At 44.4% G+C, this 59,870-nt stretch overlaps 2 protein-coding genes across 2 annotated transcripts; both read left to right on the top strand.

Moving 5' to 3' along the window:
- Window positions 1-22,028: 22,028 nt before the first annotated feature.
- KBTBD13 (kelch repeat and BTB domain containing 13) lies at window positions 22,029-24,998 on the top strand. The gene has a single exon (XM_075273168.1). The coding sequence runs from the start codon at window positions 22,077-22,079 to the stop codon at window positions 23,457-23,459; it is 1,383 nt and encodes a 460-aa protein (XP_075129269.1). The 5' UTR covers window positions 22,029-22,076; the 3' UTR covers window positions 23,460-24,998.
- A 9,942-nt stretch (window positions 24,999-34,940) lies between these two features.
- On the top strand, window positions 34,941-57,847 carry RASL12 (RAS like family 12). The gene is made up of 6 exons (XM_075276172.1): window positions 34,941-35,502; window positions 41,110-41,236; window positions 44,724-44,780; window positions 51,757-51,830; window positions 54,676-54,866; window positions 57,011-57,847. The coding sequence occupies exons 2-6, from the start codon at window positions 41,113-41,115 to the stop codon at window positions 57,396-57,398; spliced, it is 834 nt and encodes a 277-aa protein (XP_075132273.1). The 5' UTR covers window positions 34,941-35,502; window positions 41,110-41,112; the 3' UTR covers window positions 57,399-57,847.
- The last annotated feature ends 2,023 nt before the right edge of the window (window positions 57,848-59,870 follow it).

Here is a 59,870-nt window from a genome sequence, read left to right as displayed (position 1 = left end):
ATGGTTATTGGATTCCAGTCAACAAAGATCAGACTGGTCTTCTGTTATAAGTGGTGTACCCCTGGCTTCAGTGCTGGATATTCTGTTATAGTTGACGTACCCCAGGGTTCAGTGCTAGGTCCTCTGTTATAAGTGGTGTACCCCAGTGTTCAGTGCTGGGTCTATTGTTATAAGTGGTGTACCCCAAGGTTCAGTGCTAGGTCCTCTGTTATAAGTGGTGTACCCCAGTGTTCAGTGCTGGGTCAATTGTTATAAGTGGTGTACCCCAAGGTTCAGTGCTAAGTCCTCTGTTATAAGTGGTGTACCCCAGTGTTCAGTGCTGGGTCTATTGTTATAAGTGGTGTACCCCAAGGTTCAGTGCTAGGTCCTCTGTTATAAGTGGTGTACCCCTGGGTTCAGTGCTGGGTGCTCTATTATAAGTGGTGTCTCCCAGGGTTCAGTGCTGGGTGCTCTGTTATAAGTGGTGTACCCCAGGGTCCAGTGCTGGGTCTATTGTTATAAGTGGTGTACCCCAAGGTTCAGTGCTGGGTGCTCTGTTATAAGTGGTGTATCCCAGGGTTCAGTGCTGGGTGCTCTGTTATAAGTGGTGTACCCCAGGTTCCAGTGCTGGGTGCTCTGTTATAAGTGGTGTACCCCAGGGTCCAGTGCTGGGTCTATTGTTATAAGTGGTGTACCCCAGGGTTCAGTGCTGGGTCTATTGTTATAAGTGGAATACCCCAGGGTTAGGTGCTGGGTCTATTGTTATAAGTGGTGTACCCCAAGGTTCAGTGCTGGGTGCTCTGTTATAAGTGGTGTATCCCAGGGTTCAGTGCTGGGTGCTCTGTTATAAGTGGTGTACCCCAGGTTCCAGTGCTGGATGCTCTGTTATAAGTGGTGTACCCCAGGGTCCAGTGCTGGGTCTATTGTTATAAGTGGTGTACCCCAGGGTTCAGTGCTGGGTCTATTGTTATAAGTGGAATACCCCAGGGTTAGGTGTTGTCTCTGCTATTATGAGTGGTGTGCCTCAGAGGTCAGTGCTGGGTCTGCTGTTATATAACTTATTTATTAATGATATAGCTTCAATTTTATTATTTTTGCAGATTACACCATTATCGGCTGCTGCTTATTGCAATAACAAAATAAGTAGTTGCTGATTAAAATAAAAAGCCACCCACAGTTTATTCCATGAGGCGCTGCCTTAGCTCATCACATCAGGTCGCCTGATGGAAGGTGCACCCCTGGATATCTGATATGTTACTTTATTATATTGGTAGCTCGGAATCCTAAAGCGTCCACCACCTATATCCTCCCTGCATCTGTGAACTACTATAGACTTTTCCTCTCCTCGCTTCATTGTGTAAAATGAAGATGGATCTAGATTTTCTCAAACTTTTTTTTTTCCATTTGATGACAAATGATCTTTTCGGAATCTCAGGAATGTAATTTCTTCCATTCTCTTCTTTCTGAAACTGAATTGGAAAAGAAGTTTTTTGAGGAGACGTCTTGATTTATATTATCTGCAGTCAACACTGTAAGAAAGAATACAATTTCTTAATCTAATATATTCTAGAGTGGTGGTGAGAAGGTTCTTGGCTAAGAACAGGGTATATTTCACTAAGCCTTTTATAAACTGGCAGTGTTGCGACATAGGAAATGATGGCGGAATTAGGGAGGAATCTCATCATCTTCTCGCAGTGCATGACATTGATGTCTTTGGAAACAATAGTCACATAAATGTATCGCTGGGGACTCCTTTAGGTTCTAAGGCCCAGATTACATCTGCGTTCGGGTTTCCGTACGGGAAAAGAGCAGTATGCAGCACTTTTCTTCACCCATGTTTTGTGCAGAAACCACGTGAGACCCCATTATAGTCTATGGGGTCTGCGGGTTTCCTTACGTAACCGCTTTTTTATGCGTATAGATTTCTGTTTGGGGTCCCCAAGTGGACTTCACGAATGGAAACCCGAACGCAGATGTGAACCAGGCCTAATTGACAAACTCCTATCCTATCAAGCTTTGACATCTTCCAAAAAATTCATATTCAACAATTAGTGTTAATGTATAACGGATGCCCGTGGACTGTACTGATCTTCACATCCATTTTTATTAAAAACAAAAAACACTGTGTTTTTTTGCAATTATAGAATACCACAACAAAAAACTCACTGCATCTGCAGCGCATCAGGAACACATAAACACAGCAATATGAGGAGACTTTAGTAATGATCTGTGGTTTGGCAGTCATTTTTTGGTTTGTTTTTAGCTGTGGGGTTGAGTTGCAGGACTATGATTGTATAGCCCACCTACATTTGTGACAATTAGGTGACTTTTGTAAAACTTTTATCAAAAGTGATAAATTGAAGTCATGATGTTTTCACTACTATTTCACTGGGGTTTGCATTTTTGTTGTTCATTGTGAGCCCCATATAGGGATCACAATGTCCAGTATGTCTTTGTAGTATGGGAGGAAATCCCTGCAAACACAGGGAGAACATCCAAACTCCTTGCAGATGTTGCTCCTGGCGGGATTTAAACCCAGGACTCTAGTGCTGCAAGGCTGCAGTGCTAATCACTGAGCCACCATGTTGCCCCTGGGGTTTGCTTTTATGTAGCATTTTTCTGTATTTTTTCCTGAAATATAGGAATAAGATTAAGTAAAATCTCATTGTTTTCCACTGCGTTTCTGCAGTGTAAGGATTTAGTAATGGGGATGAAGTGTTGTGTTGTACATTTCTTGTATTTAGAGTTCCCTTAAAGGAGTGGTCCAGGCAAAAATGGACAACCCCTTTAACTTTTAAATCAGCTGGGGCAGTGAAAAAAATAAAAAAAAATCATACTGACCTGTCCTTGATGCTCCTGTGTCCTCCTGGCATTTACTACTCCTTCTGCTCAACAGATCTCTTCTGGAGTTCTGCTGAAGCTGCTGATTGGCCTGAGTGGTCACGTAACCACTGAGGCTAATCAGTAAAGTGCATGCAATGTCCCTACCTTTGACATCATGGGTCTCTTCTTGAGGCCTGCTTAAAGGGGTTGTCCCATCACAAGGATCCTATCTATACTGCTTGTTAATGTGAATTTAAGACTTTTCCTAAATACACTGCTTCAGCAAAACTGCTTTGTTTGTCCACTGTCTTACTTTATTCAATTCATTGTTGACACAGCCCTTGACTTATCTGCTCATGAGTCAAGTGATGTATCTGCTGCTCTCAGGGGGGAGGGAGGAGGGGCTAAGTGCACGGGAGCGAGCCTGTGTTTCTAGCTATTCCTGTGTCTACACCACGTGACCTAGCTTCTTGCTATCAGATAGATTAGGGGAGCTGCTTTCATTTCTGAACTCGTCTTCTGTTCTCCCAGTTATCAGGCTAGCTAATTCAATTGTGTTCAGTATGGCAAAGACAGGCAGTCTCTGTATGTAACACAGAATGGAGTTGCTCCTGCCTGTACTTCATAGTCCAATATTGTGCATATAGTGTTGTTTAAGGTCCTTTGATGACATCACAGGCCCTTCAGCCGCCCCATAGGATCACGCTATGCGGTGGGCGGAGCTACACACTAATTTGGGGCGGAGCTAATGGCAGGTTGCATGTGAAACCCCGCCCACCAAATGATGCAAGAAACCAGGAAGAAAGAAGATTTTACAGCAGTGAAGACTGGTGAGTATGCGACGTGGGAATACCCCTTTAAGCCACTGATTGGGTCAGCGGTCACCTGACCATTTGGGCCAATCAGTGGCCTCAGCAGAAGGGATCCATGATGTCACAGCCAGTGAGCAGTTTCACTTTGAGAAGATGCCGGAGCAGAAGGACCGGACAGTTCCGGGAGGACACCGAAGCACCTTGGACAGGTGAATATGCATTTTATAAAATCTTTTTCACTGCCCATGGCTTACTTAAAAATGAAAGGGGTTGTCTAATTTTGCCTGGACAATCCCTTTCAGACTGAACCCCATGTTGCAAAAATGTAGCATTTTGGAGGTGGCGGAAACGCTATATTTTACAATACCTTCAAAGTGACTAATTCTATCCACACAATGCAGATAAATATCAGAAATGCTGCAATTTCAAAAATGTTCACAATTTTACCGATTGCATGTCATTTATACCTATGGAAACGCTGGTGTTTTCCGTATTGGTATAATAGAGGGAGAAAGTCCACAGAGGCAACCTCTGGGGACAAGATGGCTGATTTACCTTGACAGTCCTTACTGATGTGATGTGTAGGCTTTAGGATGAACATACATATTTCCGGGATTGGGGAAATACAACTTTCATCTATAAATCATGTGTATGACCAGATTATGTAATATATGACAAGTCTAATTCTACACTTTCTATAAGGTAAGCATACACTTCTTTAGACAAACAGATCGCAGTCAGGTTTTACTGTATATGTAGTCACTAAAAACATCCCTTTATTTAAGGTTTATGTATTCTCCCTCTCTAAAATGGCAAATCTGGCTCCCATTGAACGTCATATTGTGTATCACACAGTACGTTGTGCCAGTGATAGGGTTAAGGGATTATTCAATTCAGAACAGATTTTCCCCCCATCCTGGCACAGTCTCTAAGTCTAAATATAGAGATGCCATTCTAAGTGCTTTTCTGCTTGTGTCTCTACATCAGTACAATGAAAGCCTCCTCTGTATAGGGACAGTACATTGTAAGCGATACATTCCCCACAATAATCCCTGAGTCGTAGTCTCTTCGAGAAACACCTTAAATACCCGCTTCCATCCACATAAAGGGAGTCTGTCACCAGAGCCCAGTATGTCACTCCAGATATGCTGGGGTCACCTAAATCAAATGCAATGGTGTTTTCTCCTTGTAAATTGGCGCCTCCATTGCCGAGATAGGTTTTTTTTCAATCGCGACAAAGGAGGGGAAAACACTATTGGATTCAGGTGACCCTAACCCATCTATCTGCAGGGCTTGGTTACTATGTTGGATTCTGGTGTCAGACTCCCTTTAAGTTACATATACTAAATATATGTAACTTAAGATAAGCCATAAGTCAATTGCAAAAAAACTATAATGTAACTTTTTTGGTTCCTAGACCCTATATTTCTTTTATGTGGGCGAACAGTAAAATATCCGATATTCGTTTCGAATAGCCGCTCAATATTCGACTATTCGATCGAATATCAAACCCCATTATAGTCTATGGGGAAAAATACTTTGTTTCAGGGGAACCCACCATTCGACTTAGGAGGGTCACCAAGTCCACTATGATACCCCAGGAAATGTGTCTGGGGCATCTAACAAGCCCAAGTCACAGATTTACCCCACCATCACAGTCTATCAATTACACACTTTCCACACCCAAAAAAACCTCTATCAAAGTGGGAAAATACCTGGAAACCTTCTTTCTTCCCCAAATGGATGGACAGAAACCCAAATTTAATCTAAAGAAACATTAACAAGCACCCCTTTAAATCACGTTGCCCATGACAACCACAGATGGAATACGCAATGGGAAATCCAAAAGCCCCCACCCCTAATTGTCATTGTTTATGTGTGTGATGTGGTAAGACCTTCAAAAATTCACTTTTCTGGCCCTTAACGCGAGCCCTTCCAAATTAAGTTAGAGGCCCTTAAGCTGAGCTACCAGCAGAGATTGAGGCCCTTGAGGTGACTTCAGCCTCTTACCAGCAGAGTTTTAGGCCCTTTAACTTAGTTCAGCCTTGCACCAGCAGAGTTTTTTGCCCTTTGGGTGAGTTGAGCCTTGCACCAGCAGAGTGTTAGCTCCTTTAAAACTCTTAGCCCCTAAAATGGTGGGTCCAAAACCATCACTCTCATTGTGTTGGATTGATGCAGTGGATTGGACTGAGGACCCAGACATTGACCTTGATTTTGATTGGAAAATTGATAACATTTTGGCATCAAGTCCTGGGGTAACTTTTATTTAGAGGACTGCAAAGGTGGAGAATTGGCTGCAACTACTACTACCGGTCCTCTAATATCGGACTCTGCATTACCTCTACAGGGTTCTGATCAGGTGTTAATAGTCCAAACAACATGCTCCAGTACTTTATATGTAGATCAGAAACCACTTTCCCTTCCGACACCAGATTTAACCAAGCTTCACCATTAGAGATGAGCGAACACTAAAATGTTCGAGGTTCAAAATTCGATTCGAACAGCCGCTCACTGTTCGTGTGTTCGAACGGGTTTCGAACCCCATTATAGTCTATGAGGAACATATACTCGTTAAGGGGGAAACCCAAATCCGTGTCTGGAGGGTCACCAAGTCCACTATGACACCCCAGGAAATGATGCCAACACCTCTGGAATGACACTGGGACAGCAGGGGAAGCATGTCTGGGGGCATCTAACACACCAAAGACCCTCTATTACCCCAACATCACAGCCTAACAACTACACACTTTACACATTCCAAAAAACCTCTATCAAAGTGGGAAAATACCTGGAAACCTTCTTTACTCCCCAAATGGATGGACACAAACCCCAATCTAAGCTCAACAAACAGTAACAACCACCCCTTTAAATCACGTTCCCCATGACAACCACGGATGGAATAGACAATGGGAAATCCAAAAGCCCTCACCCTTAACTGTCATTTTGTGTGTGTGTGTGTGTGTGTGTGTGTGTGTGATGTGGTAAGACCTTCCAAAATTCACTTTTCTAGCCCTTAACATGAGCCCTTCCAAACAAAGTTACAGGACCTTAAGCTGAGCTACCAGCAGAGATTGAGGCCCTTGGTATGAGTAGAGCCTTGCACCAGCAGTGTTTTTGGCACTTAGGGTGAGTTGAGCCTTGTACCAGCGTGTGTCCCTTAACATCAGGCGAGCCCTAAGTTCTGTACTTTGCACAAAAGTTCAACATTAACCTTAGTAGCCTTAGTAGGCCCGAGAACCAGGAACAGGTCTTGCAATGGCTGTCGGATAACGCTTAAACCACATTGTCCACCAGCCAGTCAGCCTCTACCTCCTCTTACCCAACAGTCTTGTCCTACTTCCACCCAAAATTCCCAGTCTTCCCAGAACAATAACCCCAACTGTCCCTGCTCCCCAGAGCTGTTCTCCCTTCCTTTGACTGTACCGCAACCTGCCCCTCCATTTCGCGATTCCACGGACCTAACAGACGAGTATCTGTGTCCAGATGCTCAAACACTAGAGTCTCCTCCATCTCCGGTCGATTTGGTGGCGGATGACCAGCAACCCACCCTCATCGACGACGATGAAATGCAGTTGCTGTCAGGGCAGCCAGTTGACATGCGCATTGTGCAGGAGGAGGAGGCGAGACAGGAGTTGGAAGAGGAGGTGGTGGACGACGAGGACACCGACCCCACCTGGACAAGGCGGATGTTAAGCTGGGAAAGTAGTGTGGATGTTGAGGCAGGTGCAGCACCAAAAAGGGTATCTAGAGGCAGAGGTCAACAGCTTCGCCGAAGCCAGGCCAGACCCGGAATGTCCGAAGATGTTCTCTTTTGTACCCAGCCCAGAAAAACTCCCCCATCGAGGGCACGTTTCTCGAAGGTGTAGAGTTTTTTCAAGGAATGCGCCGAGGACAGATATAGTGTCGTCTACACAATTTGCCTCTCGAAATCGAGTAGGGGCCCTGAGAAGAGCAACCTGTCCACCACTTCAATGCACCGTCATTTGGAATCCAAGCACTGGAATCAGTGGCAGGCAGCAACGGCAGGACAAACATCGCCCGCCGTTCATGCCACTGCCTCTGCTCACAGTGCTGGCGATGCACTCCAGAGGACGAGCCAGGATATCACTTCATCTGCCTCCACCACTTTGTTGACTTCTCCCTCATCCTCCCCTGTTTCTGTCTTATCTCCTTCTGCACCATCAAAGGCACCATCAGGCGCTTCTTTACAACAACCCACCATCTCTCAGACATTGGAGCGCCGGCAGAAATACACCGCTAACCATCCACCCACGCAAGCCTAGAACGCCAACATCGCTAAACTGCTGGCCCAGGAGATGTTGGCGTTCCGGCTTGTTGAAACTCCCGCCTTCCCGGACCTGATGGCAACTGTGGCACCTCACTATGCCGTCCCTAGCCGTCACAACTTCTCCCGGTGTGGCGTCCCCGCCTTGCACCAGCACATGTCACTCAACATCAGGTGGGCCCTTAGTTCCGCGCTTTGCTGCAAGGTCCACTTGACCACCGACACTTGGACAAGCGCATGTGGTCAGGGATGCTGCTTATCTTTAAGGACAGGCAGGGTGAATGTGGTGGAGTCTGGTCCCGGGGTGCAAACTGAGGTACCCTATCTCCTCTCCCAGGCCAAAATTCATGGCAGGAGTAGACTGAAACCCTACGATGCTGCAACCTCCACCCCAGCTACTAGCGGCAAACGCTAAAACACTGGTGTGGGGAGATGTCAGCAGGCCGTGCTGAAGCTCATCAGCTTGGGGGACAGACAGCACAGTGCCTCCGAGGTCAGGGATGCCATCCTGGCTGAGATGGCTTTTTTTTTTCCCTGCTACACCTGGGGCCTGGCATTTTTACGCCTGTGATAATGGCTGGAACCTGGTAGAGGCTCTGGAGCTTGCCAGCCTCCAACACGTTCCATGTTTGGCCCACGTCTAACCTAGTGGTGCAACATTTTTTGAAAACATACCCAAATGTACCGAAGCTACTGTTGAAAATGCGGCGCTTGTGCGCCCACTTTTGCAAGTGTACAGGAGTCGCTGCTAGCCTAAAAACACTCTAGCAAGGCCTACATCTGTCCAAACACAGGCTGTTGTCCGTCATTCACACACGCTGAAACAATACAATACCATATCTTGAGCAGGGTGTGTGAGCTGCACAGACCTTTGATGGAGTTCCATCTACAAAACCCAAGGGTTCCTCAAAGTCAGCTCCCAAAGTTTCTGCACCATGAGTTTCCAGGGGTGGCAGAGTTATGGCTAGGGGCAGAGGCATGGATAGGGATGATGTCTAGGGTTCAAAAGCAGTGTGGATGTGGAGGCAAGCTAAGCAGCAAAAACTGGGGGTACAAGCTAAGGCATGGACTGGGGTGATGTCTAGGGGCAAAAGCAGTGTGGATGTGGAGGCAAGCTAAGCAGCAAAAACTGGGGGTACAAGCTAAGGCATGGACTGGGGTGATGTCTAGGGGCAAAAGCAGTGTGAATGTGGAGGCAAGCTAAGCAGGGAAAAAGGTGGCTAGAGGCAAAGGGATGTCCAGAGGCAGAAGACAGCTGCATGACAGAAGCTAGACCTGAGCCAGCAAGGCCCAAGATGCCCTCTTTTCTAGCTTCCTTAGAAAAATTCCCCCATCGAGGCCACGTTCCTCGCTGGGGGAGATAATTTCTAAATGTATAGGTCGAGGACAAACTGAGTGTGGTTTACACACTTTGCAATGCGACTCCCCATCTCCCAGGCCTTTCATTCCAGGCTAAAGTACAGCACAACCCACCCACATGCCCAAGGCTTCAACGGCCTCATCTCAAAAATTCTGGCCCAGGAGATGTTGGGGTCCCGGCTTGTGGACACTCTGCCCTTTTTGGGCCTGCTGGCTACTGCGCCACCTCACTGTGCCGTCCACACCAGCACTTTTCCCCAAACATGAGGCGGTTCCTAAGTTCAGCGCTTTGCCCAAAAGTTCCACGTGACCAGCTATGAATGGACAAGTGCATGCGGACAGGGACGCTAACTTTTAATCTTGGAACAGTGGTTGAATGTACTTGAGGCATGGACCGGGTCGCAAAATGTGGTAGACTGACGTGTCTCCCCACACAACATTCCTGGGAGGAGGGCTGAAACACCACCCTCCTCCTCTGCTGTTAGATTGACCCCAGCTACGAGCTGGAAACGCTGCAACACTGGTGTGGGGAGACGTCAGCAGGCCGGGCTGAAGCTCATCAGCTTGGGGGACGGACAGCACACTGCCTCTGAGGTCAGGGATGCCATCCTGGATGAGATGGCAATTTGTTTATCCCCGCTGCCCCTGGGGCCAGGCTTTTTTGTCTTGTTGGAGGGCTCTGGAGCTTGCCAGCCTCCAACACGTTCCATGCCTGGCCCACGTGTTCAATCTAGTGGTGCAACGTTTTTTTAAAAACATACCCCAAATTAGCAGAGATAAGGGTGAAAGTGGAGCACTTGGACACCCACTTTCCCAAGTCTACAGTACCTGGAGCTAGCCGCAATACACTCCAGCAAGGCCTACATCTGCCTGAAGCACCTACTGTTGTGCGAGGTCACCACACGCTCAAACCCTAGATACCGTATGTTGAGCAGGGTGTGTGAGCAGCAGAGACCTTTGATGGAGTACCAGCTACAAAACCCAAGGGTTCCTCAGAGTCAGCTCCCTCACTTTCTGCACCATGAGTTTCCATGGGTGGCAGAGTTATGGCTAGAGGCACAGGCATGGATAGGGGTAATGTGTAGGGGCAAAAGCAGTGTGGATGTGGAGGCAAGCTAAGCATAAAAAACTGGGGGTAAAAGCAGAGGCATAAACTCGGGTGATGTTTAGGGGCTAAAGCAGTGTAGATGTGGAGGGAAGCTAATTCAACAAAAAAACAGGGTAGAAGCAAAGGCATAAACTGGGGTGATGTTTAGGGGCTAAAGCAGTGTAGATGTGGAGGGAAGCTAATTCAACAAAAAAACAGGGTAGAAGCAAAGGCATAAACTGGGGTGATGTTTAGGGGCTAAAGCAGTGTAGATGTGGAGGGAAGTTAATTCAACAAAAACAGTGGGTAGAGGCAAAGGCATGCAAAACTCTACCCTGTTGGAAGACTTATTCCTAGGTCTGGAACACGTTAATGGGCCCCCCTGGACAAATTACTGCCACTCAGGGGCCTAGTGTCACCAGGAGGGACAAGTATAGGCGCATGTTGTGGGAATACCTGGCCGACACCAGCTCTGTCCTCTCCAATCCCTCTGTGCTCTACTGCCTACACTTATTTTCTCATCTTTTTTTCTGCACTGCACATCTCTTGCCTACTTCCTTTGGGATCTTAGAAGTGGTGGTCCACTTCCAAAGGTGGTAATTTCAGTGCTGGAGTTGTCAATAGAGAGTGTAACGGGAGTAGCTGAGGTATCACTGTCTTAACCACTTTTTGGCACAAAATTAACTTCCAAAGCCAAGTATGGTGCAAGTATATGATGCAAGGACACCTACACACCTATCTCTGACACATTGGGGAGTTCACCATCATGCGCCCTTTTGGCCTGCACCATCATGCGCCTCTTCCCAGCCACTCCACATCTCCCAAGCTTTTCATTGCAGGCAGAAGTACAATACAACCCACCCCCATGCCCAAGCCTTTAACAGCCTCATCGATAAACTGCTGGCCCTGGAGATGTTGGTGTTTGTTTATGCTTCTGGATACCCAGGCCTTCCGTCAGCAGATGGCAGCTGGGGCACCTCCCTATGCTGGGCTTAGCCGTTACTACTTCTCTTGGTGTGCTGTCCCTGCCTTGCGCCTGCATGTGTCCCATAACATCAGTCGGGCCCAGAGCTCTGCGCTTTGCTGCAAGGTCCACTTGACCACCGACACATGGACAAGTGCCTGTGGTCAGGGATGCTGCAGTGCTTATCTTTAATGACAGGCAGGATGAATGTGGTGGAGTCTGGTCCCCGGGTGCAAACTGGGGTGGCCTATCTCCTCTCCCAGGCCAAAATTCATGGCAGGAGTAGACTGAAACCCTACGATGCTGCAACCTCCACCCCAGCTACTAGCGGCAAACGCTGTAACACTGGTGTGGGGAGATGTCAGCAGGCCGTGCTGAAACTGATCAGCTTGGGGGACAGACAGCACAGTGCCTCCGAGGTCAGGGATGCCATCCTGGCTGAGATGGCATTTTTTTTTCCCTGCTACACCTGGGGCCTGGCATTTTTGCGCCTGTGATAATGGCTGGAACCTGGTAGCAGATCTGGAGCTTGACAGACTCAAACACGGTCCACGCATGGCCCACGTTTTTCAACTTGTTGGTGCCATGTTTCTTTGAAACCTACACCATTGTGCATGATATACAGATCAAAGTGGGGCCATTTTCGTAAGTGAGAACTAGCCTCTGCTAGGCAGAAAACATTCAGAGCACACTCCTCTCATTTTCGCACCGTTGGCTGGCGGAGGAAGACGAGGGGGTTGGAGTGGCATCTGATGTCCCTGTCCCACACGAGGCTAGAGGGTGCACTTCAGTGCATCCCATTGCTTCACCACAAATGGTGTGAAGGGGAGTGGAAAATGGAGGAAATGGAGAGTGACCCTTACAGTTGGGCCAGCAAAGGCATGCCAAGTAACACACTGGCACACATGGCTGACTTCATCTTGGGTTGCTTTTCAACACATATTTCACATCATGAAGAACAAATAATACTGGATTTTTACAAGCCTCGAACCCCGGTCTAGGTCTAATGTCTGTTCCTTTCTTATATTAGGGGAGAGGGAAAAAAAATTACTTCAGTGATACGTTTAGCATACATAGACTGACTATTAATGTGTATCCCACTTAGTGTTGTTAGGGTTACACACCGTCACAACCTGGCTAAAGCTTCTATAGCTGTTAATAAAGTCAACATAACTTTACGGTATCCAAAAAGACAGCTGGTACCAACAGAGAGCAAGACAAATGTCAACCAAAGCTGTGAGCTCTGAACACCCAGAGTGACTTTGGCGTCATCATCATTATAAGGGAGCGGGTGGTAATAAATAACTTGGCAGTGCCTAAAACCCAAAAAGCTTATACAACTATATTTACATTAAGATACACAAATGACACTTTTTAGTAGCATGTCATGAGACAAGCTGATAAGATCTTCCTTTGTGCAGTGCTATTTGAAAGTTAAACGCTGCCTTTATTTTAATTCTGGAGAAGGTGCAGACATTAGATTTAGAACATGTTGTCTTCATTGTCCAAATCCTCTATATAGGTAATGTGTTTTTCGGGCCGAGCTGTCTGGGAACGAGCTGGTGCAGCACTGACAACCTGGGTGAATATGGCAAGAGCCTGAGATGTAGGGTGAATGAATCCCCAAATTATTTGGGGAATTTCCACTCAGAAACTGGCACTATATACCAGTAGCAAAAATTGTGGGTGCACGTAACCCCAATATATTCTTTGAATTCCCAGTCAGACAATGGCACTATATGGCAGTAGCAAGAAATGAGGGTATTTGTAAACCCAATATATTATTAGAATTCCCAGTCAGACAATGGCACTATATGGCAGTAGCAAGAAATGAGGGTATTTGTAAACCCAATATATACTTGGAATTCCCAGTCAAACAATGGCACTATATGGCAGTAGCAAGAAATGAGGGTATTTGTAACCCCAATATATTCTTTGAATTCCCAGTCAGACAATGGCACTATATGGCAGTAGCAAGAAATGAGGGTATTTGTAACCCCAATATATTCTTTGAATTCCCAGTCAGATAATGGCACTATATGGCAGTAGCAAGAAATGAGGGTATTTGTAAACCCAATATATTATTGGAATTCCCAGTCAGACAATGGCACTATATGGCAGTAGCAAGAAATGAGGGTATTTGTAAACCCAATATATACTTGGAATTCCCAGTCAGACAATGGCACTATATGGCAGTAGCAGGAAATGAGGGTATTTGTAACCCCAATATATTCTTTGAATTCCCAGTCAGACAATGGCACTATATGGCAGTAGCAAGAAATGAGGGTATTTGTAAACCCAATATATACTTGGAATTCCCAGTCAGACAATGGCACTATATGGCAGTAGCAAGAAATGAGGGTATTTGTAAACCCAATATATTCTTTGAATTCCCAGTCAGACAATGGCACTATATGGCAGTAGCAAAAATAGTGGGTGTATATAGCCCCAATTCTATTGCTAGGGGACTTGCAGGGTATTTCTGGGGTGAAGGTGGGGGGGCACACCGTTGGAACGGGGATTTGGGGTGTATATATGGGGTATACGGGAATACACTGTCAGTGTATTCCATTCAGGATCCTGGGAAAGCTGGGTTGCGGCGATTGAGCCCGTCAGTGCCACGTTACACTGACAAGCTTCTCCCTGGAATTGAAGTTATATGTAACCCCAATATATTCTTTGAATTCCCAGTCAGACAATGGCACTATATACCAGTAGCAAAAATAGTGGGTGTATATAGCCCCAATGCTATTGCTAGGGGACTTGCAGGGTATTTCTGAGGTGAAGTGGGGGGGGGGGGGCACACCGTTGGAACGGGGATTTGGGGTGTATATATGGGGTATACGGGAATACACTGTCAGTGTATTCCATTCGGGATCCTGGGAAAGCTGGGTTGCGGCGATTGAGCCCGTCAGTGCCACGTTACACTGACAAGCTTCTCCCTGGAATTTAGCTCTTATAAGAGCTGTTGGTTGTCTTCTCCTTCCTATCCTAGCCTGTCCCTGCCTACCCAGAATCTAAGCCCTAGCTAACTGGACGGAAACCTCCGTCCCCAGTGAATTGCAAGCTCAGAATGACGCGAACCTGGGCGGCGCTGTTCTTTTAAATTAGAGGTCACATGTTTTCGGCAGCCAATGGGTTTTGCCTACTTTTTTCAACGTCACCGGTGTCGTAGTTCCTGTCCCACCTACCCTGCGCTGTTATTGGAGCAAAAAAGGCGCCAGGGAAGGTGGGAGGGGAATCGAGTAATGGCGCACTTTACCACGCGGTGTTCGATTCGATTCGAACATGCCGAACAGCCTAATATCCGATCGAACATGAGTTCGATAGAACACTGTTCGCTCATCTCTATTCACCATCATCATCCTGCTGAGATGGAGCCACTAAAGGAAACCTTGCCTTCAAAGGCATGTTTTGGAGCTGCGGCTGAGCCAAATCTAAACACAGAGTCCTTTGGAACTGAACAAAATTCACCAGCAGTGTTTTTGGCCCTTAGGGTGAGTTGAGCCTTGCACCAGCACATGTCCCGTAACATCAGGCGGGCCCTAAGTTCTGCGCTAAGTTGCACAAAGTTCCAATTGACCACCGACGCGTGGACAAGTGCATGCGGCCAGGGATGCTGCATCTCAGTCGCGGCACACTGGCTGAATGTAGTGGAGGCTGGGACCGGGTCGCAAACTGTGGCGGCCTGCCTTGTCTCCCCACTCAAAAATTCCTGGCAGGAGTGCTGAAACACCACCCTCCTCCTCCTCCTCCTCCACCGTTAAATCGACCCCAGCTACGAGCTGGAAATGCTGCAACACTGGTGTGGGGAGACGTCAGCAGGCCATGCTGAAGCTCATCAGCTTGGGGGACAGACAGCACACTGCCTCCGAGGTCAGGGATGCCATCCTGGATGAGATGGCAATGTTTTTTGCCCCGCTGCACCTGGGCCCAGGTGCAGGTTGGCGTATGTGATAATGGCCGGAACCTGGTAGCAGATCTGGAGCTTGCCAGACTCAAACACGGTCCACACGTGACCCACGTTTTCAAATTATTGGTGCAATGGTTTCTAACAACTTACCCCAATTTACACAAGCTACTGGTTAAAGTGCGGCACTTTTGCTCCCACTTTGGCAAGTCTACAGTACCTGGTGCTAGCCTCAATACACTCCAGCAACGCCTACATCTGCCTGAAGCACCGGTTGTTGTGCGAGGTCACCACACGCTGAAACCCTAGATAGCAGCAGAGACCTTTTGATGAAGTTCCATCTCCAAAACCCAAGGATTCATCAAAGTCAGCTCCCTCAGTTTCTGCACCATGAGTTTCCATGGGTGGCATTAGCATGCGCTCATCACAATTCCTTTTATGACAGCTGCGTTAAGCAGGGTGCAGGGTACAACGCAGACCAGGCCCGAGCACCAGGAACAGGTGTTACAATGGTTAACGGATAATGCTTCCAGCTGCTTTTCCAGCAGCCAGTCAGCCACTACCTACAGTCGTGTTCATACCCAAGAGTCTGCCCCTCCTTCCTCCCAACATGCCCAATCTTCCCAACAGAGTGATCCCACCCTTGCCCCCTCCCAGGATCTTTTTTCAGGTCCTTTTACTGTCTCTCCCTCTGTTGAACCACTTCCCGAATCCCAGGAGCTACCAGATGACTTTGTGTGTACTGATGCCCAAACACTGGAGCATCCGCCATCACCTGGCGATTTTTGTGGTTGTGGACCCGCAACCAGCATTTTCCGTCCTCAGTAATGATGATGAGACACAGTTGCCATCAGGGCATGCTGTTGTCATGTGCGGTTTGCAGTAAGAGGAGAGTGAGCAATTGGAAGAGGAGTTGGTGGACGACGAGGCCACCGACCCTAAATGTACAGGGGTGATGCATAGTGGGGAAAGCAGTGTAGCAGTGTGGAGGCAAGCGCAGCAGCAAAAAAGTTGGCTAGAGGCAGAGGCATGTCCAGAGGCAGCAAGGCCAAAGATTTTCCGTGTACTAGCCACTCATGCAAAACTCCCCCATGTTGCCAGACTAATTCCTCCAACAGGCTAGCAACTGCCATCCGGTCCACACCCACCAGGGGGACACTCTCCAAGGTCTGGGACACATTAATGGCACCCCCTGGCCAAACTACCGCCACTGAGGGGCCTAGTGTCACCAGGAGGGACAAGTATAGGCGCATGTTGTGGGAGTACCTGGCCGACCCTAGCCCTGTCCTCTCCGATCCCTCTGCGCCCTACATTTATTGGGTCTCCAAGCTGGATTTGTGGCTGGAACTTGTGCTCTATGCATTGGAGGTCCTTTCCTGCCTTGATGCCAGCGTGCTATCGGAAAATGTCTTCAGCGCAGCCAGTGGCATCATCACGGATAAGCACATCCAGCTGTCAGCTGTCAGTGCTGATTGGCTGACACTGATCAAAATGAGCAGCCACTGGATAGACACATCATTTTCATTTCCAGCAGTGTCAAGCACCCTGACATGAAGTTTGATGTGTGTGCTCACCCTCTACAATTCTTCCTCCTCCTCATAGTCCTCCACCATCAGCATTGCACAATTCTGCTCCTACTAGGTTCAATTCACACTAATGCCCCCAAACTCTTCTGGTTAGAGGCTCAATCCACCCTGATTCCCCCAACTGTGCTGGTTAGAAGCTCATCATTATAAGTCATGCCAAGTAACACACTGGCACACATGGCTGACCCTGCTCTGTACTGAAAAGGGGCAAGAACCCCAAAAACAGCTGTCTAGGGATGGGCATCTCACCCTATAGAGGAGTTTCATCCTTCCGAGGGAGCGATAATGTGTTGATTTTCTTTTACCACTTGCTATATTGTTTCCTTGTTTGTTATATAGGAACCAGCCAAGTAAAGTAGCCCTGTATGGACTTCACCAAAGATCTTCTAATAGGTTTTATTTTATTCCGCCAGCCTGTACTGATAGTCCCTTATTTTGGCTCTCTTCATGCTTGTTCTCATTATAGTGTATGACATTTTAGCAAACTGGGATTGTGAATGACAATTTTTTACCCTATAAACTAAGAAATTCCCAGAGCTGAAAGGAAGTCCCAAAGTAACAAACAGCTGCAGATCATCAGATGTCCGAGCACGATTTCCCAGTGATCACCCAAAATCTTTTACCTTCAATTGACAAAAATATGTTGCATGGATCTTCCACAAAATGTAATAAAAATTACTAGTGACATTGGGGCAGATTTACTAATACAGACGACTTAAATGTGCTAAATATATCACAGTGCCTGATGTCGGATAATAAATCTGGTGCATCTTTACACTGTCTGCGGGACCCAACACTGCAGCTTCAATGAGCGCTGAGCCGCAGTGACGGCACCGGGCCTCTATACAGGGCATGGAGCTTTCTCATATAGCTGATCGGATCAGGGATGGCTGTCGGCCCCCCACCCACCGATCAGATACTTATGGCCTATCTGGAGAATAGGCCATAACAAGATAACCCTGCACAAATCTTTAGGCTAAGGCCCCACTGGCGGAAACGCAGCGTTTTTGGGCATTGCGGAAACACAGCCGAAAAAAACGCTGCGTTTTACAGTACCAGCATAGTGAACGCAATTTTGTCTAATCCTAGTCCCACACTGCGGAAAAAAAACTCAGCGGAAAAGCTGCGTTTTTGAAAAATGCAGCATGTCAAGTATAGCTGCGGAAACGCTGAGTTATTCCCTCCATAGATTTCTGTGGAGAGTGTGAAAACCGCAGCAAAAACGCAGCATGATAAATGTGTTGCGGAAACTCCGCAGAAACGCAGCGGAAAAGCATCGAAATCCACAGACAAAAACTCACTGTTTTGCTTGGTTGAGGCTAAGGCCCCACGGGCCGGAACGCTGCGCTAAAGCGCAGCGGGAACAACTGCGGCGTGAATGCAGTGCTTTGAACAGAAAGTTCACAGAGTTTTCCTCTGCGGACTTTCTGTTACAATTATATCTATGGGAAAGCTGCCGGCGTTTCCGTAGATATAATTGACATGCTGCGATTTTCAAAAATGCAACGGTTTTGGAAATCACAACATGCCCGCTCTGCGACTTTGCAAGTACTGTAAAACGCCGCACTTTTTCCAGTTGTTGTTTCTGCTGCGGCCAAATCGTGTCTTTCCGGCCCATAGGGCCCCGGCCTCAATAGCAGAGGACCATAATTCCTTAGGTTTTCAATATAGCCTTTCAATTACCTTTATTGCACATGAGAATTTCGAGCAAAAACACGAAGAAAACTCAACAGAAAACCCATATGAATTTCCCCAGCACAAAACTGAAAAACACGATGAAAACGCATGTACATGCGTGTCTTTTTCCGTGACAGAAAATGCAGCGTTTTCTCTTTGTTTTTTTACACTGCGTTTTTTATTGCATTTCCGCCCAGTGGGGCCTTAGCCTTAAGGTGAACTTGATCACCAAATTTACCATGGAAAATTGACACTAAGTGTGAACATACTGTAATATAACTTTACTGGTAACCGAAAAATTTTAGCCTAGCAACCCAGCCAGGCATAACAGTATAATAGTAGTGAAACAGCAAAATGTCAGTGTACAGTGCAGTCATCGTGGCATTCCACATATAGGGATAAAAGTAGGCCGAACATCCCAGTAGACAAAGTGGATGAGTGCTGCTTCCTGTAAAATCACATCAGGAAATCCCTCAAATCTAGCTCTTATCCTCCATACACAGCTCAGCTAATCTGAGTATACATAGAGTCCTGATTTATATATACAGAGGCTGAGAGAGATTATATACAGAGGAAAATCAAAGCAGCGCATTCATGAGGCCGTACGTCACAGCAAGCGTAAATGCAAGGAGGAGACTCTGTCGCCTCTTCTGCAGGAACTGCAGATATGGAGATCTTATTTACCACCACATTGCATGTAGGATCCAATCCACCATTCCTACGTCAGCATAACGGAAATGTATCAAAGGCTGCACCGCAGAAAACTGCTATTCAGAAGCCGCAAATTTTTGCATTCTTTGGGCATTTTTCTATCATTCTCATCACTATTATAAAAAAATGTGCAAGACTTATTGGGAGGGGATGCAGCCTATCATTTATAGTGTGAACCGGGGTAGATTATAGCGCAAATCTATAGAAGGTCATAGCACGAGTAGATTGTATTTTCTGGTGTATCAAGGTAAAAAATCTGGAGCATCTTAGTTCAGCGGCCCTCAAAACTACGTGTACGTAAAAACTCGAAAATGCACCTGGTCCTGAAATGGTTTAGACTGCTTGGTGTAGGAGATGTCAGTGTTACTAAATTCCCCCATCTTCATTGTCTACATGTCATGCATACAGAATGGCACCGTCCTACAGATCATCAAACCATTGGCACCAAGATAAACTATGACACTGTCCAAGAAGGGGATAGCATCCTCCCTCATCCAATTGGTTGGCCATAGACTTAGGCCAGCCATACACTTTATATCGGACAGTCCCCATATTGCCGTATGATTGATGATGGGATCATTTGTTCTAACAATCTCACCATCAAACTCAGGCCCTTTTGTATTTCATTGACTGGAGCCAACTCATGTTGTAAAGTCATTATACCCAGAATCCTTGGCGCTAACTATGATAATCCCTGTGTGATTCTTTGGTACATGTTGTCTTCTATGTATTTGGGAACATGAGACGTACTCATGTAACATTATATGCTTTTTAACCTTAAACAAAGATGATATCCAGAAGATAATTCCCACGACCTCCGTCCTTCCGACTGACCCACCAGCAACTTCCTCTCAACATTTGCTGATTTTTTGATATCCAGGAATATAGCATTGGCACATGCACAGGTCGCTGACAGATGCTGCAGTATAAGGTTATATCCTTGATATATTTCGCAATTTTATAGTTAGTATAATATGCAGAAAAGTGTCAACCAATGGAGTCTAATAAAACTAGTCCTTATCCAGAAGAGTATAATATTGTTGCAAAATCCCTTGCAAATACAAAATGTAATGTAACTTAAGGCATGTACACACCACTGGGTGAATGATGGGGCTCACGTGGGGTGTCCTTAGATACTATTTGTTTGTATGCGTGCTGCTGAGAATAGCAGAGCCTGGGAAACCCGTATCAATGACATGAGACTCATTAACCCTTCACATGCATATAGTCTCCTCTGTATAATGGAAAGCAGATGGTGACCTCTTCCTGAGTCGCCTGCAGTAATAAAAACTCACACGATGGCTGCCAGTAATATAACTTATAGGTTATGTGCACAGTGAGGCAGTGTAATGTGCGACATTTACAATCTGTGTGTAGAGTTTAATGTCTGACACTTCCTTCTGAATGCGCGATATTAGATTTCAGTATGCTGTAGTAAGGAATTGGAGTAGTGACCTTGATGGCTGTATCCAAGGAGCCCCATGCAATAATGCTGTAACATACGGATCAGCTATAAGAATCTGTCCGCACTAAAGGAGTATTTCCTTCATAATTATATATGAAATGTATATGCCATAAGTGTTTTATGGGTGCCATAGCCAAATATACTACCATAAAAGTTCACACTTGACGCCTGTAGGTCCTAATGCAACATCTATAATAGGCCTCTACATACTTTGTAGCATTTACAATACTGGTATGTTCCTATGTGGCTGAGGGCTGTTGGGTCCATCCAGGTTCTAGGGCCCAAGTATGACTTCTACCTCTATAACTTCTATAGCTCTGTACCTGTAGGTATAACTGACATGCTGGGATTTCCAAAGCCGCAACGTTTTTAGAAATCGCAGCATGTCCGCTGCGGATATTTTCCTGCAGTGTGTGGATGGGATTTGCTAGAATCCCATCCACTATAGAGTAACTATAAAACATTGCAGTTTACGCCACGTGGGGCCCCTGCCTGAAGGAATATTTCACATATATATAATGGTACATACAAGTTTGTAGTCATTCCAAGAAAAATGATCTATTTCCCATTTTAGCTCTCACCTCCCCTATCTGTGTCATTTAAGTTTGCGGAGCTTCTCAAACAGCTCAGAGCTGCCCCCAGCCCCTCCCTCCTCCCCTGAGAGCAGGCAGCTACATCACTTGACAAATGAGCAGATAATCCCAAGGGCCATAGAAATGGAGTGTAAACAATGAAGTGAATAAATTAAGATAGCAGCCAAACAAAGCAGTTTTGATAAAGCAATGCATTTAGGGAAAGTCTTAAATCCACATAAACTAGCAGTATAGATAGGATCCTTGTGATGGGACAACCCCTTTAACCTAAATAGTGCGATCAATACTGCAGCATCTTCTGGTTTTGGAAGGAGGGGGCTTCCTCTATTAGGCATTGGCACGCCCATAAACTAAATTGCAGGGTATCCATGCTTGTACATAGTTGGGACCTTATAAGGGTGCCCAGGTCTGCTCTCAATACATGTCTATCAGACCATGTATTAATTTTTTTTTTTTTTTTATAAAATAAAAAAGTTAGAATTTTTCTTTAAATAATGTCTTTCTCCAAATGATTGTAAATATAAAAAAAATGTATTCAAATGTAAAAATAGACATAAATATCATAGAAAGCTTGGCCCGGCTCTGTACTAGACTTTGTAATCATATATGTGAATTACAGGGTAGATTACAGAAAGCTGGCACTAGTGGTTGCCTTGTCAGAAGTAACAGGAGGTCTGCTAGGCTTGGCGCATACCATCACATGGGCAATGCTATCTTTAGCAAAAGACATGTTAGCTCCTTCACTCCACAGAACAGATACAGAAACCCATCAGGAAGAGAAAGACGCAGCGGCCTAGAGATACTGATGCTTTTGATCACTTTTCTATGATGACCAAGCTTCAAGTGACTGTAGATGGGACGGTTTTTACCACGGACAAGGAATTATTGGTGAAGCACAGTGAATATTTCCGTGCTCTTTTCCAGTCTGGAATGCGAGAGAGTTCCCAGGATGAAATCCAATTACACAATTTAGGTGCTATGGGCTTCTTGATAACATTACGGGTCTTGGAAGGAGAGAGGCCTCTCTTGAGCTATGAGGAGATCCTGGAAGTTGTGGAGTGTGCAGCTTTTTTACAAGTTGAAGTCCTAAAGAAGCATTTGATCAACTTGATTGACTCTGACAATTGCCTGGTAATGTATGAAGCTGCTGCCACCTATGGACTGCTAGACCTGTTCCATGAAGCGGCCTTGTACATCCGAGATATCTATGAGCTTTTGGAAAAAGAGATTCAGTCCTTGCCCAAAGACCTGATTCAATATGTTGACTCTCTTGTGCCCAGCACTTTTGTTGCCGTGGGGGCTCACACTCCTACCATAGCGTTCCTTGAGGATCCGTCAAGGACAATGTGCTTCTTAAATGAGAAAGAGAATCAATGGGTAAGTCTTGGATGTATCCCAGAGAATGCCAGCACATTTCTAGCTGGTGTCACCACTCTAAACAATAAAGTCTTCATCGTAGGTGGAGCTCGAGGAGCAAACAAGCAGGTAGTGGAAAGAAGCTTTTGTTATGATGCAGATAACCATAGCTGGAGTGAGTTTGACTGTCCACATCAGCTCCGCTATGAAGTGACGCTTGTAGGACACGAAGGATATTTATATGCCTTTGGTGGGGAATATGAAAGGGTTCCTGTGGCTTATGTGGAGAAATATTCTTTATCTTCTCAGATCTGGACCTTTGGGAAGGAGTTACCACAACCAATGGCAGGTCCTCCTGCTACAAAAGCCATGGGTAGGATTTTCGTCTCTCTATGGAAGCCGCATGATACGACTATAATTTACGAATATGATACTGAGAAAGATGACCTAATATTTATCTCGTCAATAAAGCGGCCTCAGAGCTATGGTCATTGCATGGTGGGACACAGGGACAACCTGTACATCATGAGAAATGGCCCATCTGATGACTTTTTGCGATGCACCATTGAGAACTTTAACCTAAGCACACAACAGTGGACAACCCTCTCTGGACAGTACGTGAACAGCAAAGGAGCCTTGTTCACGGCTGTTATCCGAGGGGACACGGTCTTTACTCTGAACAGGATGATGACCTTACTCTACAAGATAGACACTTGCACCTGGAAACCCGCAAAAGAGAAGTGTGGATTCAACAAAGGAGGGACTATGCACACATTCTTTCTGAGACTTCCTACCAAGATAAAGCTGATGGCCAGCAAGTTATACAAGAATCCTCACCAGAGCTATTCATAGTTGTTGTAGGCGTCTTATTTTATACCTCATCATATTCTTCTAATACGGTGTTTCCTAAATGATTTAATGATGTTTTATGCTTCTTGTATTTGTCCAGAGGAAAATATATAAAAATAACCTCTGTATAAGTGTCCTATAAGCCATTTGTATGATATCTTACCTTTTAGATTCTAATAGTCCAGATGAGTCTCACTGGTAAAGCATGTATAATGTTTTTGAAGGTCACAATGTGAACACCATGGATATTGCTAGGTTCAAAGTACTGTATGACAACATATAGAGGGGAAGGTGAAAATTATATTTACATGATGTGTACTGTGTAGTGTAAGGCACATCTTAGGCAAAAATTTTAAGTTACAAGGGATTGTCCCAGCATGGATATTGATGACTATCCTTAGGATCCAAAATCAATATCACATAATTGGATGTCCAACACCCCGCGCTAAACCAAACAACTGCTATGGGACTTAAATGGGAGCTGAGTAGCAGTACCCTGGTACAGCCACTACACAGTGTATGGAGCCATTTGTTTCCAACTCCATGTACTCTGAAGATCTGGTAGCTGCAATGGCTGATCGGTATGGGTGCTGGGGGCTAAGGATAGACTATCAATATCTTCTCTTGAAAAACCCTTAAACATGGAAATAATGGGTTGTGCTGCAATAAACATATTGGTTGCATCAGAGGATATATATTGACTGCTCTTGCTTAAAATTATACAAACGTAAATGCAAGCGGTGTGCAGTAAAAGCACATGGATCCTATAGACTATAATGGGGTCCATGTGCTTTCCGCATGCTGCCCGCACCTATCATGCAGAGAGGAAAGTAGATTGTGAACTACTTTCCTGTCTGCATATTCTGTGCGGAGTTCTGGCGACAAGCACACAGACCCCATTATAGTCTATGGGGATTCGTGTGCTTTTACGGCAATTGTGTTTGGTATTCCGTTCGGGGGTTCCCATGTGAACTCCCCCATACAGAATACCAACACAGATGTGAACGAGGGGTTAGCCTCCTCATTGCCTAGTCAATTAATGCAGAACCAACTTCCATGGGTTTATACTAGATTATTAAACATAAACATCCAAGTTTGTGATATACTTACATTTACAACTCACTTTGGGCTCCCTGCCATACACTGTATAGACTGTGATGTGATATGATGTGTTACATGATCTCATTATGGACTGCAAATATTTCAATGTTTGTTGACTTTGTATTTTAGGCACATGTAAACCCTATTTTAGAGCTCAGAAAACAAGTTAAAAATATTTCAGAATTTAAACTCTTAAACACAAAATATTGAGTAACTTTGTAAATACTTTAGTGAAGCCAGAAAAGAGACACAAAAATAGCAAATAGCACTAAAACCAGTAGCAATTTCATTAAGTTTGGATGCAAACGGAGAAGAGAATATAACTAAATGCAGTACAAAAAGAGCAAAGCAGAAGAGTTTGCAACATGTTATTACTTTTATGTAATACTAGAGGGAGGACCCGGCTTCGCACGGGTATATTACATTTTATGTTTGTGTAGTGGCCCCATAAGAATTGTCCAATTTTGCACTGGTGTATTTTGTATGTTGTTTGTGTGTATGTCCATAAGCGTCATGTGATTATGTGTATCTCATTTTGGATGTCAGTGAAAAACCTGTGATCAGTTGTTATGGATACCTGGAGTAAAGCTGTATCTAATCCTTCCCCGTGTAGTACTGTGTTTAGATGCAAGTATCCAATCCTTGTTGGTGTGGTACTGTGTGCAGATGCACATATCTAATCCTCCCCGTGTGGTATTGTGTGAAGAGGCGCGTATCTAATCCTCCAGTAAGTGAAACTGTGTGCAGACGCGCATATCTAATGACTCTGGCAGGCGGTACTGTGTGCAGATGCGCGTATCTAATCCTCCCCTGTGTGGTATTGTGTGAAGAGGCGCGTATCTAATCCTACGGCATGTGGAACTGTGTGTAGACGTGCGTATCTAATCCTACGGAATTTGGTACTGTGTGCAGACACGCTTATCTTATCCTCTGGCGTGTGGTACTGTGTGCAGACGCACGTATTTAATCCTCCCCTGTGTGCTATTGTGTGAAGAGGCGCGTATCTAATCCTACGGCGTGTGGAACTGTATGTAGACGCACGTATCTAATCCTACGGAATGTGGTACTGTGTGCAGACACGTGTATCTAATCCTACGGCATGTGGTACTGTGTGTAGACGTGCGTATCTAATCCTATGACATGTGGTACTGTGTGCAGACGCGTGTATCTAATCCTAAGGCATGTGGTACTGTGTGTAGACGCGTGTATCTAATCCTACGGCATGTGGTACTGTGTGCAGACGCGTGTATCTAATCCTATGGTGTGTACAACTGTGTGAAGACACGTGTATCTAATCCTCCCCTGTGTGGTATTGTGTGAAGAGGCGCGTATCTAATCCTACGTCGTGTGGAACTGTGTGTAGAGGCGTGTATCCAATCCCCCGGCATGTGGTACTGTGTGCAGATGCGCATATCTAATCCTATGGCATGTGGTACTGTGTGTAGACGCGCATATCTAATCCTCCCCCGTGTGGTACTGTGTGTAAACATGCGTATCTAATCCTCCCCCGTGTGATACTGTGTGCTGAGACGCGTATCTAATTCTCTGGCTTGTGGTACTGTGTGCAGAGACATGTATCTAATCCTCCAAAGTGTGGTACTGTGTGCACACACACGTATCTAATCCTCCCCTGTGTGGTATTGTGTGAAGAGGCGCGTATCTAATCCCTTGGCGTGTGGAAATATGTGTAGACGCGCGTATCTAATCCTACTGCATGTGGTACTGTGTGCAGATGCGTGTATATAATCCTATGGCGTGTACAACTGTGTGCAGACGCGCGTATCTAATCCTCTGGAATGTGGAACTGTGTGTAGACGCGTGTATCTAATCCTACTGCATGTGGTACTCTGTGCAGACGCGTGTATCTAATCCTATGGCGTGTACAAATGTGTGCAGACGCACGTATCTAATCCTCTGGAGTGTGGAACTGTGTGTAGATGCCTGTATCTAATCCTTCGGCATGTGGAACCGTGTGCAGACGCGTGTATCAAATCCTTCAGTGTGTGGAACTGTGTGCAGAAATGCGTATTTAATCCTCTGGTGTGTAGGACTGTGTGGAGACCGTGTATCTAATCCTCTGGCGTGTGATACTGTGTGCTGATCTGTGTATCTAATCCTCTGGAGTGTGGAACTGTGTGTAGACGCCTGTATCTAATCCTTCGGCATGTGGAACCGTGTGCAGGCGCACGTATCTAATCCTATGGCATGTGGTACTGTGTGCAGAAGTGCGTATTTAATCCTCTGGTGTGTGGGACTGTGTGCAGATGCGCGTATCTAATCCTATGGCATGTGGTACTTTGTGTAGACGCGCATATCTAATCCTCCCCCGTGTGACACTGTGTGCTGAGACGCGTATCTAATTTTCTGGCTTGTGGTACTGTGTGCAGAGGCATGTATCTAATCCTCCAAAGTGTGGTACTGTGTGCACACACACGTATCTAATCCTCCCCTGTGTGGTATTGTGTGAAGAGGCGTGTATCTAATCCTTCGGCGTGAGGAACTTTGTGTAGACGCATGTATCTAATCCTACTGCATGTGGTACTGTGTGCAGACGCGTGTATCTAATCCTATGGCGTGTACAACTGTGTGCAGACGCACGCATCTAATCTTCTGGAGTGTGGAACTGTGTGTAGACGCGTGTATCTAATTCTACGGCATGTGGTACTGTGTGTAGATGCGCGTATCTAATCCTATGGCATGTGGTACTGTGTGCAGACACGTGTATCTAATCCTATGGCGTGTACAACTGTGTGAAGACACGTGTATCTAATCCTCCCCTGTGTGGTATTGTGTGAAGAGGCGCGTATCTAATCCTACGGCGTGTGGAACTGTGTGTAGACGCGTGTATCCAATCCCCTGGCATGTGGTACTGTGTGCAGATGCGCGTATCTAATCCTATGGCATGTGGTACTGTGTGTAGACGCACGTATCTAATCCTCCCCCGTGTGGTACTGTGTGCAGACATGCATATCTAATCCTTTGGCGTGTGGAACTATGTGTAGACGCGCATATCTAATCCTACTGCATGTGGTACTGTGTGCAGACGCGTGTATCTAATCCTATGGCATGTACAACTGTGTGCAGATGCGCGTATCTAATCCTCTGGAATGTGGAACTGTGTGCAGACACGCATATCTAATCCTCTGGTATGTGGAACTGTGTGCAGACGCGTGTATCTAATCCTATGGCGTGTACAAATGTGTGCAGACGCACGTATCTAATCCTCTGGAGTGTGGAACTGTGTGTAGACGCCTGTATCTAATCCTTCGGCATGTGAAACCGTGTGCAGATGCACGTATCAAATCCTTCAGTGTGTGGAACTGTGTGCAGAAATGCGTATTTAATCTCTGGTGTGTGGGACTGTGTGCAGACCCGTGTATCTAATCCTCTGGCATGTGATACTGTGTGCTGATCTGTGTATCTAATCCTCTGATGCATGTATCTCAGTTTGGATATCAGTGTTGTATTGTGCATGTGGAGTGACCGTGTGTATTGCAGTTGGAATATGAGTGAAAGACTTGCAGGTTTGTATTGGCTAAGGGGGGGGGGCACTGTGTTTGGAATGCTGTATCTCAGCAACGGTATGTCCGAGCGAGTTGGAGTCTCGTCTTAAACCTTCCCTGATATCAGAAGTATGTCTGTACCAAATTTGGTGAAGATCGGTCCAGTCATTTGGTTCGCATTAGAGTACAGACAGACAGACGGACGGACAGACAGACAGACAGACAAGAATTCATTTTTATAAGATAGAGAGAGAGAGATTAAACTGTGAGACTCTATAGGGAGCTGGCATAGGCTATATATAGGGCTTTTCACCACCTCCTCCTACTCCAGTTCTTTATATAATTTAATAGATGTTATGCCACTGATTCCTGAGCAATCAGTGCTGTTAGTTTTGGTGCTGCACATCCTGCATAGGCTCTGTACTGTCAGGAGGTTGGTGTCAGGCAGGAGCAGGCAAGGGGTGTAATTGTAAGCTCCAATCAGAGGTGGGCAATGACAGATCTCAGAATCACACCCTTTGTTTTCTCTGTTCCAAAGCCACCCACTAAAGAGTAGAGAGCCTCATTAACATATCAGTCACCTAAGTTAACTGCACTGATTGCTCAGGAATGGTGGGGGAAAGAGACAAAATTCCAATTGTGTCAGAATCAGTAGATCAGTTCCTATTAAAACATGCAAGTGACTATTGTTGCATCTATATTATGCCTCTGTGTATGTGTCATGTATAGCAACAATGTTCCAGTAATGTATGTAGCTATAGAGGCTTTAGAACATGTATTTGCATTAGAATATCAACCGCTCTACCTTCCACTTGTATTTCCATTGTAGATACTCATGTCACGTAAATTGTAAATAAAGTATCAGCAGATGTGAAGATGAAAGTCCAGCTTCCTATTAATTTACTACAAGACGCTAGCCATATTGTAAACACTTCTATCTACAGGAAGCTGAATAATTTGGAGGGCATCTCAATTAGCCTCACTTAGTCTAAGTCCTAGGTCCCCTTTGCCACATACTTCAAGAATAGTCTTAAAAGCAAGAAAAACAAAACGCTGAGCGGCACATAGCGTGGTACCGTAATGGTTACAAAATGCTGGTGCTCAGAAAGCAAGGTGGTTAGGAGTAGCGGGAAAAAAGTGTGAGAGTGCACTCACACAAAAGGTTAAGTGGTTATAATGTACCCTCACCTGAGTCACAACCACTATATTGGCATCAAAGTAGTTTCCTAGGTAGCTGCAGGACTTCTGTGTATATGGATGCCCAGGAACTGGGCAGGACAGTAATGTGATCAGAAATTGGAGGAAATCTATCCCCAAAAAGTAGTTTTTTTGAGCCAAAGTGGATTGAGCAAGAGTGAGAAGTACAAGAACTTCCTACATATTTCCCATTACTTTTCAAACCACTCCTGACTTTGGTTTAAAATAAATGCAGCAAAATCTGCAATGTGAGGCCTTAACTTCAAGCTGTTTGGTGCTCCTGGGAAGAGGCTGTGCCTGCCAGAGCACTTGTTTTTGCTTGTGGTCTCCACCTTGTGCTGCCCCCTAACATTGACAGGTACCAGTGTGCAGCAACCACAGGTGCTCCTGCAGGGTGGCCCTGCCTTGATCGCACCCAACAGCTCACTTGTGTGCAGCAAGATTGTATTTTCACATATACATCAATAGCCCCTACAACTGCATATAAGACGTTTCGAGGAGATTTTGGTGGCACACTACCTTTAAGCCACTTGAATGGGTTTTTTTTATACTGCTAATCTTTATCCTTCAATGCCTGAGCTATAAAGTTCTTGCTTTTTGTGACATATTAGCCCAGACCTCCAAAAGGAAAACATGTAAAGCCTGTGACGCACATGCTTGTACCTTTTTCATCATTCAGGTGATTTTACTGGCTACCCTGTTATAATAGATGGCCACTAATTTCAATATGTTCAATATGTTCAATATGTAAAGCTAAGAGTCCACGTATTGTCCTGCAGCAAAAAAGTGCTGCGAGAAAAAATGTGGCGGCAACACATTGTGTTTTTTTCCACAGTGCTCTTCACAGAAAGTCCACAGAGGTTTCCTCTGCGACTTTCTGCTTCCATTATACCTATAGGGAATCCGCCGGTGTTTTTATAGGTATAATTGACATACTGTGAGGGATAGGATTTGCTAGAATCCTATCCACTTTGCTGTGACTGTAAAATGCCGCTGGCAAACTGCAGTGTTCACGCCACGTGGCACCTTGGCTTAAGCAAGTTTTTACTTACAATAAGTGGCTAAACACGTGGCTGGGTACACACTCGGGGAGAAGTAGCCGGCAAATATGGTGAGCTTATACTCTGCATATCTTGAAACTCATGTATAAATGGGCCACAACCTACCTTGTGCCATTTAAATAGTGGTAGATTATATTAGGCAGAGGGACACTTAGGACCCCCTCTAGGTTGTAACGGCTGTACCCCCAATAGCTACGCCCCTAGTCAGTCAGATTGCACATTTGTAGCCGAAATTTCTGTGCTTGAAAATTGGTTCCATTCACCTGAATGGTTTTTTTTTTAATGATAAACACATGGATTTCTGCTTACCTCATACAGATAAATGGAGGTCTTGTTGAACTTCTGCCAAGTGTCATATCTGATATACATGGACCAGAAATGTTGAGATTGTAGATCCTACTGATATAGTATCTTGCGAGCTGTGGAGGCTGCTCAGTTGCACCCCAACGTATCCAAATAAAGGCTCCAGATACACCCATAGCCTCACAGCTCGGATATTTTAAGAGCCGCTTATGAGAAATACTTAAATGATCTAAACATTTACATACTTTCCCCGCTCTCAAGGCTGCTCTGCTTTGTTCCTTCCAGTCCTAAAGTCATTAAGAGCGCAGGTCTCCGCTGAGCGAGCCACATCTGTGGCTACTTGTTCCAGTGATTAATGACAAATATGGACATTGCTAAATTTATACACAGCTAATTATTACTAAGACCTCCATCACATTCACGCACTGACATGCTTAAATACACAGACACTCAGACACAGATGCACAATTGTTAACATGCACTTAGTAACATAGACAGTCACTACAACACACATACAGACGCATGTAAACCCACCACGGCCTGTATAAACTTCACGTTCCTGCTTTTGGATGTAGTAAAATTACAGAATAGAACATGGAGCTCTGGTATTTGTTGAGTGAAGGCATATATGATGCCAAGCAAGCGCCTTTGTCCCTTCACCACCCTAACATTTGTTAATGCTTCTTCCCATTTCTCTGTATTATAGGAAACACTGGGATGCCGATATCCCAACTCTTCTATGGTAGTACATGTACACAGGCTGAATCTGTGAAGGTTCATATGGCCATACACACATGGTCATATGAACATACACAGATTTGGCCTATGGACATGAACTATGAAGACCTAATATGGCCGCCCCTCCATGGGTGTCATAGTATAGAACTATTTTATTCTTTATGTTCTATATACATTCTCTCATATGTTCTCCCTTAATTGTTCTTACAGGCAAATACTCGTAAAAGGACCTTTCACCACCTCCACCAACTCCAGTTCTTTCCTGATTTCAACACATCTGGAATTTTTTCTCTAGCCCCCACCATGCCTGAGCAATACATGCAGCTACTTTCAGTCCTTCATATGCTAACTAAACTCATTAATGTGAAATGGGTGGTGTCAGGTAGTAGCAGGCAAGGGGGTGTGACTCTGAGCTCCAAATTTGTAAGTCAAAATATTAGTGAGCATAGTTAGCATATCAGGCAACTGCGATAGAATGGAGAGGAGCCCAATGAAGGATTAACAGAGCTTGAGTTGGTAGAGATGGTGAAACCTTCTCTTTAAAGGGGTTGTCCCATCACAAGGACCCTATCTATACTGCTTGTTAATGTGAATGTAAGACTTTTCCTAAATACACTGCTTCAGCAAAACTGCTTTGTTTGTCCACTATCTTACTTTATTCATTTTTTTTTGACACATCCCTTGACTTATCTGGTCATAAGTCAAGTGATGTATCTGCCTGCTCTCAGGGGGGAGGGAGGAGGGGCTAAGTGCACGGGAGCGAGCCTGGAGGGGGGTAGTTTACACTTTGGGAGGAGGGAAGGGGCCACCAATACAGACCCGGCATCCGCTGTAATAGAGAGGCGGATGCCGGGGAGTGTAGACGCCGGCACAGGTGAAGCCAGCAGCGGCAGGAGCGATGCTGCAATTCCGGAGGGGAGGGGGGGGGGGAGGAGCTGAATAGCAGCATTTGTCCTGCCGCTGCTGGCTTCACCTGTGCCGGCGTCTACACTCCCCGGTATCCGCCTTTCTATTACAGCGGATGCCGGGTCTGTATTACATTGTGAAGGCTGTACGTCCGATTCCTAGTGCATCGGCAGCGCACACGCAGGGCCAGCGGCATAGAAGCGACTTCTCGCCGCTGGCTTTGCATATGTAACCCCACCCACCAGTGACGCAACAAAGCCGGAAGACAGAAGAATTTACTGCAGCGAAGACTAGCGAGTATGCGACGTGGGACAACGCCTTTAAAGTCAATGTGTACTGTTTATAATACCATTTTATTTTTGGATCCATACTTCCTTACCACGGAACTTTTTATATAGTCTTTTGTATTCATTTTTTTTGTCTATGTTACCACAGTTTTTTGGTAACTCTTGTGAGTATGAAAAGATTTTGTAATGGAGGGCTTCAAGCACACAACCGTAGTTTTAGTCCATATGCTAACTGTGTTTCAGTAAGAAAGGATCGCATATGGAGCCATTGAGTTCTATAGCCCATATACCTGTTTAGTTTTCACAGTAAGTGTTGGGGCTGCTCAAAATATGGAGCAGGTCTTATTCCTGTCCATTTCTGTGGGTCAGTCCATTATTCAAGCGTATAGATCCATGAAAAACATGGAGCCAATCAATGACCTTTACATTGCATGTTGTCATATGTAGAAGCCACAGGGTGGGTCTACACTATCATTATAAAAGTGTCTGTCATGTTTTTTACCTTATAGTCAATGAGAACGGACAACGATAGGGGAGGCTTCATCTGTGCCCATTACAATATGACAGCAATGTACAGTAATAATGGTAGTCTGAACATAGCCTTAGAAATATTAAAGGGAGTATATCATTGGTATATTACATTTTTAGTTGACCCCACGTTGGAATAGCCTTTATAAAGATTATTCTAATCCTACCGTTCTATTCCTTTTTAGCGCCACCATTTTTTGAATAATGCTTCTTTTTCCATTATGCTAATGATGCTCAAGGAGCACAAGGGACGTTCCCTCTGTACACCGAGCACAGGCTCATCATTACCGCAAGGCTGCTTCCGTCTGAATATACTGATGCAGTGGCGTAACTACCGCCGTAGCAGCAGAGGCAGCTGCCACAGGGCCCGGGACATTAGAGGCCTGGTGACAGCCACTACTGCTGCTATCATTATACTCAGGGGTCTTTCCGGACCCCCGAGTATAATGATCGGTGGCCCACGAGAGGTAAGTAACATAAAAAACAATGTTACTTACCTCTCCACGATCTGGGCAGGCTTCAGCCTAGTCGTCTGACGTCTCATGACCCCGACCTGCGTCCCGGGTCATGTGACGTCTGACGTCATTGAAGATGGACTGCTTCGGAGGCCGACAGCGTAGCAGCCGGGAGATAGGTGAGTAACAGAGTTTTTTTTAATGTTTTTCTCCCCCTGGGTCTCCAATTATTATACTCTGGGGTCTGAAAAGACCCCAGAGTATAATAATTGTTTATGGGTGTCCACAGTGGGACATAATACTGTGTGCAGGGGCTACTATGGGGGATAATACTGTGTGGAGGGGCCACTGAGGGACATAATAGTGTGTGCAGGGGCCACTAAGGGACATAATAGAGCGTACAGGAATGCGTAGGAGGGGGTCGGTTGAGGTCTTTGGCGTCGGTGTCGGTGGGGCCATGTCAAAAGTTCGCCATGGGGCCCCGCCATTCCTAGTTACGCCACTGTACCGATGACCCCTGGATCTTCAGCTGTCCTGATCAGGACTTCGAGCGGCTCTGCCTCATTGGGTTCGGGGCAGAGCTGACAGCGCATATGTGGAATTTCGCTCCCGAAGAACAGAGTGTCGGCTGCTCATTGCAGCAAAGAGGACGGTTAAAGATCCCAGGGGGTGTCAGTATATTCAAATGGAGGCGACCTTGCAGTGATGACGAGTCTGTGCTCGGAGCACAGTGGGAATGCCCCTGTTCTCCCTGAGCATCATTAGCATGGGGTCAGCTAAAAATGGAATATGCTAATGATAGACTCCCTTTAAAAACTAGATATATGAACACATACCATTCATCTGTGTGGCTTTGGAATAGAAGCCAAGTTCTCGCTAGTTCCATTCTAGGTAACATATAATAACATATATTGCAAGAAAAATCTATGTCTTAAAAAAAGACGTTGAATAGCTACCACATAAATGAATCGGTCCGCTGGTTGTGTAAGTTATTTTAGTTTTACTATTGAATAAGAAACCCTCTGTCTGCCATATTATACTTTATGTGTTATCATAGCTACATTTTGCAACTTTTTGCATCTTTTATGACCTTTTATATAAACACACTTTGTGTTGTGGAAATAAAAAATAAATAAAAAAGATCTCTGCTCTTTGGTAGACAAATGCTATATACAGCTGGGAAGATGAACCCTTGTAAGCCTAGACCGCCTCAAGAACAATCAGAGCATTGCAGTATTAGGTTTAGGGACCATTCTCTGGGTCTGGGGATGATCTGCGACACACAGAAGATGATTCTCATTCTTCTCCTCTGGGGCTCTGAAAAAAATACTTCCCATACAAGGAGTTTGGCAGGGGCCCAGGCTGTCCAGAACAGTAGAACAGCACTGCCCCATGTGCAGAATGATGGAACAGGAGACTGACTAAAGACAGTGAGAGAGAAACTGGGCACTGAGACATCTGGCAAGAAAACCCAGGACAATGAGACATCTCAGCTACAGTAAGGAGTCACAGCACTTTGAAGGGACAGAGGGAAAATCCAGGGAGAAAATCTAAGGTCTTCTTCATAGAGAGAGAACTCGATAGTGGACGTTGAGAATCTGCACCGACCACAGGACTGGGAAACAGGGAAAACTTGGAGCATACATTGACAAACACCTCACAAGATCAGCTGAGAGGGGGATACGGGGAGGGGGCTCTTTGTATATTCCAGCTGTGGGAAGAGGCAGCTGGAGCGGTGGTAGTAGAAATCAACAGGAACTTAGTGCAGACTCCAAAATTTACACAGGATTAAGAAGCGACTGCACCTTTCATCTCCAATACAGGGACAACGGCTGGTGTCTGAAGACCCCCATACAGAATGTGTTTCTCCAGCATTTATCCTAATGGATTTATAAAGCTGCGGTTTGGAAAATCCCAGGGTCTCTAACTATTTAGACCCCCAAATCCCTCCTTCTAACCAATATCAGGTGAGAAGACATTGCCTTGTACCTATTTCTAATACTGATATAGCAGTATTGAGTTTGCCATGTCCTATAACGCATTGTGATATCATGATATGTTATATGTGTGGCTTTCTATGGGAATACAAGTAAGGTTCTGGGGGTCTCCGAATTTATAACATGATATCACCTTAAAAAGCAAAAAGACAAATCCAGCTGTGCTACATCTGCATGTAGTTAGACTATGTCTATTATGGGAAGAACACTGCTGTTATGGGGATCTAGACTATATAGCATAGTAATATATTGTACATGATTTAATGTGATGCGTTATTTACCAACTTGTCCCAAAATATACTGTAAGTTACCTGATGTAGATCTGCATTTAACCTTTTTATGCTAAGGTCGCACGTAGTGAAGTGCAGCCAAAAAATGCCACGGAAAAAACTGCGTTTTTTTTTGTGCAGCATTTTTCATTGCGATTTTGCAGAGGTTTCCTGCCCCTAATATACCTATATAGAAAACTCCAGTGTTTCTGTATGTATAATTGAAATGCTGCAATTTTCATAAACGCACCTTTTCCGCTGCAGATTTTTTTTTCTGCAATATGTAGTTGGCATTAGCCAGAACCCCATCCACTTTGCAGGTACTGTAAAACATAGCGTTTTTGCAACATGGGGATTTCCTCCTTAAAGTTGCATTGTAAGTGCATTGTGATAACTCTCATAAGTGATAAAACTGTAAAAATGACTAAATTCAACAATTTATGGGCCTGTCTGCATTTTATGTGTTAATACAGCTTCAGGCAAGGACACAATGTACTCTAAATGGACAATGTTTAAACTAGGTATATATACAATGAATTTCAATTCGGTAGCTTTGTAATGTCTGACCATAAATCCTAAAGGATACGTGTACAAGGCTAAAAGCTGGAGTCTAGTCAGGAACATTATGTACATAATACTGCACCAGTCATACAGCAATACATGATTACCAATGAAGCATTCATACGTAATAGACTGTCCATGCCCTGCAGGTTTATATCATTTACAATGAGGAGGCAGGGAGCATGTATTATTCATATCGCATGGAGCTCACTTCAGCTCTTGGGAATGTCCTATGCAGGTGTGTAGCTATAGGGCAGGGGTAGGGAATAGAGATGAGAGAACACTATTTGAAACATCCGTTCCGAATAGCACGCTCCCATAGAAATGAATGGATGTAGCCAGCATGCGGGGGGGTTAAGCGACCGGCCGCCGGCCACTTCCATTCATTTCTATAGGAGCGTGCTATTCGGAACGGCTGTTCAGAATAGTGTTCACTCATCTCTAGTAGGGAACCTTCGGCTCTCCAGATGCTGTGAAACTACAACTCCCAACATGCTCCATTCACTTCCATGGGAGTTCCAAGAACAGCAGAGCAAGTATGCATGGTGGTAGTTGTAGTTTTGCAACAGCTGGAGAGCTGTACATTCCCTACCACTGCTATAGGGGATGCAGAGGCGGCAGCTGCTATTGGGCCTTCGATCCTGAAGAAGCCCCAAAGGTCCCTGTGCCATAAAAAACAAGCCCCAAAGATCCCTCACACTACAAAAATGAATGTCGAATTATTGTAATGCTCCGGTAAAGTTGTTTCATGAGATGAACTAAAGATATTTATTGGCTGTTGGCCCCAAATGCCCTGAATCCATTGAATATGAGCTCTCTGATAGTTAACATTACATCTGCAGTGCAATCTTTAGCATGTTATAGAGCAGGAGGAGCAGAAAAGATGGATATATAATTTGTGGGAAAAGATTCAGTATAACTTGTCATTTAGGGCAATAAATAAGAAATTATACTGAATCTTTTCCCATGAAACTATAAATTCAGGGGTGCACAGGGACGGCCAAGGGCTCCTCTGCAGGAACACTTATGGATCCCTTGTTTTCCCGTACTTCATTACAGAGCACCTCCTTATGTCTCTCTAAGAATCCACCAACAATCTTTAGCCATGAATTTCATTCGTTTAGACATGTATCTGCAGTCTTATGGACAGTACAAAGCTGCTGGTACAGTGATAGGGCCCCCTGAGCTACTGGGCCCCTGTGCAGCTGTCTGGACTACACCTATGTCCGCCCTGTCTACAGTAAAACCTCTCCAAAAGACTACCTTTTCACAAGTACACCTCCTTACCCAGACCACATTTTCTGTGACGGATTTTCAGTTTTCCATACTAGCCACCTTCTTTGTCAAGACCACTTGTGCTATTCTCCTCTATTATCCCTGTTCTATAACATGATACATATCGCTACTAATATTTCATGTGAAAGGTTTCCTGTCTAAAGAGGACCTTTCATCAGTAGGGGCACATGTGGTTTTATATACTGCTAGAAAGCCGACAGTGCGCTGAATTCAGCGCACTGTCAGCTTTCACGAACTGTGCCTCAGGTGAAGAGCTATCAGTGCCGGTACCGTAGCTCTTCACCGTCAGAAGGGCGTTCCTCTCGGCTTTCACAGCACAGCGCTATAGGACCTGCTGTGAGGAAGGGCGTTCTTGACTGACTGTCAGGAACGCCCTTCTGACAGTGAAGAGCTACGGTACCGGCACCGATAGCTCTTCACCTGGGGCACAGATCGGGAAAGCCGACAGTGCGCTGAATTCAGCACACTGTCGGCTTTCTAGCAGTAGATAAAGCTGCATGTGCTCCAAGTGGTGAAAGGTCCTCTTTAAAAGGTCAAATGTAGAATTGTACATATTGTACAATATGAGTCTAACGATAGGGAATACAAAGAATACAAAGACTTAAACCGGGATTTTGTTGAATGGTGCCAGCTGAACCACCTCAGGATTAATGCTGGGAAGACCAAGGACCATGGAATTACCATGGAATTAATGGAATTAATGGTGCTCTATAAATAATAAGATAAGATAAGATAATCCTTTAATAGTCCCACCTTGGGGAAATTTCAGCGTGTTACAGCAGCATAGTAATACAGATACAGGATAATACAGAGTAATATGTTACAGACGTAGACACAGATAAGCTGAGAAGAGAAGATATACTAGGAGTCCATGGCAGCTAAGGAAAAACAGAAGAGAAAGAGGAAGACCTCATGGTCATCCTCATAATCAATTAGTTCTCTGTGTGGAGAGCTCTTCGTTTGGTCTGATGTAGATTATACAGCCTGGTCGCGGTTGGAAGGAAGGACCTGCGATAGCGCTCCTTCTCACACTTGGGGTGAAGCAGACGGTCGCTTACAGTGCTGCCAAGTTCCATCAGGGTCCCATACATGGGGTGGGATTTGTTCCCCCGCATGGAGGTCACCACAGACAGTATCCTTCTGTCACCCACCACCTGTACTGGGTCCAAGGGGCTCCCCAGGACAGAGCTGGCCCTCCTGATCAGCCTGTCAAGTCTATTTCTGTCCCTGGTTGATATACTGCTTCCCCAGCAGGCCACACCGAAAAAGATGGCTGAGGCAACCACAGAGTTGAAGAAGGCCCTAAGAAGTGTCCCCTGGACTCCGAAGGCCCTCAGCCTCCTGAGCAGGTAGAGTCTGCTGTGGCCCTTTCTGTGCAGCGCCTCCAGGTGATCAGCCCAGTCTAGTTTATTATTGAGGAGCACGCCCAGGTACTTATAGGTCCTGACTATCTCAATACATGTTCCTTGGATCTCCACCGGGGTCGGAGCACCTCTCCGTTTACTAAAGTCCACCACCATCTCCTTGGTCTTCCCAGCATTAATCCTGAGCTGGTTCTGCTGGCACCATTCAACAAAATCCCGGTTTAAGTCTCTGTATTCCCTATCATCGCCATCAGTGATAAGGCCGACTATAGCAGAGTCATCGGAGTACTTCTGTAAGTAACAGCTGGATGAGTTGTGCCTGAAGTCAGCAGTGTACAGTGTGAAGAGGAATGGGGCAAGAACTGTACCTTGAGGTGCCCCCGTACTACAGATCACAGTGTCAGACACACAGTCCTGGGCTCTCACATACTGAGGGCGGTTTGTCAGGTAGTCTAGGATCCAGTTGGACAGGTGATGGTCCACACCACCAAGGTTCAGCTTCTCCCTCAGTAGCCCTGGCTGAATGGTGTTGAACGCACTGGAGAAATCAAAGAACATTATTCTCACAGTGTTCCCGGGTTTCTCCAGGTGAGAGAGAGCTCTGTGAAGAAGGTGGATGATGGCGTCATCTACCCCAATGCCTGGCCGGTAGGCAAACTGGAGGGGGTCCAGAGCGGAGCTCACTAGGGGGCGTAGGTGTGTCAGGACCAGTCTCTCTAGGACCTTCATTAGGTGTGATGTCAGTGCTACAGGTCGGTAGTCATTGTAGCCCATCGGGTAATAATAATAATAATAATAATGGTGGTGGACTTTAGTAAACGGAGAAGTGCTCCAACCCTGGTGGAGATCCAAGGGACATGTATTGAGATAGTCAGGACCTATAAGTACCTGGGTGTGCTCCTCAATAATAAACTAGACTGGGCTGGTCACCTGGAGGCGCTGCACAGAAAGGGCCATAGCAGACTCTACCTGCTCAGGAGGCTGAGGGCCAGTCCAGGGGGCACTTCTTAGGGCCCCTTCACACGGCTGATACGCTGGCTGCTTTAGAATGTGTAAACATTCCGTAGCAGCGGCGTCTAAAGCAGATCGCATTGTTTTCTATGGGAGCCGGCAGACGCGCGCTCGCCATAGAAATGAATGGGCTGCTTTTTCCATTCATTTCTATGGGGAGCGCACGTATGCCGGCTCCCATAGAAAACAATGGGAACTGCTTTAGACGCCACTGCTATGGAACGTTTACACGTTCTAAAGCAGCCAGCGTATCAGCCATGTGAAGGGGCCCTTAGGGCCTTCTTCAACTCTGTGGTTGCTTCAGCCATCTTTTTCAGTGTGGCCTGCTAGGGGAGAACCAGGGACAGAAATAGACTTGACAGGCTGATCAGAAGGGCCATCTCTGTCCTGGGGAGCCCCCTGGACCCAGTACAGGTGGTGGGTGACAGAAGAATACTGTCCGTGGTGAGAACAAATCCCACCCCATGTATGAGACCTTGATGGCACTTGGCAGCACTGTAAGTGACCGTCTGCTCCACCCCAAGTGTGAGAAGGAGCGCTATCGCAGGTCCTTCCTTCCAACCGCGACCAGGCTGTATAATCTATATCAGTACTAGCGAAGATCACTCCGCACAGAGAACTAATGATTATGATTATGAAGTCTTCCTTCTTTCTTCTCTTCCTTAGCTGCTATGGACTCCTAGTATATCTTCTCTTCTCAGCTTATGTGTGTCTACGTCTGTAATATATTAATGTGTATTATCCTGTACCTGTATTACTATGCTGCTTTAACATGCTGAAATATCCCCACTGTGGGACTATTAAAGGATTATCTTATTATGCCCCTGGATGAGATATGTGCACATATATATTATATATGGTACTAGTGGACACATTGCATATATGCAAACAAAGTTGAATTGACCCAAGACATAGTAATAGATCTTACTGCCAATAAAGTCTATTAGGTCTAGCAGCTGACAACCCTACCTAAAGTAGACAGTGGACAGAGCACTCGTTAACTACGAGCATATCCTATACCATAGAGTAGCATGTTATTTTAATAATTCATGTACTTCTCACTTTCATAACAACAGATAATGTCTCTGATGTTTGGGAAACCCAGAGCCGTCAATGCTTCCCATTTCACAGCTTCCAACGACCGCAGCTTGCAGTCAGAATGTAACCTTGTACTGCTAGGATGCCGAGGAGCTGGCAAGTCAGGTAAGTCCATTCTCTTGATTTTAGACACATACATGTACATAACAAGTGCACTTGTATAGTATAATTCTATATATGAGCCTGCTATAGTCAAACAAAGGCATGAAGATCCCTATATACACATTTGATGTAGTTATCAGCTTGCATTAAAATCTCAATTAAGTTCCATATCACTTCAGGCCACCTGCACAGAGGCTGTATGGAAACATATATAGCCCGTATGGTTATGTACTACTGAGCCATAGGCCATCCTTGTGTCATAACATATTATCAAAGTATTATATCCTTGCTTTGAGGGAGAAGATTGACAGGATGCATAAAAAAATACCCTAGGCGATCTGGTGTTGGATAGTGGAGTGATCTTCTGTGGTCTTATGGAGACTGTACTAAAATAATAACAAAAATCTCAACTACATATAACAAGTAGAAGGCACTCTTGTTTTATCTATTAATTGTCAATGTAATAAAGTTCAATGAACTTTCCAGGACCTGTTCATAGGATAGGTTGTGACTATCAGAATGGTGGAGGTCTAACTCTTGGCACCACCACTGAGTAGCTGTTTGACTTAGACATGGTTGGAGTGGTTGTAGTACCACACCGAGCCACTGCACAGTGTATGGAGCTGTGTTATTTCCAATACAGCCCCTTTGAGCAGCTGATGGTTGGAGGTTCGGAAAGTTGGACCCTCATTGATCTGATATGATGAACTATCCTCGGGATTAGCTATTATAAAATTTCAGAAAAAACTCATCATAAAACTTATATGTTTTATTTAACTCATCGGGTATGCTTGAGCCTTTGGATAATATATGTCAAATGACTATGCAGTACACATACACTCATGTATCACACACCCTGTATGGTGCAATTTTCCCTAGAAGGTACTTTTTACCCCCTAGTCCACCAGGGCAAAGGTGGGGCAGCTACATATGTATTCCAAATATCTCATGTATGTTCCTGTTGAAGTCACCTGTTTTTCCTATTTGAAGTTGTAGAATTACATATACATTATATAAGGCCCCTTGCACATGACTATATGCTAGTTCAGTGTGTTATCTGGGTTTTTCCTGGATAGCACACTGACCCATTCATTTCTATGGGCCCATGCACACGACCGTGATTTCTACGGCTCCATATGTGGGCCGAGAGTCTGTGGTGCAAGACTCAGGATAGGTCCTGTTTTGGTCTGGTTTTGCAGCTGTACTCGCTGGCCCCAATGAATGCACAGGCCGTGTGCCTGTCACCTAAGGCTGCAAAGATCAACCACAATTAAAATACAATATTAAATATTGAAACAGCACAGAAGAAATTTGAGTGGAATTTGAGGTCTTCTTCTATTCTGACTTCTATTGCATTTGTGGCTAAACACGTGTGCAAACCCACACCAGAAACCTGAATCTCAGTCTCGACTGCTCCGGCTTTTATGAGGCTTGTTTTTGGAGACAATTCCTCTTCAAATTGCTCTGTGTGAACATACCCATAAAGTAATGGCTCCAGCTCAATACTAAAGTGACTCACAGTAACATAAAATACCTCTAGTAAAGTAATGCCAAATATAATGTACAACAGTACAAAATATGTCTGATACAAAAACAGCCAGATCTGGCGCCAACAATAATATACTGGTCTATATGTGATGCCAACAAAAATGGGCTGCTCTGCATCTGCATGTCATCTAAAGAAATGGATGCCATCTATGGTTCCAACAATAATATGCTCTGCGTCTCTGTTGCTTGCAATACAACGCTCATTGATATGTGGTGACTGCTAACTATGGGATAGATGTTAAAATGTTTGCCATAACACCATTGACATCACTAGTATACTGACCCATATATGGTGACACATGGGATTCCTACAGGTGAGGGCACTCCATATGTCACTGGATTTTCCTTTAAAAGGAATGCAAATGAGATGTAAGCAAATGCTCTGTTTCTTGCACTGAAAGTGGTTGTGCCATTAAGGACACTTATCCCCTATCCACAAGATAGGGGATAAGTCTTCGATCACTTGGAGCCTGACTCCTGGGTCCCCCAGTTGTTAGGAAAACTGGTGAAAATCCTCCATGTTAATAGAATGGCCGTGCACTTGCATGACCGTCGCTCCATTCACTTCTATCCTGACAGCCCCATAGAAGTGAATGGAGCACCGACAAGTGCTCCATTCACATCACTTTAGCGGCACTCTTGGTCCCCCATTCTCCAGATCACTGGAAGTCCAGCGATCAGACACTTATCCCCTGTCCTGTAGAGATAAGGAGATAAGTGTCCTTAATGGCACAACCCCTTTAACCCTAATTAAATAGGCCCCCTCATCTCTACTGACATGTCTTTTTGATATATATATATATATATATATATATATATATATATATATATATATATATATCTGTATAGCCCCTCCCCCCCCAAAAAAAAATCTGAAATAAAAAATGAAAAAATTCTGGATCATCTTTTCATAGAAATCGTGCTGTTCCTCTGATATTCTACTTACTAAATCTAAATAGATTTCCAGAATAATAGGAACAGATGCTCCAGAATTGTCATTTCATGGATAATACAATAGTAAATAGACATGGAGGGGTGTCAGCTCAGTCTTCTTATAAAATAAGTGTATTAAACTATAAATTAAAGTTTGATTTTTTTTATTTATTTTATTTTAGGGCTAAATGCTGTTTAATGCTTCAGTATTGTTGTATAAGATAAGATAATGTCCTTCAAAGATTACTGACAAGTGGAATAAGTGAAGGAAAATGTCGCCCCCTAATGGTCTTATAATGTATTAAACCCTGTTTGCTAGATGCATACAGAACTTGTAGGAGATAATCGGATACTTCCAGCTTTGCTGATATTATTTTGAGACCTGTTAAAGGGGTATTCACATCTTGGCATCCACTTCGGCTAGTCTCTGTCACATGGGTGAATCTCCATTCAGTTGTATAAGTTTTCCGAAAATAGCTGAGGCTGCCTACTGAGCTATATTTGGAAGTCACGTACAAGTCATTGGAGAGACTTCCACATGCCAAGATGGGAATACCCCTTTAAGTTGTACATATATTAACAGCCTCAGATGTCTATTTTCTAAAAGATTTTCTCATGGATGTTATTTTGGACAAGTGAAAATGACAAATCACAGATTGATCCCTGCCCTGATCTTTGGCCGGGGCTCCCATTGATGTGATGCAGACCTGATGCTTCATGTGAATTATTGTTTAGGCACAAAATCCAACGACAAATGTAGAAATCCAACACAACAGATAACCTTATGCACAGATATCTGCCATCAGTCAGTCATGTCATGAAAAAGTGCTGACAGCTGTCAGACAATGGCTTATATTGGCCTATTCGGCTGCCTGAAATCTCCAGGTTATGGTGCTTTAATAGATGTGAGATGATATGGTTAATGTCACTTGTCAGAAATCCTCATCGATCGTCATTCATGATCCATTGTAGGTGCAGATGATCATTTAAAATTACTTCTTCTTTCCAGCATTGACAGTGAAGTTCCTGACCAGGAGGTTTATAAGTGAATATGACCCCTTCCTTGGTGAGTATTCTGTACCATGGTGGTAGATGTCCATGAAGATTATCCTTTTACACACATAATCACTTTTTATTTTAGAATTCAGGTATTAGCCCTTATACTGTGTAGAGGGTGATATAGAGTTCTTCAGCGTCCACACCCTGGAGTCAGAAGTTGAGGCCAGACATGACAAGAGTGGGATTGGGATCGCTACCTCTTGGAATAATCAAATAGGTAGTGGCCAAACTTGTGTGGCACCAGGGGATGTGAGTAAAAACTACAAAAAGTTATATTCACCTCTCCTGGGCATTCAGCGATCTCCCAACATCTTCTTCAGGCCTCTTCCAGCCTGCGCCAGACATCATGTGCTAAAGGGTCACATCTAAGGCCAGTGATTTGCACTCACTGATCGCATGGGGTATATTGAGCTATGCTCAGCAGGGACCCCACTCCACATAATGTCAGAATGAAGCCTGAAGAGAACATTGGGTACTGTTGGCACTGCAATGAAGCCTAGGAGAGGTGAGTCAAGGTAAGTATAAGTGTTGTTAATTTTACTCACCTCCATCCTATATACAGTTAAGGGGGCTTTATACTGGCCCAATAAGTGGATTTTGTGGTCTGAAAATGGCAGTGGCATGGCCTACAATTTTAATTAGAGGAGCTCCATCATAGAATCAAAGATCGCTAGGTTCACTGGCATCTTTCTATATGTTGCCTGAGTCAGCAGAGAGGCTAGGTTCACTTCTGGTCTTAAAGAGGACCTTTCACCATTTTCACCAATTCAAGTTCTTAGTATCTGTGAATATATACCACTGATTCCAGCACAGTTGGAATTTTCTCTCTAGCCCCCACTGCTCAGGAGAAGCAAGAGCAGGTAGTTTTGGTGCCTGATGTGCTATTTAAGCCCTAATGTCAGAAGGGCGGTGTCAGGTATGGGCGTGATTCAGAGCTCCAATCAGAGGCAGCCAGTGTCAGAGCTCAGAATCACACCCTTTGTCTGCTCCTGCCTGACATTACTGATGTAAACAATCCAAATAGTATATCAGGCATCAAAACTAAAAGCATTGACTGCTTGGGAACAATGGGGGCTAGAGAAAAAACTGTCTGCTGGGATCAGTTGAGCTGCGACTATTAATGGATGTAAACATCTGGACTTGCTGGAAGTGGTGAAAAGTCTTCTTTAATTCTCGAAATTGTGCTGTTAGGCCTTGTACCATGCTCTATGTAATTCTAAGCTATGTAACAATAAAGTGTTTTGGTTTTTTTTAAAATGTGGATTGTGAACTCCATATGGGAATCACAATGTACATTTTTTTTCCCCTATCTGTATGTCTTTGTAGAATAGGGAGGAAATCTACGCAAACACAGCGAGAACACACAAACTCCTTGCAGGTGTTGTTCCTGGCGGGATTCGAATCCAGAACTCCAGCGCTGCAAGGCTAGCCACTGAGCTTCCCCCACAATAAAGTGTTTTCTGTGTAGTACATGGCTCACTGCTACTAATAATGATGACTCATGATTGCACTGTATACTTCTATGTGCTACTCTCACTGCCAATGTTGAGTCATTGTGACACTTCTTACTTCTTATTCTGGTACATTCTGGAGATGAGGTTATTCCCCCAAAGGCAGAACCTTGTTGTGCTATTTATGAAGCAGTCACGATCAGAACAGAAGTTGGAGTCAGTCTGTGGAGAATAGAACAATCAGAGGTTTGGCCTACTATATATACAGTTCACAGTCCATGACTGCTGAATGTCTCTTGTGGAAAGAGTGACCATGTGAGTCCATAAGAGGACATTGGCTTTTCCTGGAAAGCCAGTGATTAGGATGAAAGCTTACCTGGTGCCCTTACAGTGCCTGCATAGCGCAACTTATTGCATAGTTATTCTCTCCTAGAAGGAATGCGCTTAGGGGTGAATTCTTCTGTAATTTGGTATCTGATATAGAATGGCAAGATCATTTTTTATTTTTTTTAAAATAAATTCCATAAAATAAATCAAAGCTATACAGAGGAGCCGTATTACTTGTTAACCAATTCCCGTGCTGTTCCAGATCAATTCTATTACATTAATACAAGGAACAACATAAACTGTACCATGTGCGGGATGGGTGACCTGACATCTACAGTTCATAAACATCTTCAGATGGTTGCTGCAACATACACGTTGCAAGCAGGGAAATGAGATATATTTGGAAGGAAGGCCATGCCAGAGAGTTTTCAGACAAGTAGAAAGTTATCTGGATTTTGTCTTGTGGGAATAATTGTCTTCATTAATGTGACAAGATGCAGAAATTGGTCAGGAATCAGGGTGAGTAATGGCAGAGATTAAAGTGATATCAATCTTTGCTCTGATGCTTAAAAAAGCCTCAAGTGCCCAGACAGGCAGCGAAGTAAATGTTTTCACTCAGGGTTTGTGGAGAACGCTTCTCCAAGGCAATGTAATTCATTTTCTGTCAGATCTATTGACTCCAGTCCAGGGCGCTCATATTTAATGAAGGGGATTAACTGTTTCTTCCATATACTAGTCCGCCAATTTATCCATCTATCACCGATGCGCTACTCTGAGGCCTAGATATGTACTTATATTGATATACTGCGATAGACCACTGTGGTGGTGCATTACATAGTGTATTATGGGGAAACCATAGTATTACATTTTTATCCAAGCATAGACTGTGTAATGTAGAAGGTCATATTAGTTAACAAGTTTTAATTGTATTATAGTATATGTTCATCAGAATCATCACACCCCATCTGAGCTTTTTGTAGTGCCAACATAGGACCTGAACCCTTCTATTTAACCCTGATCTCCTGAAGGTCTAACTCTTTGTTACGTGACCTGCTACTTGTACTCAGAATGGAGTGGGGTTGGTCACATAACAAAGATGTGCACACAAGACCCTCAGTAAGATCTTGCATGTTATTTATGTCTAAACCTTAGTGGCAAGTGAATTGCTCAAGAGTCAGCTCTATAAGGATGTTTTGTGGGCCCTTTCAGACACATAGTTTATGAGTCGGGTGTATTTAGAGGGGTGCATTCACACTGAGTAAATGCGCGTGTATTTTTGCAAAATACACGTGTAAAAATACACGTGTAAAAATAAGACTCCCATTGACTTCAATGACATTTTACAGGCGTATTTTTACAGGCGTATTTTTACAAGCGTATTTTTACAGGCGTATTTTTACACGTGTAAAAAATATCATTGAAGTCAATGGGATAGCAAAATTTACAAGTGTAATTTTACTCTACAAAATAAGCTAGCGTTTACTCAGTGTTTTTTAGTAGCACTTTGTACTAAGTATTGATTCTTTACTATAACTGAAATTTAGATCTGGGACTTCCTATTTCTCTTGATCATCTTTGGGATGTTTCGACAACTTGATTTGTGTCACCTATGATAAATTCAGATGGTTGGACATGATTTGAAAATACACCCCTGTCTATATAAGGTCTAAGGGCTCCCCCTATGGCACACCTGCCTATTAGCAGTGATTGACAGCAGTATACTGTGTTAGGCATGCACCATAAAACATCAGTCACTGTGATGAGAACAGTGCTAAACTCATGAATACACCGGACTCTTAACCTCTGTGACCACTGTATTCTGCAATTTTGCCTAATTTTGCCTAATAGGGGAGCAGATTTGTTCCCATATTATTTTCCCCTTACATAGGCAAGCACAGTATGATGACAGACCTGCTGTAAGGTGAAGCTTATCTTTGCTTTAAACAAGAGATTGAATTAATGAAAATCATTAAAACCATTACATTAATGAGAGACCTAACATGGATAAGTCAATACACAATTAACTGCACTTTATGTCTTGTCCTGTATATAAATACAGTTTTGTTCTTGTGAGTCTGTAACTACAGCAAAACAGACCTGTCTCCATACTCTGCCTGTATATAGATGACAGATCCACTTTAAGGAGTTGCATCCTAATAATATACAGTATATTACCGACACCTTCTCCCTTTACCAATGTGAGCGATTACATTGAGAGAAGCTGCCAATTGTCCAATCACATTTCCCGCAGGGCCCGGCGTCTTATAATGTACTTATGGCCATGCAGTGTGTCTTAGCTTTTATAAACTGATGGGAAGATCTAGGCCAAGTGCAATGTTCCTGGCCTTTTGCCTAGATTTTTCATGGATGGATGTAGTTTTTGTTGGCAGGACTATTACAGGGGTATAAAGTACTGGGGAATGTAGATGTTTACCAGTGATTTACTTAGGACATATTTTGTTCTATAGTAGGCATGTTTTCTTCAAGAAAGTCTTTCTGCTGAGTCTAAATTTTGCCTGATATATGACATAAAGATAAGGTGATAGAATACTTCTTGTGTAACATAGCTGATACTTTCATCTATCAATGATGCAAGCAGTAATCTGAGTAAAAACAGACACGTTATAGACTTTTATGTATGTACAAAACCATTTACATTTGGGTCCTGTGCACATTTCCCTTTATAGAATCGTAAGGAGATTTCAATGCTAGTGTATATTTATTTCTTTTACTTATATAGCGCCATCATGTCCCATATAGGGCTTATAATCTACATTCCCTGTCAGTATGTCTTAGGTGTGTGGGAGAAAACTGGAGTACCAGGAGTTAATCCACGCAAACGCGGGGACAATATACAAAATCCATACAAATGTTGTCTTTGATTGGATTTGAATACAGGACTCCATCGTTCATTCCTGACCATTGTATCATGTAGACATAGCAGTAATCAGCCAAGCAAATGTTCATTTGATGGCATCTTTGATGCTAGCATAAAAATGGTTGCTTAGTGGTAGCAATTAACAGGGGACATACTGCTAACAATTAGAGATGAGCGAACAGTGTTCTATCGAACACATGTTCGATCGGATATCAGGGTGTTCGCCATGTTCGAATCGAATCGAACACCGCGTGGTAAAGTGCGCCAAAATTCGATTCCCCTCCCACCTTCCCTGGCGCCTTTTTTGCACCAATAACAGCGCAGGGGAGGTGGGACAGGAACTACGACACTGGGGGCATTGAAAAAAATTGGAAAAAGTCATTGGCTGCCGAAATCAGGTGACCTCCATTTTAGACGAATAGTGGATTTCAAATCCGGGTCATATGAGAATGTGAACTTTGTGACTATGAGACAGGGATAGCTGTACAGGCAGGGATAGCTAGGGATAACCTTTATTTAGGGGGGAATGTTATTAAAAATAACTTTTTGGGGCTCTATCGGGTGTGTAATTGTGATTTTTGTGAGATAAACTTTTTCCCATAGGGATGCATTGGCCAGCGCTGATTGGCCGAATTCCGTACTCTGGCCAATCAGTGCTGGCCAATGCATTCTATTAGCTTGATGAAGCAGAGTGTGCACAAGGGTTCAAGCGCACCCTCGGCTCTGATGTAGCAGAGCTGAGGCTGCACAAGGGTTCAAGCGCACCCTCGGCTCTGATGTAGGAGAGCCGAGGGTGCACTTGAACCCTTGTGCACCCTCGGCTCTGCTACATCAGAGCCGAGGGTGCGCTTGAACCCTTGTGCACACTCTGCTTCATCAAGCTAATAGAATGCATTGGCCAGCGCTGATTGGCCAATGCATTCTATTAGCCCGATGAAGTAGAGCTGAATGTGTGTGCTAAGCACACACATTCAGCTCTACTTCATCGGGCTAATAGAATGCATTGGCCAGCGCTGATTGGCCAGAGTACGGAATTCGGCCAATCAGCGCTGGCTCTGCTGGAGGAGGCGGAGTCTAAGATCGCTCCACACCAGTCTCCATTCAGGTCCGACCTTAGACTCCGCCTCCTCCAGCAGAGCCAGCGCTGATTGGCCGAATTCCGTACTCTGGCCAATCAGCACTGGCTAATGCATTGTATTGGCGTGATGAAGCAGTGCTGAATGTGTGTGCTTAACACACACATTCAGCTCTACTTCATCGGGCTAATAGAATGCATTGGCCAATCAGCGCTGGCCAATGCATTCTATTAGCGTGACCTGAGTTTGCACAGGGGTTCTAGTGCACCCTCAGCTCTGCTACATCAGATTGCTACATCTGATGTAGCAGTGCCGAGTGTGCATCAGATGTGTAGTTGAGCAAAACTGACTCAGCACTGCTAAGTCTCTGCATTCGCATAGGAATGCATTGGCCAGCCTTCGGCCAATCAGCGCTGGCTCTGCCGGAGGAGGCGGAGTCTAAGGTCGGACCTGAATGGAGACTGGTGTGGAGCGATCTTAGACTCCGCCTCCTCCAGCAGAGCCAGCGCTGATTGGTCGAGTTCCGTACTCTGGCCAATCAGCACTGGCCAATGCATTTCTATGGGGAAAAGTTAGCTTGCGAAAATCGCAAACTGACAGGGATTTCCATGAAATAAAGTGACTTTTATGCCCCCAGACATGCTTCCCCTGCTGTCCCAGTGTCATTCCAGGGTGTTGGTATCATTTCCTGGGGTGTCATAGTGGACTTGGTGACCCTCCAGACACGAATTTGGGTTTCCCCCTTAACGAGTTTATGTTCCCCATAGACTATAATGGGGTTCGAAACCCATTCGAACACTCGAACAGTGAGCGGCTGTTCGAATCGAATTTCGAACCTCGAACATTTTAGTGTTCGCTCATCTCTACTAACAATATGCAAACTGTATGGGGATGAATGGTCAGCTGCATCTGCATACTCACAACCATTGCTCCATTTTGATGTACTAAGCAAGTGCAGATTAACGCGCTATTATAAGCCGCCATCGCTGCTAGTAATCAGACGGAAATCTGCCCATGTAAAAGAACCTCTGCAGGATCCAGTAGACCTTCTTAGAGATATGTTATAGAGTAGAATTGTATATCTAGTATGTGGACTGAAATGAGGTAGACGCAAATGTGCAGGATATTGAGAACTGGGATTGAGTGAAGGGGAGTGACTGGTGACAACTCAGAGACCAAGCAGACACTTATTTGTGAGGGGTCTATGGATGATAAATCCAACTGTGAACTTTTGTTTGGTTGATATTGCAGAGGACACATATACTAAAGAAGAAATTGTAGACCAGGAGCCGGTTCTTGTAAGAGTTATGGACACAGCTGATCCGGTGAGTACAATATGTAAAAAAAACTCAGATCAGTCATTTTAGTATTTTTTATATATTCCAAATGTTGTTGCATATTAAACATTTTGGAAGACTTTTCTACTGCAGGTATCTGCTACGTCTCCTATAGGAGAATTCTCTTTCATTCACTTAGAAACAGCAACATCTCATAATACCTTATAGAGAAGTATTGACCAGCACCGACTGGCATAAGGCACTTAGGGTGAGATAAACCAAATCTTTCCATCATATTTACTACATGATGTGGTTGTAGCCACAAATTCACAAGTACCAGGATTAGTTATAAGATTATCAAAGGGGTTATACTGAGAAGAAAAACTTCTGGCAGTGTACGTACTGCACCACAAGGGTCAGCTTACAAATATAGATGGCGGCCCCATACCGCATCCAAACTGAGCTTTTCATAGTGCTGACGGAAGAACTGAAGTCTTCTTTTTAACCCTTTGTTACGTGACCAACCCCACTCTACTCCTACTGCTTGTACTCAGAGTACAGTGGGGTCGGTCATGTAACAAAGATTTGGTCCTTCAGGAGAGCAGGGTTAAAGGGATCCTATCATTAAAACTCAATTTTTTGTCCCTAACATGCAGGAATAGCCTTAAAAAAGGCTATTCATCTCCTACCTTTAGATGTCTTCTCCAGGCAGCCGTTCGGTATAAATCCTGGTTTTCATCGGTAGGCAAATGAGTTCTTTCACAGCATTCGGGGCGTCCCCAATGCTGCGAGAGAACTCTCCAGCGCCGCCTCCATCTTCTTCAGGAATGGCCTCTTCACGCATCTTCTTCCGGTGCTGGCTTCAAACTTCTAGGCCTAGGGCAAAGCCGACTGCGCATGGCCGTCGGCCACAAGAAAATGGCCACTTACACAGTATTGTAAGCGGCCATTTTCTTGTGGCTGGCAGGCATGCACAGTCGGCTGCCCAAAGCCTAGAAGTTTGAAGCCAGCGCTGGAAGAATATGCGAAGAGAGGTCATTCCTGAAGAAGATGGAGGTGGCGCTGGAGAGTTATCTTGCAGCATTAGGGACGCCCCCCAGTGCTGTTTGAGCGCTGGGGACAGCCCCCAGTGCTGTGAGAGAACTCATTTGCATACTGACAAAAAACCGGGATTTACACCAAACGGTGGCCCGGAGAAGACATCTAAAGGTAGGAGACGAATAGCCTTTCTTAAGGCTATTCCTATGTGTTAGGGACGAAAAATTTAGTTTTAATGGTAGGATCCCTTTAAATAGAAGACTTCTGGTCCTCTGGAGGAATAGGCGCATTAGAGGACCTATATTTGTAAGTTGACCCTTCCATTGGAGACTCACAATGTCCGCCTGAAATCGGTGGTAAAGTCCTACATGGAGGACTTTATCCTCTGCCAATTTCAGTTTTAAAACGACGGACACCTGACAGACTACATTATAGTCAATGGACTCCTCCAAGCAGACCACAACAGATATCGTGAACCTCTGCCAGACGTTTTTCCACACAGCCCCTTTATTATTGAATTTCAGCCACCACATATAAGGTTTATTTTCAAAGAGCAATGAAGGGTTAAGTTCCAAGCTTGTTGTGCACTGTACCCATAGGATAGTGAGCCTCTTTGTTGGACACAAATAGCTTGCGATCTGGCGGACTCTGCTCAGGTTGTAAGACAGACAGAGTGCTCCTGTATTGGACAATGAATCTTTTGATCTGAGTCTTGGGCAAATTCAAAGAGGCCTTTGAAGTGAGTTAGAAATGATCAGGATCTCTTGGTATTAGCTGAAAATGCACACGCTATGAACTGTACTATCTCTATCCAAACCTGCTGACCTTGGCTGGAGACTCAGTGACCAGAGTACAATATAATCCCAGGGCACACAAATCCACCACTGGGTCAAGGGATTGGAGTTCACTGACATTTTGCGTCACCGTGACTTTTAATACTTGAAAGGGTTGAAGAGATATTATCTCGCTTTCTGCATGACTGTAAGCACCAGCACTTCATCAAATCCTATTTACTACAGTGTAATATCCGCTACAGTGTGAATATGGCCTCTGTGTGATAATAAAAACAACTGTAATTTAAAGACCACTCCAGATATAAGGTATATACTGTCATGTATGTATTTCATGGTTAGTACATTGACCCATTTCTTTCTATAGGCCCGTACACACGAGCGTGAATTTCACGGTCCTATGTGTAGGCTGACAGTGCAGGCCGGAAGGTATAGAACAGGTCCTATTCCTGTACTATTTTGTGGCCCATGCAACCGTGGCTCCTATACATTTAATGAAAGGAGCCACGGAAGCACGGTGCGTGTTAGGGTGGCACACAGGGAACATCCATGTGTCCTCTGTGTGCCGCTCGTGCTTTTAACTCATGGCAGGCCGGTTGCAGCACAGTCATCTGACACCAGCATTAAGCTAAGGCCTCATAGTGAAACGCAGCTAAAAAGTTTCTGAGAGAAAATTCTACATTTTCTGAGTTTTTCCTCCCTTTATTAAACATAGAGAGAAAATGCTAATGATTCCGCCTTATTGACACGTCCACACTTTGCAGACGTGTGCTGTCTTTGTGATAGTCATGTACAGTATTGTATCCTGTTTATTTTCAGGTCATATAATATCTGTGGTTAATGTGATTTTCAACATGGGGTTAGCAGCAGCACCAAACATTTTCCTGTGCATAAGAGTGGCGCTATTTTAATAATTTCGCAGTCACATTTGTTTGTAGACCGACATGGTATATACTGAAGCTATTGTACTTTATTTTGTGGTATTTTTGTACATGTTTACTAGTTCAATGGCTGAAAAGTCTAAATTTTCATAAAATTTCTTAATTTATTTTTTTTTGCTGTAGGATGGGCCAGCGAATCCTGAGCGGTACTTGCACTGGGCTAATGCCTTTCTGGTGGTATACAGCATTGATAACAGACAGAGCTTTGAGGCATGCTGCCAATATTTAGAGATCATCTCTCAATATAACAAGAGGGCCGTACACGAGAGCCCGATTCTGCTACTAGGCAACAAGCTGGATATGGAACGATATAGGTATCACCCCTATCACTAATACTTCTGCTCTGTGTGTATATTTATATATCAGTACATTATATAGCTATGTGTGAATGGGAATTACTGAATGGACATGTAATACACATTAATGCATGGCAAATTGTAGGGCCTACATACATCTAATAAGTGCTGGAGTTGTCCATTTTTTTGCTTTTTTTTTTAATTTATGGCCTATCCTTAGTAGCCCTAAGTAGATAGATCTGTACACTGTATTGCGTATGGCTTTCAGTTACTGTCCATTATATGTCCGTTGCCCATAGACCTCAATGTTAAAAAAAAATAACGGACCGTTTCATGTCTGTGTTTTCGAAGGCACAGAAAAGTCCTGCATGTAGGATTTTTTTGTCCACTTGAAAAAACGGACATGGTTGTAAATAGACACTAAAGGACACAAGATAAAATCCCATTGAAATGAATATAAATTGCAAACGGACCAGCCAGTGTCTGTCGCTAGAATCTTGTACGAATAATAGCCATGGATACTGATGAGCGGACACCAACGGTAGTGTGAGCGCCCCCTAAGTCCATGCATGCATTGTAGTGGAGATATATTTTAGTACTTAGCATTCCACATTTTTCCATCTTTATCACCTCTCCACAGGATAGTTATATACTGTAGTAGTGGAACGCTCAGACACGTATCACCTATCCTGTGGCACAAGCCCTCTTATTACATGATTGTATGATGCTGTCTTTTTCTTCTGCCTCTCCCTGTCCAGCTAGGTCCTCTGCTCCTCTGCTGCTCTCTACTTTGCGAATGCTTTGCTTATATTCAAGGAGTGCAGGTATCAAAATGTATTTTACACCTATATTTACTGCCGTTTGTAAAGACAGATCCACATATATTAATTCCAGTACCTAACTTTTGGTAGTTACAGGCTCACTATTTACAGTGAATACAGTGACATTTCTTTATCAGCTTGCCAATTGTTTAGCATATTGGTTTTGGGTCTGTCTATTGGTTGTGTCTGGTATTGCAACTAAGCTTATGTAAGGCAAAGGCCCCACATTGTGAAAACGCTGCATTTTGGCTGCAGCAGAAACGTTGCGTTTTTCATTGCCTGCAATGTGGATGGGATTCTGACTAATCTCATCGGCATAGTGCAGAAAAAATCTGCAGTGGAAATGGCATGATTTCAAAAACGCAAGAGTTTTTGTAAATCGCAGCATGTCAGTTATACCTACGGAAACGCTGGCATTTATGTATAGGTATAATAATTGAAGAAAAAAACGCAATGCGTTTCTGCTGCGTTTTTCTCCACAACATTTTTCAGCTGTGGCTCGCTATGTAGGGCCTGGAGTTTTCCAGGATATACTTAGGATAGGTCATCAAATAAGAATCGTCAAGACTCCGACATCTGGGTCCTTGACTGATCAGCTGTTTGAAGAGGCTGCAGATGGGTAAGTGTTGTATCTTCTTCAGTACTTACCAAGCAGCCAGGTACATAGAGCAGCTGACTTGGGACACAGTTCAGCTCATTTACTTGAATAGGACTGAGCTGTGATCAGGCCATGTGACCGCTGAACGTGATATCACATACCCAGTGAAGCAGAAGCGGCGCTCACAGATCTTCAATTGATCACCTAGTCTAAGGATAGGTTATCAATTAGTAAGTCCTGTAAAATGCCTTTGGGTCCATTCACACGGAGAAAAATGCCAAATAAAGCGCCATTTTCCTCCATGTGAATGGACCCTTTAAGTGAATAGGGCTGAGCTGCAATTCCATATACAACCTGTGGATAGGGGTTGTGTTTTATATGTAAATCCTGTGCAACCCCATTAATACCAATGTCAAGAAAAGAAAAATGTCTTGATCTTGAAGGTTGATTTGGATTGCAATATGTGGAACATTTCTCAACCAAAGAGTAAAATGTTTAGCTGGTGGGAGGATGGGATTACACTGCCCTGTATTTATAGCGATTCATATAACATCCACAACCTGTCAACTAACTGGATTTCGGACAAGAATGACATTAAAATATCCCTAGAATGAAGAACATATGAGAACCTGTGGATTATATGTGTTGGCAGCTATTGAAGGTGGATTTACTGGTAACATTCTTTATTTCATGCACTTTGTGATATTCCATTCAGCTAAGCTATATTTTTCCTCATCTCTCAGACAGGTCAGTATAGCAGATGGTTCAGCTCTGGCATCCCGTCATGGCTGCCTATTTCGCGAAGTCTCTGCTTGTCTGGATTTCCGGTTGGTACAGCAAGTGTTTTATGATGCCATACAGGAGGTGAGGAGAGAAGCAGAAAGATGCGCCTCTTTAAGACCACCACTCTACATCACTGAGGAGAGGGCATTACTTGGGCTGCCTCCTATATCCTCTGCTTCACCCTCCGGCCGCCATGGCATGCCTACACTCAGCACTTTGTCCCCTCTGGGCTACAAGGAGATTCCCTCTGTGGCTCAAGCCAAACTTGTCACCGTGAAGTCGTCTAGAGCAGTGAGCAAACGCAAGGCACCCACGCTCACCCTTCTTAAGGGGTTCAAGATCTTTTAATACGAAGAAGCCCAAAGATAGAATTGATGGTCATACTTGTTCTCTATTTATAACACAGACTTTAGACTACCTTGAATGATGATGAAACTGACCTCTTTCTCTGACCAAATAGCATTTTAAGTTAAAAGTTATGACAATGCAGTCAAGAGCAGAAGCATGGTGTAGATAGAGCCTTACAAGTAGTTCTTTATCCTAATTTTATTGTACAAAATCTGATTAATAACACATATGAAGATGTAAAACAGCGTGGCTTTACTATTGTCAAGCTTCTTCGTGTCTTCTGAGCTGTCACCACAGTTTTGTGTTCAGTAGTCACGTACAGTACAGAGGACCTGTCACCACTACTCATACAGTAATTTTATTCCCTATGATATAGCAATTCTGGAGCATCTATTCCTAAGAATCTGGCACTCCTCTGTTATTCCTACTTGTAAAACTGGTGCGAGCTCTAGTGAATTTTTTCGGTAAAGGGGTCCCCGGCCCGTTGCACTATGTCTACATTCATACAATGCGGTAGGCAAGACGCACATTTGGTGCAAGAAAGGGTCTTGTGCTAAACCGTAGAAACCTGGAATAGACAGAATGATGAATTCTCTCCAATGTCTTTGGCCAGCTAATGACTGTGAATGTGGTTGCATTGTGACTTACCCTTGGTTCACATCTGTGTTTGGTAAGCCATTCGGGGATTCCGCATGGAGACCCCCTGAACGGACTACCGAGCACATTTACAATGTGTAGTGAAAACACATGGACCCCATAAACTATAACAGGGTCCGTGTGCTTGCTGCAAGATCTCCGCATGGAACATGCGGATATGAAAGTAGATTGTGAAGTACTTTCCTGTCCGTATGTTCCCTGCAGAGATCTTGCGGCAAGCACACGGACCCCTTTATAGTCTATGGGGTTCGTGTGCTTTCACTGCACAGTGCTTGCAGATGCGTTCGGTAGTCCCCATGCGGACTCCCCCAAACGGATTAACCAACGCAGATGTGAACGAGGCCTTACAGGTTACAGAAACCATGATACAGAAATCAAAAAAATTCCAAATCACATGAATCTTTGGTGGCTTCATGCTGCAGGTTGCAACACAATCACATTCACTTTCATTGTAAATTGTAAAAAACACATCAATACTGTGTAGAAAGTGTCATAACCAAAGTTACCCATTAGCCTAAGTAGTAATTGAAGGGTAGGCGTTGTCTGTCAGGGGTGCCATTGAACAATCCAACACTAAGCGAACAGGGCTGACAAACCTAGTCGTCAAACTGTTCATAAAAGCTTTCTTCCGTCTTGTTTGTTTGCCTTTCAAATGGACTAAAAGACGCCAGTGTGAACACAGTCTTATAAGAAAAGATCCCGTGACATTGTTATTTCATGAGGAAGACAAGACTGGTGACAAGTCCTCTATAACAGATGTTTTTCTCCTGCTACAATAACCGGATTTTACAAGAAGCAATTTGTTGTAGGCTCTCTATATGATGCATCAGCCTTACCCTGCGGCTTTATACTCCGCTGATAGATACTTTAATTCATCAGCAAAAACAATAAGATGTTACTTAAAACCCAGAAAGAAGAAGAGGAAGGTAATCCTTTTCCTGAAGTATGAACGCAGTGTGCTGGTATATATTATATATTCCCAGATCTGGGAAGAACAGAGTATAAATGGAATGGAATTATATGTCAAGGCCCTTGTATGTCTACACCGCATACTGAGGCCCTGTTGATGATGTGTTATCCAGATGTTCAGACTACTCTTGTTGCCAACCATTCATCCCACACCATGTTATCAGAGAGTTATGTTGGGTCCGGAGCTGTGATGAGCACATGGAATGTTCTTGCTGCCGCCTGCCGACAATTGAAGCTTGCACACTCGCCAGCTTCTGTAATACGCAGCATCTTTCCAGAATCCATCAAGAGAAGACATTGAATGTGGGGCATTCTCCAACTGTAAATGCTTTTTATCCGAGTGTGCGGAAAAACCATTTCCATGCACTTTTTTCTCATAAGGATTGTACTTTCTCTAATGTCAAACAGTTCAACGTTCAACACTACCTTTTGCCAAGGTCATTCAAGAACAAGGTCTATTTCATTAGATCCAGTGCTCAAACAATGTTATACAGTGTCCAAATATACAGTCCAGTCATATTAATGTGACCACCGCCTACTTTTGACATCAACGTTAAATAACCAATCACAGAAGGCATGTGTCATCAGTCATCTGGGTGCACTCATCATTGTGGAAAGCACCATGGATCAACACAAGTATGCATCTATCCTTGCGGACCATGTTCACCCCTACATGTGAAATGTTTTTCCTCAGGATGATGGCATCTACCAGCAGGACAATGCGACGTGTCATAAAGCTTGCAGTGTACGTGTGTGATTCGAGGAGCACCAGGATGAGTTTACCGTACTCCCTTGGCCAGCAAATTCCCCGGACTTGAACCCGATCGAGAATCTGTGGGACCACCT

The sequence above is a fragment of the Leptodactylus fuscus genome, chromosome 5 (assembly GCF_031893055.1).
Source record: "Leptodactylus fuscus isolate aLepFus1 chromosome 5, aLepFus1.hap2, whole genome shotgun sequence".
Taxonomy (NCBI): Eukaryota; Metazoa; Chordata; class Amphibia; order Anura; family Leptodactylidae; genus Leptodactylus; species Leptodactylus fuscus.
This window is presented reverse-complemented; position numbering and strand designations above follow the sequence as displayed.

Coding starts and splice junctions, on each gene's coding strand:
- KBTBD13 (XM_075273168.1), top strand. CDS start 22,077: ATGATGACCAAGCTTCAAGTGACTGTAGATGGGACGGTTTTTACCACG.
- RASL12 (XM_075276172.1), top strand. CDS start 41,113: ATGTCTCTGATGTTTGGGAAACCCAGAGCCGTCAATGCTTCCCATTTC. Junction 41,237..44,723: donor CCGAGGAGCTGGCAAGTCAG/GTAAGTCCATTC, acceptor TCTTCTTTCCAG/CATTGACAGTGAAGTTCCTG. Junction 54,867..57,010: donor CTGGATATGGAACGATATAG/GTATCACCCCTA, acceptor CTCATCTCTCAG/ACAGGTCAGTATAGCAGATG.